The sequence below is a fragment of the Nuphar pumila genome, chromosome 2 (genome assembly GCF_984573655.1).
Source record: "Nuphar pumila chromosome 2, dmNupPumi1.hap1.1, whole genome shotgun sequence".
Classification (NCBI taxonomy): Eukaryota; Viridiplantae; Streptophyta; class Magnoliopsida; order Nymphaeales; family Nymphaeaceae; genus Nuphar; species Nuphar pumila.
Window position 1 is genome coordinate 137,994,200 of NC_143250.1, and position 63,617 is coordinate 138,057,816.

The window sequence follows — 63,617 nt, forward strand, 5'->3', positions numbered from 1 at the left end:
GAATGTGCTAAAGATAAAACCCAAATCCTATAGAAAGTGACTCATACATTCACATTCGCATAGCTGAGTCCATCAAAGGTATACACCTTTTGAAATACCTTAGTGTCATAAGGCCTATGGATCTCACTAAGAGTTCAATTTGAACTCAACTTTCATACATAGGTTTTAAGCACTTGATATTAGGAATGAAAAATTTATAAGTATTCAACCCAATTACTCTGTCAAACCACTAAACTTGGTTTGACCCATATCATGTGGTTGGGTTTCCATCAAAAATGATTGCTTTTATAGAATAGCATCATTCTCCTCGATGTCTTAAAGACGATTTCTCGAAAAAGTTTCTTTGTCAATGGATCTGCTATGTTTTGACAAGATTTCACATACTCAATAGAGATTACTTCTTGCTTGAGTAAATTATTCACATAATTGTGCTTTAGGCTGACATGTCTAGACCTTTTAATATAAATATTATTTGTCATTTTATAAATAGTTGCTTGACTATTCCAACAAATAACTATTGAAGGTATCAGCTTATTTCCTAATAGTTTAAGAGATTTTTCAGCTATTCAGCTTTCATACTAGCTGAAACTAGTGATATCAACTCTATTTTCATTATAAAATGAGTTATCACAATTTACTTCTTGGATCCACAAGCAATTGTTTGTGATCCAAGGGTAAATATTCATCCACTTATGGATAATGACTCATTGGATCAGAATTCCAGTTTGCATCATTGTACCCTTTAATAGTTTCAAATATTTAGGATCTATCATTCAAAAGTATGAAGAAATTGATGGAGATGTAAATCATAGTATAAAGGTTGGGTGGATGAAATGGAAAAGTACAACTGGAGTATTGTGTGGTCGTAGAATGCCATTGCGGTTGAAGGAAAAGTTTTATTTGATGACTATTAGGCCCGCTTTACTATATGGTACGGAATGTTGGGCTGCCAAGAGACATCATATTCAAAAAATGAGTGTAGCTGAGATGCGTATACTTAGATGGATGTGTTGAAATACAATAAAAGATAAGATTCGGAACGAGGAGATACGTAAAAAGGTAGGCGTTGCATCCCTTGAAAATAAGATGAGAGAGAATCATTTACGGTGGTTTGGACATATTCGGCGAAGGCCTAATGATGCTCCAGTTAGAAGAATGGAGAAATGGGAAAATATATTAGTTAAAAGAGGTCGGGGTAGGCCTAGAAAGACTTGGATGGAGATGATAGGAAAGGATATGAATGCTTTGAACCTCACTGAGGACATGGCATTGGATAGAAATGATTGGAGGAGAAGGATTCATGTGGAAGACCCAGAATGATTTTCTTTTTTGGTTCATATCACCAACCCCAGTTGTTTTGGGATGAAGGTGTAGTAGTTGTTGTTGTTGTTGTTGTTGTATCATTGTACCCTTTAAGTACAATATGTTCTCTCTCATAGAATATCCCATAGCCATAGTTTATTTCAAGTACTTCAATTCAGTACTCGATAAATAACATCCCAATGCCCTTGTCTTGGCTTACAAGTGTATCTACTCAACTTACTCATGTTGAATGTTATATCTACTCTAGTTTCATTCATAATATACATGACACTGCCAATATCACTCGCACACTCTAATTGGGATATACTTTTAGTATTAATTGACAACTTAACACTATGGTCAAATAGAGTAGCAACAAACTTACATTCATAATAATTATATTTTCACAAAATCTTTTCAATATAATGGGATTAACTTAATGTATATTCATCCTCATGTCTAATCAATTTAATACCAAGAATAACAACAACTAAGCTCATATCTTTCATTTCAAATTTGAATAAAAGAAAGTGTTTGATATTATTTATGTATTCTATATTATTACTCATGATTAGCATATCATTCACATATAAATAAATTATTATAACATTATTATTCTCTACTTTGTTCTATATGTATTTGTCAATCATGAATCCCAAATTCATATGATATTATCACATTATCAAATTTTTCATGTCATAGTTTAAGTAATTATTTCAAACTATATAAAGACCTTAACAATTTATAAACTTTTTTTTCTTTGGCTAGGTACAACATATCCTTCAGGTTGTTTCCTATAAATCCCCTCCTCCAAGAGACAATTTAAAAATATGGTTTTAGCATCTATTTGATGAATCTCAAGCTTGAAAATTGATGTTAAAGCAAACATGGTTCTAATGGATGTAATCCTACTTACGACATTGTACGTATTAAAATAATCAAGTCTAAGTTCTTGTTTAAAATCTTTAGCTACAAGTCAAACTTTAAATTTCTTAATAGAGCCATCAAGTCAAAGTTTCTTTTTGAAAATCCAATTATATCTCAAAGGTTTAAAACCAAGAGGTAAGTATACCAAAATCCAAGTTTTATTTTCAATGATATAATTTATTTCACTTTCTATAGTCATTTTTTAAGAAGTGTCATCTAGAAAGGTCATAGATTCCGAAAAAGAAATTGGGTCTCTATCTATCATGTAGAGATAAAAATCAGGACAAAAATCTTTTGGTTTTCTTAATCTCTTATTTTTTTATTTTCAATGTTTTCACAATTTATTTTTTTTGAAATTGGCTCATTTTCAACATCTTTCAGAACTTTAAGTGATTTTAAAATTAAAATGTCTCTCAATTCAGCTTAAATATATTCTAAAATCACTTTGGTCTCAATATCCATAAACACATGATTGGATTTTTTGATCAAGTTTGAATAATTTTGGTTCAGTAAGCTTTACATAATCAATGCAACTTGAAACTTTTAAATAACTTAAATTTGGTTTTTTACCTTTCCAAAGTTCATAAAGTGTAGTGTTTAAATTAAAATATTAAACTCTATTTGAGATATGACATGAACTAAACAAAGAAGCAGCCCATAGATTATATTTCATTCCAAACTTATCAACATTGCATTAGCCCGATCTACTAGTCATATTCTTACATTCAACTACGTCATTATGTTGAAAAGTATATGGACCAATATTTTTTTTATGTATCCCATGAGTTTTATAAAATTCGATGAAATCCTTTGAAAGGTATTCTTCACCTCTATCGAATCTGAAAGACTTTATTTTGTAATTATGAAAATTTTCAACTTCTGCTTTGAAAATCTTAAATTTTGCAAAAGATTCATCTTTAGTTTTCATGAGATAAACATAAGCATATTTTTAAAACCATTAATAAATATGATAAAATAATTATTACCCCTACGAGTTGGAGTATTTTTTAAATCAAATACATCACTATATATTAAACTAAGAAGTTTTGAATTTCTTTCCACGCTTAAAAAAGGTCTTTTCACAAACTTGGCTTGATGCAAACATCACATTTTAACATACTCAATCTCATATTTAGGAATAAAAAATGATCAATAAATATGATGAAATAAATATTACCCTTATGAGTTTGAGTATTTTTCAAATTACATAAATCACTATGTATTAAACTAAGAAGTTTTGAATTTCTTTTCACGCCTGAAAAAGGTCTTTTCACATACTTGGCTTGATGCAAATATTACATTTTCTAACATATTCAACTTTACATTTAAGAATAAGTCCTAAGTTACCCATGCTTCTTAAATATTTATAATTAATGTATCCTAATCTAGCATGCTATAAATCATATAAGTTGAACATATAAATAGAAGCATAATCGACTTTATTGATCAAATTGAGCTTGAATAACTCATTGATGAAGTAGTCTTTGCCTATAACTTGTGCTTCATTGAAAGTATAGTAATGTCAGATTTGATTACAACCTTACAAACCAAGAGTTGTAAGCAGATAGGCAGATATAATATTCTTTTTCATGGTAGGTACATGATGTATATTTGGAAGGATTGAACACTTTCTAAAGGTGAAGCAAAGTTGCACTCCCTTTATCATGAACCTTAGTTTTATGAAAACCTCCCATATAGATCTTATAATATTTTCTCATTGTTTCTCATGTTTTAAACATACTTCAGTCATTGCATGAGTGGATCGTTGATCCAGAATTCACGTATTACAATTTATCTGAATTAATCATAAATATTTCACTTATTATGACCACCAGGTTGTCATCATGTTTACTGACCTTATTGTCTTAAAAAAAAATCATGTATCAACACTCTCGTGTATAGTGACCTAGTTAACCACAAGTATAGCAGAAAAAAGAGTTTTTTTTTTAGCAATAGTCTTGGATTTCTTATTCTTATTCCTAAGTTCAATTTGAACCTTGGTTTGCACTCAACAATATTCACCTTAACACTCATTTCTTTCAGTTTATCTTTTTTATCTCATAATTCAGCTTCAATCCTTGATTATAAAATGTTGAAAAAGTTATTCTAAGGTAAACTCATTATTCTTATGTTTTAACTCGTTTCTATAATCATTCCAAGAAGACAATCTTCAAATAATTATAACCACTTATAATTATTCATCAAGGTGCATACCCTCATACTTGATCTGGTGAGTTAGGATTTGCATTTCATGGACTTAACATTGGTTTATCATTAAATAACTTGAAATTTATAGACTTTTTTTTTAAAGGCAAGCTGGGGTTAGACAGACCCCTACCAGTTATACAACTATATCATTGGGTTTTGAACTTGCAACATCCCAACACAAGGTGACTTGCACTAGTTGCTCTTAGCAGACAAGCAGAGCCCTTGTTGGTTTGAAATTTATATATTTATTAACCAAAAACTTACAATTTTTTGCATCCTCCTTATATTCACTTTTGGGTGCATGCCACAAACTTATGAGTAGAGATTGAACAAAGTGTCCAAGAGTGCATTCAAGATGTAGTCACACAGTTAAAGTCATCTTCCTACTTTATTTATTTTTTTGTTCTCATCAATGGTCTTGTTCTCTCATTCTTCAACACACAGTTTTGTGAGAACGTAAACCATGTTTGTGATTATGAGCAAAATCCAAACCTTGTGCTACTATATTTTAAAGTTAGTTCTATCGAACTCGAACAATTTGAGTAGCTCATGATTGTCAACCTTCACAGTTGTCATTTTGCAAAATTAGATGAAAAATTACACTCAATGGGTATGACAATTGAGTTTGAATCAAGTGCACTCGGAGGCACGCACTAGATGCATTATCTTTTGAGCGATAGTTACCCCACTTAAGATTTAAGACCTTGGTGCAATGAGTATTTATGCAACTTTACTCTCAGGATATAAATGAGTTTTTACCTACTCGCAAAGGTTGGTTCATGCCCTACATTGGGTGAGACTGAGCAACTTGACACACACCACCTTGAATAGTCTCTTAACTAGGTTAGGACTGAGAACATCATATACTCTATGGGTTTACTCTTGACTAAGATAAGGCCTAGACACCTCACTAGAGAGAGGAAAGCTAGAGAGAGAGAGAGAGAGAGAGAGAGAGAGAGAGAGAGAGCAAAGGAAGAAAGAAAGAGCATGTGAGAATTGTGAGTGATGAAAAGAATGGGAGAGAGATGGGATACATATAGGCCTCCCAATAGCTAGCAATAAAAAGGCTTGGGAAATGACTAGCAACGGCTAAGAGAGGGAGGTTATGGTTTGGGTTAAGTCCAATGATAGAAAGGTCAAAGGGTCAAGAATGACCCTCTTAAAACCACAATCATTCAGAAACCAATGTGCTGTCAATGGTCAACATGGTTGGACGATACAAGAACTTGAAGCATTCAATGGGCCATGCAAAAACATTGGGCAGGTTCAGGTTGAGGTCAAAAGTGGCTCAAACAGTCCATAGGACCGGGTTAAGGTCAAAAATGGTTAATCAAAGCTCCTAAAGTGGGTTGATCAAAGGCTAAAGAGAGACAATCTTGGTCTTGAAGAAAAAATTGTTTCAAGTACAAAAAAAAAATAATCAAATTTGAAGAATGACCGTGACCAAGCCAAATCAAACCAAACTGAGCCGGGACAGAGCAAACCTAAACCCAAACCCAAAGTCCAAGGTTTAAAGTTCAATTGTAAACTTTTGAGAATAAATGAACACCCACTTTGGTAAAAGTAGGAAAATAGGTAAGAAATCCCAAGTATTAACCCAATAGTTCTGAGACAACCCCAACATGAGCTTTCCATGATTTTTTTTTTGTCACCATTAGAAAAAAAAGACTTGTGAACAATAAATTCAAACGCATTCAGAAATTCCTAAATTCTTATCTTTGAACATAATGACAGCATTGGAGCTAAAACGTTTGGAATATATTATTGCTAATTATTTTGGAGAGATAGAGAGAAAAGCCTTATCTGCATTTCCAACTGTAATTATTTCAGAAAATTAGCAACAAAGGTTCACAAAAAATGAATCAAGATGCAAGAAGCTGTCAGCTATAATCTGTAGTTCCTGATCAATGTCAAAATTGGCACTCGTAACAAATTCCCTCAAAGCCAAATGATTCTGAAGCTTCACCAACTTATTGATGACGCAAATGGAGTTCACAGCTAAAACTTTCATGGATCTCAAACCTAATAAGCTTAAGCATATAGTTCAGCAAGTTCTTTAGCGAACACTTTCCGAATGACCTCTCTTTTGAGTTTGAGAGCTGCAGTGACCAGGCCAGAGTCAGGAGTCCATATATCTGGAAGTATCTTGATCTTGGCTGGGATTTCAAACTTTTCAAGGCGCATGTTTTGGGCAGCCTGATACATAAGCAAATGAAAGAAACCAAAGATTGTAAACTGGTTTCACATACAATGAAAAAGGCAGTAATGGCAAATGTCCAACAAGTTTTATAAGCTTAAAATATTGCAAACATGTTTTGAGCAATGCCAAGTTCAAGAACAATGATGTTGGACGTTAAGATTTAACAAATATGTTTGAGCAATTTCAGGAACAAGAATGAAGTAGGATACTGAGTATTTGTAACCTTCTTCAAGTTATAACCTGGACCCTTTAACAGAAGAAACAAGTAGAGAGAAATAATACACGATTGACAAAGAAATACAAAAGGATATGAGGTGCAAGGAAAAGAAGAGTGAAAACGACTGCCCCCCTGAAATTATAGGTGGAACAACCCTACAAAGTTAACAACCCTAAGGAGAAAATGGAACCCATCACAAATCTCAATTCTCAAGTTGAATGGAAAACTGGAGCAGGAAAAAACAAAGGTAACAAAATTGAGTAATACAAAGTGGAAAGCGCATTTTGAATTCTGATTTCAAGTATGTCCACTCAAACAAGGCTTTGAATCACCCAATCATATTTTCTGTTTTTGTGCCTTAACTTGCTTATATATATATAATATAGTACATACAAAACACGACAAAATTTAAATGTTTTCATATCCTTCCCCAGAAACAGAACCATGCATGCAGAAAATTATTTGGGATAAAGCTTAGCGAATTTCTCAAATTATTCTTCATGACAACCTTTTAAATATATGTCAATTTATTCCTCATGCCTAAATTATCTTGGGAAGTCTCCAAAGTAGAAGTGTAAAATTGTGGCAGCTCACAACAAGGTAAAGTTGAAGCAGTTGAATATGCCAATATGATCAAGTGGATGAAAGCTCTATACACAGGAACAAGGACGATGGGTGAATGACAGGATAAATTAGGTTCAAAATCTGCACACTGCAATACATGGCAAGAAACAATGAATAGTCTTGCACATAAAAAAATCTAAATATCGGATATATTTACCTTGACCAACGATGCATGCACTTCTTTTATGGTTTCTTCTTTCTGACACAAGTCCACAAACTCTGTATATAGAAGTCCCTGTTTTTTAGCCCAATCTTCCAAGGATTGTGCCACAGGAACCACAAGAGCCACACAGTAACTATGAAAGGGGTCAGCGTGCATCATGATATTGTCAACGTAAGGACTTGCAATAAGGGCAGCCTCAACCTATGAAGTTAAAAGGTTAAAGTGCAACAGAAAAAGAAATAAATAATTTTGTGAAGAAAATAAAAAATAAATTAGCAAAAGAGAACAAACCTTTCCAAGAGAAACATATTCCCCTTGTTGAAGTTTCACTATATCCTTTTTACGATCAATGATCTCAAGGCAACCATCGGGGTGAAACTGCCCTATATCTCCAGTGCAAAACCACCGCATTCCTCCCTCATCAACCTTCCCTTGTCAAGATTGAACAAATTAATAAGGGCAAACCAAGTCATGCAAAGAACAAAAGCGTACATGACATATAACAGAGACCTACCTTATAAACCTCATCTGTTTTCTCTTTGTTTTTAAAATATCCCAGAGTAACATTTGGGCCCCCGATAATTATTTCTCCTCGTGGCATTGGTGAATCAGCTGTTAAATAGTTGCCTTCCATCCAATCAATCAACTAGGGCCAGAAATTAATTGCAATTGTTAGATGACCTATACATAAAACCTGACATTAAATCTTCCAATTGAACATATTTCTTTACAAAAGTAAGGGAGACACAATAATAGGCAATCAAAATATTAACAAAGAAGAAATACTAAGACCATAGAAAATCAGAAGAGTAGTTCTGTGCACCAGTATTATTGACCTATGCAATCAAAAGTACCTAGCCATGTGTTGCCAGCTAGGTGAGGCCTACGTGTCACTCAGAAGCCCAAATAGACATTAATCTTTGAATGAGAACTTCAAAGATCTAAAAATTGATAAAATTAAAAACAACCAATTTATAATTTGTTGATAACCATGATAACTTTTATTAGTAATTGCCTCTTGGGTGCTCACCAAGTGCCAAACCTCACCCACAAGTTCCAGAATTATATAGATCCAGACAAAAAATTCCAGGATAACAGGTGACACAAATTCTAACATTAGAAAATAAATAAATAAATCAAGAGAAACAAATTTATTGTTCCTCTGAAGGACATCTCATATGATTCTTGAATAGGACAAGAGCATTTCAGTACAATCACTGCCAATTAAAACGAGAAAACCTCTCAACATTAGGTTGGAGTTTGAATTTTAGATCTGCATTCATGAAATAGTTTTTCTTTTCCATAATAATGATGTAGATAGATCAAAGGACTGAAGACAGACATTTCATACAGAGATTGATGTCTGGATTCCAACTATATGCAATTAACAATCAGAAATTGAAACTCCAGCACTGAAAAAAGATTGACAAATGAATTTCTACTTAAGACATTGCTCATATTTATATCTTAATTAACAGTCACAAAAAGAAACGGCCAATCTGAAAAGAATGCCAAACCAGTTTCTACATGAGGCTTTACAAAAGCCCACCATATTTATTAAAAGCAATGGAAATGGCATAAATGAAATAAGTGAGGCTGTTTTGTGGTTCTGTTACCTTAATAAATGAACAAGGAAGTGGTGCACCAACACGACCAACAGATGAATCATCATACTCAGAAAAAGTTCCACCTGCGCAAGTTTCAGTAAGACCATAGCCTTGTCCAATTGGAGCCCTGGACAAAGCTTTTCCATATCAAAAAGGGGACCGAAGAACCCACAAACTTAGCAGTTCATGAGTATGTGTGTGTACAATAACTGAAAAGCGCCAGAAGCATGGGATCTATATCAAATTGCAACAAACTTTATATTAAAATCACAGTACTTGATGGTCACTGAACCCTGAAATAGTATCAGTACATACACATGCAAAAGGCACACATGAGAAATATAAATTAAAAAAAAGGATTTACCAGATCATAATATCAATATTTCATACCAAATATAATTCAATAACTGAACTAAAAAAGTCAACAAGTCAACATGTAACCCTTTTTTATGCCAAACTTGAATCTCTTTAAAAAAATAAGTCAACTTGGACAAATTTTGCTGGGTAGAAGTATCACAAAATAAGTCATGTGATCTGGATGTTTTGACTTTCAAACATTGATCACACAGAATGCTTACTCGTACATCTTGTAAGGTTTAAAAGATTAGACAATAACCTAGATTGGTTAAATTAGTCATACTTTCTGCATATATAATCAGCATCACAAGTCTAGATTGTTTTAAAAGTTTGTTCCAAATTAATTTAAATTATCATAAATTATGTTTCATCCTAAGGAATGAAAACAAAGCCTCATTCTAAGGAGACAAAAAATGAAAGCCAATGAAACAGAAGAAAAACAGATCAGGTCGTTATAATGTAAAGAATGAGAATTATGCAACTTCATGAAGAAACAACAAGATTGAACACTTAGTCCTCCTAATTATGAATGTTAAAGTATATGCTAAAAAGCAGGAATAAACAACATAAGAATAAAAAAGGGAAGAAAAAGACATACAAATCCAAATCCCAATTTACTGATGTAAAAAGACTTTCACATTAAATAGTCAAAAGAGGATCAGTATCAGAGATCTATAACATAAATATAAGCTTCCATGTTAAAAAGGACACTTAAGAAATACCAGAAATTCCATAAGAGTTGATTCTAGAGAACTTCCACACAGACTCAAAATGAATTAAATGAAGCAAGCCAAACTTTTTGACAAGGCAGAAAAAGAAAAGTGCTTCCTTCTGATTAGATGACGTAAAAAACTAAAATCAGTTTCCTCAACATGAAAATTTGAAGAAAGAAGCAGTGATGTTTAGTATATGACTTGCACTTGTTTCATTTTCAAACATAGTCACAGATATCAGCGATGTTTTCAAAATATCATGATATTATCACTGTATTTTCAGCAAACAATATTATAGGCAAAATATCGCAATTTAAAAATATAGCTAATTTGATAATATCATGATATTATCAATTACTATTAATGTTTTTATTTATTTTTCCACATCTTAAATGTGTTTTGCTTATTTATTTTGCATTTTTTACTTATTTCTTGTATTATATATGTATTTTGCTATCTAAACATGATATTTTCTTACTTACTTTTTATATTTTTATATGTTTTTAGTTTTTTAAGCCCCGAGATTTCTCTGAGATTTATCACCAAACCTATAATATCACGAGAAATAGCCTCACCAAGATACAGCCAATAGTGATATTTGTGACTGTTTTCAAATATGTGATTATAAACTTCAGGCAACAAAAATTGAAACTGAACAATTCATTATGTTTTAAGACGAGCTGATGAAGCGAGTCTTCTCTGGTTACATTTTAATAGGATATTCCAATAACAGAAACCTGGTCATATATTTTTTCATTTACCAGTTTTTTCAACTATCTTAAAGATCAGAATATATGGGAAGTAACCAATGCATTACAGCTAGGAGTAAAATAAAATGTTCAGAGCATAATGAATTATTACCCAAGGCATATGTTGATAAATCTCTGTGTATCTCCAGAAAGTGGAGCCCCTCCAGAAAGTAAAAAACGAATGTGACCTCCTAGAATTGCTCGAACCTTTCTAAAAACAAGAAAATTCCATAAAATCTTCTCAAGGCCCCATGCACCAAACCAGCTGCCATTAATTGCAGACAACCTACGGTTGTATGCAATATCAAATAATCTCTTTGATAGTCCGCCCTTAGCATCAACCTTAAACCCAGACAAGTTTTACATGATGGATCAGATCTGTAAAATTCTATGAAAGAAGGAAAATGAGTCTGGATAAGAAAAAAATTACCTTCCTCCGCACACCATCCCGAACACGATCAAGTATTGCAGGTACAGCAGTCATAAGTGTTGGACCCAATACTGAGGCATCACCTTTTGTTCCGTTCTTGATCTTGTTTGAAGTATCAGTAAGCGTCATAGGTGATCCATATCCTATCGCACCTCCAACCGCACAAATGACAGCCTACAATAAGAAGAGAGTTCACAATGGAAAATAAAGATAAAGAAAATTCCATATATTATTTTGTTTTCACATAATTATAATTTATAACATACAAACTTCAAAGGCTACAAAATTTTGCTTATATGAAACAAATTGTCAAAAAAAACAGGTCTTCAAGTTCCTACCTCAGCAGCCATCTCAAGAATATGGGCAAGAGGAAGGTATGCCAAGTAGGAATCTTTGCTTCCAAGGCTAGGAACAATTGTCATTACAGCTGAAACCGTCGATACAATGTTTCCATGAGTCATCATTACTCCCTGGGGAAGAAATGTCAAAAATAATATGAATAAACCAAAATCGGCTATCCGAGTGTAAGCTGAAATTTTTAGCATCTCCCAAGAGACTTGAAGAGTAATGCCTTTAAAACTTAATAGCAAAAAATCAAAATAAAAAATGTTACTGGATTGCAGATGGTTCTATACTGCTACATAAGTGGTCAATTTTTGTAGATTAAGAGGAACTGAAGAACTTACACGGATTAGTATAGATGTAACTATAGAAATATGATACTCTGCAAAAAGATATGGAATAGAAAAGTGACAGAATCAAATATCTGGCTAAAGTAATAAGGAAATAAAAAATGCATATATGTTTGTTAACATCCCTTAAATCTAGGTATAAGCTTATGTTAGAAAATGTGTGCCTATTTAGGTTTGTGAGTCAATCTAATGGCTAATGGTGCAGCAGCTCAGATAAGCACTCTCCAAAGCCCTGACTACTATAAACATTCTTCACAACCATGTAAACTGGAGGCCTAGCAGCTCCAATCATGGTGTGGAGGATGGCAAGTAAAATCCATAAAATCATGGATACTGAGGGACAGTTTTATTCCTGGAGATGAATTCTGGCAGTCTTTGGATAAGTGAGACAATAGCATAACTAATTGCAGAACCAATATCATAAATTAGAGTATGCCCACATATGAAGTAACCTTGGGAATCATAAATTTAAATATTTCAACGAGTCATGTAGACCAAAGTGGTAAGTATCGTATTGTTACCCGTATAGGTCAGGCCCAAAGTAACACCGTGTCATATCATATTGTATCGTATCATAAACGTATCGTAAATTTTTAATAAAAAATCCCAAAAATCAAGAAAAAACAGAAAAAATAGCAAAATTTCTAAAAAAATCATGTCACATGAAACACTTATGAATTGCACAAAATACAACAATAAAATCACATATGAATCATTTATGTCTCTATGAACTGCATAAGACATCATCAAACATCAACTAATATACAATCATAGATAATATTGTATGAATATCTCACAAGAACAATGCAAAATATTAAATATCTTGCAATTAAGAACATGCCACAAGACTCGTACTTTCATATTATATAAACAAAAACAAAATAACCAAATTTATGAACTAATTACGTGTTAAATAACCAAGTTTTTTTAAAACATATTGTTGAGAATAGGTGGTTTTAAGTAAAGTTATTTTACATTAAGATGCTATTTGTAATTTAGTTTTTATAATGGGGCTTTATTGTAATTATGCCTTTAAGCCTCTCTCTATTTAACATAGAGAGAGGCCCTAATATCGAATTAAGTTCTGAGGTTTTCTGTGCAGCCGCCTCTCTCTCTCTCTCTCTCTCTCTCTCTCTCTCTCTCTCTCTCTCTCTCTCTCTCGGACTCGGTTCAGTTTCTACATGGTATTAGAGCCAAGCCGATCGTGGGAGCGTGATCGACTGTGACGTGGGAGCGTGATCGAGTGTGATCAAAGCTCGGCGTGGGAGCGTGATCGACTGTTACGTGGGAGTGTGATCGAGTCTGATCAAGGCTCGATCGATCGTGGAGGCCATCTTGACCGTGATCAAACTCCGATCCAATGAGTAAAAGAAATCAATAGAGAGATCAGGTCAGCGATGTAAAATTTTTTTAGATCTGATGACAGATCTGGTCATGTTATGGGTTCGTGGATGCTTGTTGTGGGTTCGTAGCTTCTTGTTTTATTGTTTCGTGACTACCTACTGCCTCGGTGGTAGTTCCTGTCGTCAGTCTCGTGACTACCTGTTGAGAGTTTGATTGTTGTTGGTATAGTGTGCACTGAACATGTCATGTGAAATATTGATATCGTTGCTGTGGGGAGATTGATTGTTGTTGGTACAATTTCCACTGAAAAGGTCGTGACTTCCTGCTTATTTTGTGTAGCTATCCAACACGTAGTGGTGCTGCTCGTGAAAAAAAAATGAATGACTTAGTGTCGAACTGTATATGTCTGGGGAGCTGCCCCTGTTATGAGAAAAAAAATTACTGCTGCATATGCAGAAGTCATGTTAGTCGTGATTCACTAACGTGCTGAATCATTTTTCTGTTTGTGGGCTGCTGCTCACTACTGTCATGGGGTTTTTTTTTGTTGTTCGTGAGTGAACAACTGCTGATTGGAATATCAGTTGGCGTGTGAGTATAACACACGATTTTTCCCTGTTTAGTTTGGAGACTGTCCAGTTTTTTAACCAGAAGTATGGCTGAAACTTCGAAATGTGATTCCAAATTGGAACATATTGGAGAATATAAGGCATTTGCCAATCCATTTTCGTACGGTTCGTCTGTAAGGTTAAATGAAACTAACTATGTCAGGTGGTCCAGAACATTTATGATGTCGGTATCTGGACATCGTAGAAAACATATCTTGTTGGAAGATGAACCCACTGAAAAGGTGGGAAAATATGTTACCTGGGATGAAGATAATGACATAGTTATGTCATGGATTATGAATAGTGTCGAACCCCATATTGTAGATGGTTTAATTTATTATAATACAGCCAAACAGATGTGGGACAATCTTCGAGATACATACTCACAAGAGACTAATGTGAGTCGTATCCTACAAGTCGAACAGGAAATATACAATTTACAGCATGGAGATCAAACCTTGGCCCAGTACTATGCCTCCGTAAAAGCTGTGTTTGAAAGACTTAATGCTCACAGACCTCTCTGTTGTTCGAAACAAAAAGATCATCAAGAACAAACTATGGTTGCTAGGTTTCTTACAGGTTTATCTTCAGAATTTTCTGTTGCAAAAGTCCAAATGTTGACTGGTTCGGATGTACCTACTCTTGCTGAGGCATATAACCGTCTAAGCAGACTTGCGATATCTCTTCCACATTCTCAGCCTGTGACTCAGTCATCCGCCTTAGTTGTCTCATCTGGTTATGGACGTGGAAATCTTCAAAACATCAGAGGATGAGGTCGCGGACGAGGTGTGGGAGGCAGAGGAAAGCTTCAATGTACATTCTGTGGAAAATCTGGTCATTTAGAAGATCGTTGCTGGGATAAGCATGGCCGACCAACCTCCTCTTCATCAAAGTCATATGCTCCTAGAGCTAATACTACTTCTCTCGAGGCAACAAAGGCACAAGAAAATATCTCTGCAAGTGACAGTAGTATAACCCTCAGTCGTGCTGAATATGATGAGCTGATAGCTCTTCGTCCTTTGAGTTCTACCACTCATGTTGCTGGTGTTGCCTATTCAACCGGAAATCTTTTTCATCCGACTGACAGTAAGTGGATTATTGATTCTAGTGCATCCAGACATTTGTGTGGAAATTCACTTGTTTTTTCAGATCTAAAGGATATTAAGGCTCTGCTTGGAGTCTCATTAGCCGATGGAAGTACCTCCATGGTTGTTGGTCAGGGAAATATTTCTATATCTTCCTCATTACAGTTGAAAAATGCTCTTCATGCTCCAAAATTTCCTCAAAGTTTACTTTCTGTTAGTTGTCTTGTAAAAGAACAAAACTGTAGAGTAATATTTGATCCAATGGGTTGTCATTTTCAGGATTTGCTGACGGAGAAGAAGATTGGTGGAGGCTATGAAGAAAATGGAATCTACTACTTACATCATCCAATGGGTACTGTTCATGCTACAGTGGAACATTCATTTAGTCATGTTCAATGGCATCGTCGTCTTGGTCATCCTTCATTGTCAAAGCTTCGTTCGGTCTTTCCTCAGATTCCCTCCACCACATCATTTCAGTGTGAAGCATGTCAGCTGGGCAAGCATCATCGAAGTTCGTTTCCTTCGAGTCAGAGTCAGTCTAGTAATAAAGTCTTTGAACTTCTTCATGCAGATGTATGGGGTCCTAGTAAGATTCCTACTAGGACTCAGTGTCGATACTATTTAGTTATTGTTGATGATTTCTCTAAGTTATCATGGGTGTTTTTAATAAAGGAACGATCTGATGTTCCAAATATTATCAAATCTTTAATTCTTGAAATAAAAACTCAGTTTGAATCTAGTGTCAAGATTGTTCGCACTGATAATGCTCTCGAGTTTAAATCAAAAAGTCTGTTACAATTTTACCAAGATAGTGGCATCCAACCCCAAACTTCCTGTGCCTATTCATCTCAACAAAATGGGGTGGCTGAGCGAAAACATCGTCACCTACTTGATGTTGCCAGGACCATTATGATCCAATCAAATGTTCCTGCGTTATACTGGGGAGATGCAATTACAACTGCTTGCTATCTGATCAACCGCATGCCTTCCTCTTCTGTGGGTGATCAAATTCCAATTCATATCCTAAAACCAAATACCCCTCTCTTCTCCCTCTCGCCCAAAGTGTTTGGATGTGTTTGTTTTGTACACAAACTTGGCCCTGATCGTGATAAATTAGCTGCTCAAGCTACAAAATGCATATTTATAGGTTACCCCAAAAATCAAAAGGGATATCGATGTTATGATCCTACTTCTCGCCGAGAGTATGTCAGTGCGGATGTATCTTTCTTGGAATCCACTCCATATTACTCTAATACTGGTTCCCCGCTGCAGGTTGATCCAGCTGAGTCTTGTCCATTACCTATACCTCCTTTTCCCTTGGAATTCGTGCCCTCATTCCCGAACCACACTTCATCCTCTTCCAGATTTCATAATCCTCCATTGGTATATGTGCGTAGAGATCCACTTCCGCAAGTGCCTCCATCTTCTTCTTCCCCTGAGGTAAGTTCTACTGACAATAATGATCTTCATGATTATGATAACAGGCCGATTGCTCTACGAAAGGGGACACGACAATGTACTTTATATTCCATGTCTCATTTTGTCTCCAAAGCCAGAATTGGAAATCAGATGAAATCTTTTATTTCAGCTTTATCTGCTGAAGTTATTCCTCTGAACTATCAGCAGGCAGAGCTTGATAATCGCTGGAAGATGGCTATGCAAGAAGAAATGGATGCCTTAATATCTCAGCATACTTGGGATCTAGTTGATTCCCCAGCAGATGCTGACATTGTTGGATGTAAATGGGTATATACGATAAAGTACAAATTTGATGGTTCAATTGAACGGTACAAGGCCAGATTAGTAGCCAAAGGGTATACTCAGACATATGGTATTGATTTCTTTGAAACTTTTTCTCCTGTTGCACGGATGGGTACCATTCGTCTTGTTCTCTCAATAGCTGTGCAGCATGGTTGGAGCCTGTACCAATTAGATGTGAAAAATGCATTTCTATATGGGGACCTATCTGAAACTGTTTACATGCAACAACCTCCAGGATTCGAGGTTGAGGGGGAGTGTCAGAAGGTGTGTAGATTGAAAAAGGCAATTTATGGCTTGAAACAAAGTCCTCGTGCATGGTTTCAGAAGTTGTTTGAAGTGATGTCAGGTTTTGGCTTTAATAGGTCAGCAGCAGATCATACACTATTCATAAAGAAAACTAGCTCTGGCATAGTTGTTATGGTGGTATATGTGGATGACATCATTCTTACAGGTGATGATGTGAAAGTTATTGAAGCCACAAAGGCTCATCTTCAAAAACACTTTGTTACAAAAGACTTTGGTTCACTTAGGTATTTTCTGCGTATAGAAGTTGCCAGGAGCAGTGAAGGGATGGTTTTGTCTCAACAGAAGTATGTTCTTGACTTATTAAAGGAAACAGGAATGTTGGGAGATAAACCAGCAAATATTCCCATGGACCATAAAGTTCAGTTGTTTGAAGAAGGGTCAAAACTGGTTGATAGCAAAAGCTATCGCTCCCTAGTTGGGAAACTACTGTATGTAACTGTGACCAGGCCGGATATTGCTTTAGCAGTAAGTAAAGTCAATCAGTTTATGGACAAACCAACTGAGGTACACTGGAATGCAGCTATTATGATTCTCAGATATCTAAAATCTTCTCCTGGAAAGGGGTTATTGTTCAAGAAAGGTGGAACTCTGGATATAGTGGCCTATTCTGATGCTGACTATGGAGGATCTGTAGTAGATAGAAAATCTACCACAGGATTTTGTGTGTTCCTGGGAGACAACTTGATCTCTTGGAGAAGTAAGAAGCAAAATGTGGTTTCTAGGTCGAGTGCAGAATCAGAATATCGGGCTATGGCCCAAACAGCTGCTGAATTGATGTGGGTTCGTACTGTTCTTCTTGATCTCCAGGTGAAGGTTTTCTCTCCCATGACCATGATGTGCGACAACAAAGCTGCAACATATATAGCGAACAATCCTGTATTTCATGAGAGAACAAAGCACATTGAGGTTGATTGCCACTATGTAAGGGATATGGTTCAAGCGGGTCATATCACTACCCAATATCTAAAGTCGGAAGACCAAGTTGCAGATATGTTCACAAAACCTCTTGCCAGACCAAATTTTTCAAAATGTTGTGACAAGCTGAGCATGATTGATATCTATGCTCCAGCTTGAGGGGGAGTGTTGAGAATAGGTGGTTTTAAGTAAAGTTATTTTACATTAAGATGCTATTTGTAATTTAGTTTTTATAATGGGGCTTTATTGTAATTATGTCTTTAAGCCTCTCTCTATTTAACATAGAGAGAGGCCCTAATATCGAATTAAGTTCTGAGGTTTTCTGTGCAGCTGCCTCTCTCTCTCTCTCTCTCTCTCTCTCTCTCTCTTCTCTCTCTAGGACTCAGTTCAGTTTCTACACATATTACATAAAACCTTAATAATCATAATCATAATCATCTTCTTCAACATCATTATCTTCTTCTTCTACTCCTTCGACATCTACATCGTCTTCAAGATACGTGAGATCGTCATCATCTACTTCTTGTGCTCCTTCCACGTTAATCCACATAATGTTATTTTCATTCAAAAAGGTTTCTGCTTCTTCAACCCATGTATCTAATTCATCAAAATATTCAAAACTAATGAGACTGAATTGCTCTTTATGTCTCCTTGATGATAACTTTTTTATTTGCCTAAAAAGATGACATGAAAAAATTAAAATTAGTTGGGTTTTGAATAATATAAAAAAAACTCTAAATAAACATATAAAAATGACAAATAAACTTTATAATTTTATATACATCTTCCTCAATCCTAAGTTGTAACGAACGTATACAAGGTCATTGAGCCTTTTATACTCCAATCTATTTCTTTTTTTGGTATAAATTTGATCAAAGACACTCAAGTTTCTTTTATATCTACTTACACTACATGTTTGGCTAAAAATGCAAATGACAAAAATGTAAGAAATCACCTAAGGAGGAGGGAGAAGAAGAGAGAGATGCTTAAAAATGGCAGCCACTTTAGAGATGGCTAGCCCTAATGCTATATTATGTAATATATAATACAAAAGGTTTAAAATACATACAAATAACAAAATTACCATTACATAAAGAAAACAATATAAACATGATTAGATGCATGGATCTGGATCCTATCCAAATCCGATAACGTCAAATCATATTTTATCACCCTCCCTCAAGTTGTGCATGGTCATGAACCATGGACAACTTGTTCTTTAAGAACCAAAATTGATACTTTGTTAGGCCTTTGATGAATAAATTGGCCTTATGTACAAATGTAACGAGGCTCAATCTCCTTGTCTTCAACCTTCTGCCTAATAAAATGTTGATCTATCTCAGTATGCTTTGTGCGACCTTGCTGTATAGGATTATAAGCAATGTTAATAGCACTCTAATTATCACACAACAAAAATGAGTGTGAGATTCCTTCTCCAAGATCTACAAGAAAATGTCTGACCCATGTAGCTTCAGTTGTCCCAGCTGCCATAGACCTATATTTAGATTCAGTACTAGACCTAGCAATGGCCCTTTGTTTTTTGCGAGTCTATGACACCAAATTTTTTTCAATAAATATACAATACCCAGAAACAGATCGCCTTTCATCCGGATCTCTAGCCCAATCCACATTTGTATAAGTGATGATCTTATGTCCTTTATTGTCAATCCAATTTCTTTGAAAAAGAAGACCGTTACCAATATTTCCTTTCAAAAATCTTAAAATTCATTTCACGACTTTAACATGACCAGTTCTTGGTTCATGCATGAATTGAGAAACCTGATTAACGGAATATACGATCTCTGCCCTGCTCAAAAGATCAAGAGTATATTTTTGTTGAGTAAGAGTTAAAACATCATCTCTTCTATCCACCTCAACCCCGAGAAAATACCTTAAGTCACCAAGATCTTTCATCTTGAAGTTTTGCATCAATAATTCCTTCACAATTTGTATATGACTGTTAGAATTGCCTATAAAAATTATGTCATCAACATATATAAGTAATAACGTAGTAACATCCTTATCCTTGAAAATGAAGAGAGAATGATCAAGAGAACATCTGCGAAAACCATAGCTTTGAATTTTGAGAGAAAAACTCTCAAACCAAGAACGAGAGGCTTGCTTCAATCCATAAAGAGCTCCTTTCAGTTTACAGACATAATCCTTGGGTTCAACATATTCAGAAGGTTGCTCCATGAAAACTTCCTCCTTCAAATCTCCATGTAAGAAGGCATTTTTTACATCAAGCTGGCTTAACTTCCAACTATAATCAACACCCAAAGATATAACAACTCGTATTGTCCCCATCTTGATAACAGGACTGAAAGTTTCATCATAGTCTTGCCCATATTCTTGTGTAAAACCACGAGCCACAAGTCTTGCTTCATATCTTTCAATACATCCATCAGGTTTATACTTAATCTTATAAACCCATTTGCACCCAACAATATTCTTCGTCTCAGGTCTAGGAACAATTTTCCAGGTTTGACATTCATGAAGAGCTTCCATTTCCTTATTCATAGCCTCTATCCATTTATGTGATTTAATGGCTTGATGAAAGTTAGCAGGTTCATCATGCTTCTCTACTTGAGACATGAATAACTGAAAATCCATGAAAAAGTTATCATAGTTGACTCATCTTTGAATAGGATGATGTATCCTTTCCGATCTTCTCAAAGAAGGTTGACTCATATCCTACTCAACATTGTCCGTGACATGATCTCTTGCCTTCTGACATAAACTTGACCAAAAAATCTCTGAAAATCTCTAGGCATTTCGTTTTTCGAAGAACATTGAGGTTTGAGATATTGTTCATTTGAATTCAAATCTTCACAAAATAGCTGACAAAATCTCTTTTCACTCTCAAACAATTCAGCACTTAACCAGAAATCATAAACTTCAACATTTCGAGATGAGTTCTGCTCTTGGAATAATGACATGCTCTCAAAATTATGTTCGTCAAAAATGACATTTTTGAAAATCTTGATACGCTTAGTTACCGAATCATAACATATGTATCCCTTATAATCATTCGCATATCCAACAAATCTACACTTCACAGCTTTATCCTGAAATTTATTCCTTAGAAATTTGTCAATATGAACATAACAAATACAACCAAAGGTGTGCAAGTTATTATAATCAGGATGTTTTCCAAGAAGGGTAAAATATGGGGACTTGTCTTCTAAAATTCTCATGGGCAGACAGTTAATCACATGTATTGTGGTATGAAAAGCTTTTGTCCAAAGATTTATATAAATGTTACTATCATGAAGCATACTCATGGCACTTTCAACAATATATCGGTGTTTTCGTTCAGTCACTCCATTCTGTTGAGGACTACGTGGACAAGACACACGCCTACTTATCCCATTATTTCAAAGAAATTTTAGAAATTCATTTGAAGAATATTAATCTCCACCATCACATTGAAAATGCACAACATTGGAACATAAACGATTCTTAACAAAAGCACAAAAATCTTGAAACAACCTAAAAACTTTGGACTTGTGTTTCATAAAGTATATTTAGGTGAAACGAGAATAATTGTCTATGAATAGAACATAATATTGACTTTCAGATGAAGAACATACAGCAGCTGACCCCCATACATCAGAAAATACAATTTTAAGCTCTTTCATTAACAAGATTAAAAGGAAGAACATGACTCTTACTGTCTTACATGACCGACAACTTGAAGATTTTTTAACATCTAGAAAAAAATGTAAACAGGACTCTAGAATCAAATTTTCTGACACAAGTTTCTTAATGAAACCATGACTACAATGACCCAACCGACTGTACCACAAATTTTGCTTATTACATTAAGGAAGACTAAAAACATCTCTATGACAAGGCTTGAGACTCTGAGATGTCGACTTCAAAAAAAGGGGACTTCAAGGCAAAAGAAGAAGAGAAGTAGGATCCTCCTTGAAGATATACATGTTTCCACGTCACTCCCCCCTCAGCGAATGTCCTCTTCATTTGAAGATCCTTAACATACACAGAAGAGGGAGTAAATTCGACAAAAGAATCTGTATCATCAACAAGTTTAGATACAGAAACAATATTCTTTTTAATATTACGAGCAAAAAGAACATTAGACAGGTTAAGAGAGGTATTAGACAAAGGAATTTGTGCACTTCTTATTAAAATATATCTCGAGCTTGTAATACAATATATATTTTATATATATAAAAGGTATTACATATACATATACATATATATTATATATGTATATGTATATACTTATTTATATATATAAAATATGTATTTTCTCTTATTAGTCGTAGGGGTAGTTTAGGCATTTCCTTTGTATTTTTGCGCATATTCACATTACGAATATGCATGTATTTTTTATTCTTTTATTTTCTTTTTATTTTTTTTTCCTCTCTTTGACTTTTTAACCCACCTTGGGGGGGGGGGGGGGGGGGGCAACCATGTAGTCGTTGGGCCCTTCCAACGGTCACAATTATGACCGTTGGAGGGGCTCCAATGGCTATAGGTTGGCCCCTCCAAGGCCTCTCTAAATGTATAAATAGGGGCTTCCTCCCCTTGTAAATGTGAGGGCTTTGGGACTATAGCCCAACCTTTTTTAATGCTTATGAATCTTATGAGTGCATTTGCACATTTGTGAGTTTGTGTATTGTGCATATAAGTGTTTAAAGTGTTTTTGTTATGCGTATGTGCATGTATTCGTTTCCAAGAATAGTGTACTTTTGATTGTAGTGTCGTGTTGAAGATACTTTCACATGGTATCAGAGCCTCGTTTGAAGAAAGAGGATCGTGCGTTTCTTCTCTTTTGAGTACCTCGAAAAACGTGCCTTCAAGCTATTGGAGTTTGGAGTGGATCATCTCCTTTGGGCAACGTTTTAAAAGCCTCTTTTGTCAAGAAAGAGTTGAAAAGCCTTTGAGGTATGTGTTGTTTCTCATAATTTATCCTCTCTAATGGGTGAAAAAGACTCTCATTTCTCTTTTGGGTTCAAACTCAATAGGTCCAACTATCATGTTTGGGCCGGTAACATGGAAGCTCACATCAAAGGAAAAGGGCGTTGGGGATATGTCCAAGGCTCGATTCCCGAACCGGAACCCAAGATAACTTCAATAGAAGAAGAAGAGATAAAGATTCTTGAAGAATATACAAAAAAGCATGAAGAATGGGAAATGAGAAATTTTAAAATCCTCTCTTGGATATTTTCATTCGTAAAAACGAGAATCAATGCAAATAGATAATCACCTATGAAAACACAAGAACCGGTGGTTGAGCAACTATCATTCACATCTCCCTCCCAATCAGAATCAGAATATGCAATAACTTCTAATGGAAAAGAAGATGAAAGAAATAAACCATAATTTATAGAATTTTGAATATATCTAATAATCCTAATTACAACACTCATATATATTGTACTAGAAGCATGATAAAATTGGCCAACAGAATGAATGGCATGAGCAATATCAAGACGAGTAATAAAGGGATAGGATAGAGCTCCAATCAGTTGTATATATGAAGTTGGGTCCTTCATAAGTTCTTCATCATCTTTGCATTGATGACCTCTGGATTATCAACACTTTTCTTATCAGACAACCTAGATTGCTATATTATCTTGGCAGCGTACTTAGTCGAAGACAAAAAATAACCACGAGATGAATATGCAACTTCAATACCCAAAAAAACAATGTGAAAAAACAATATTTGTCATATCAAAGTTGGATTTGAGAACATTTTTTATATGGCTAACTCTCTGCTTATCACCTCCTAAGATAATCGTGTCATCTGCATAGAGCAATAAGATAATTATACATGCATTAAAAGACTTAACAAACAATGCAATGTCAGTATAACAAGATTTAAAACCTAGTTGAATCATCACAAAGTTGAATCGATCATACCAAGCCTTAGGGACTTGCCTTAGACCATACAAGGCATTCCTCAAACGAAGAACTTTTTCATGTGCCAATCCTAAACTTTAAGGTGATTTCATATAAACTTTTCTCATTTAGGTTACCATTTAAAAAGGCATTTTTAACATTCCTCTAAGAACTAGACCATTTTTTAATTGAAGCTATATAAATGAAGGTTCTAAAAGTAGTCATACGAGCAACGGAAGCAAAAGTTTCTTCATAGTCTATATCGTACTCTTGACTATATCTTTTACTACAAGTCTAGCTTTATATCTCTCTAAGGTTTCATCATTCTTGGTTTTAACTTTATAAACCCACCTACATTCTATGGCTTTATTTACCTTGGGTAAAGTTTGAATTTTCCAAGCTTTTGCCTTTTCTAGAGCTTTTAATTTAATGTTCATGGTTCTAATTCATTATTGATAGTCTTTAGTCTTATTATATTAAGAGGGTTCGATATAAAAGTGAATGACCATAAGACAAGCTTTATAGTTAGGTTCAAATGATTTATAGGATACGAACCTACTAGGTGCTTTAGACAATCTTGTAGATCTCCTAACACTAGGTTGTTCTATGTCTTGACTTTAGGAATACCTCTCTAGTATACATGGAGGATGATCTTGAGTTCGATGAGAATAGACTAGCACTTCATTGTTAGATTCAATTATATCAAATGAGGTATCATGTGCATCATGAGTATCATCATAGTCACTCTCATGCACATCTTGAATAACATTATCATTAACAATATCATAAGCATGCCCATCCATATCAAAAAACATTCATTTTAGCCAAATCTAGTAAAAAAGAGTATTCACAAGGTTCCTTAGACTCAAATTTCTAAATCCATTTTTATTTTCAAGAAAGGTCACATTTTTTGAAATATAAAGTTTGTTCTTTTCAATATCATAACACCTATATCATTTTCGATTTTCGGCATAGCTTAAGAAAATACAAGGGATGGCTTTAGCGGAAAGCTTATCATTTTTGTTAGAAAGGACAAAGCATTTACAACCAAGGATTCTTAATCTTTTATAATCTAGAGGCATTTTGAACAATTTTTCAACAGGAAAGATGTTTCCAAGAATGGTTGATGGCATTCTATTAAGTAAACAGACCGCCGACCGTCGTAAGGGCGGCTTCGGCCCAAAACCTTTTTGGAATATTTTTTGATATAAGAAGAGTTCTAGTAGTTTCAACGATGTGCCGATGTTTTCTTTCGGCCAACGCATTTTGTTGTGGTGTATATGGACAAGATATTTTATGAACAATCCCTTGTTGATCAAGGTATTTTTTGAAATCACTTGATAAAAAATTACCTTCGGAATCAAATCTAAAGATTTTGATAGAGGCTTTAAATTGATTTTTGACAAACTATAAAATTTTTAAAAACAATCAAATGCATCGAATTTGAGTCTAAGGAAATAAATTCATGTGTGCCTACTATAGTCATCCACAAATATAACAAATAAGATACACCTCCTTTAGACATAATTGTTGTTGGTCCCCATACATCTGAATGGATTAATTCAAATGGTCCTTTAGAAAAAAATGACTAGGTCCAAATGGTAAAGATTTCATTTTTCCAAGAATACAATCTTCATAAACCAATTCCTTTTCACTACAATTTTCAAGAAAGGGAAATAAATATAATTTTGACATGCTCGAATGTCCTAATCTCCTATGTCACTTTTCAATGACTTTCTTTTCAACAAAATTACAAAAACTTGATTTGAAAGTTTTAATTTGAACATGTAGTAAAGGTCACCTCTTCTATGGCCTCGCCCAATCAGCTTCTTGGACCGGAGATCCTGCACTAGGCAACCACTTGATGAGAAAGTGACTCTACAACCATAATCGGTGGTTTGAGAAAATGATAGGAGATTTAGATTTAGTTTATGTACTACTCTAATATTTGAAACATAAAAAATTTAGCTATTTTTAAAAGAATTTTTAAGTACCAAAGCTTTAGATTTGTAAAAAGGTTACGGGCGGCAATTGAAACATAAGAATCATTGGGGTTAATGTGATATTCGGATAATACAGACTCATTAGGAGTCATATGAAAAGAAACACCGGATTCAAGAATCCAAGAAATCACTTTTTTCTTAAAACCTGTCAGACCCAAACAGAACCTGTTTTGAACCTCACCCTGTTTCAACCTAACCCAGACCTAGGTCCAAACCCACTCACCGTGGTCCCACTAGGAACGTAACACTGAATGACAACCATAAATCAAATTTGCAGGAAATGGGCAAAAATCTTGTTATAGGAGAGCTCTATAACATGACTTCATGAGAAAGCACCTGTTAAAGAGCTCCTCTAAAGCAGCCTATCTTCATCAATGCTAGGTTTTCACTGCTCCATATACCTCAATAAGCCTTCTCATTTCACTAACTCAAGCTCCACTGACCAACTATGCCACTGACGGATTTCTGCATCTAACAACAATGAAAAACACAGTAAACATGGAAGGAGGTATCTTCCCATCAGCCATGGATCCATCCAAATGAATCATTTACACCATTTCCAATCTTCAGTCAAACCCTTTCCTGAAAGTCCTTCATGGTCGTAATCCGTGCTCTCCAACCATCATCAGACATATGTAACCACGATGATGGAAAACATCATTGAAATTAATACGGCAGGTAATGATGAAGCACACAATGATCTGCTTGTATTGAAAAAAGAACATCAAAGAACCTGGAAATTAAACCTTGCTTGGTTGGAAGATAAATCAAACAAATAGCATTTTACCAAAAGGCAGAATGGTGTTTTCACACTGCTTCTTGAAACAAAGCTACTTGTGATTAGGAAACACTTAGAACTTGAAGGCGGAAACTAAGCATAAGCTTAAGGTTGTCTTTGCAAATTTGTATTGGCTCACTTTCATTTTTCCTTCTACTTATTTGTTTGCAATATCATTGTACCACAGTTATTTTCCCAGTGTAAATTGCACTCATCAAGTTAGATATAGAAAAACATTGAAACCTATGTCTGGAGTGCGGGTGTGGGTGTGGGGGAAACATGGTAATTTCAAAAAACTGGGGTGTGGGGGTGCAGACATATAAATATAATAAATAAATAAATATATGCATGTATGAATGTACATTTTTGTACCTACGTTAAATAGGTAATGAAACCTATGCTCCATATTTGATACAGATGTGTTTTTCTCTTTTACTATACCTTTTTTATTAAAGGCATTATCTTGGTTCACATTTTAATATTCTGACTGCTGAATCATTACTCAGTTATAGATTGTGCTGAGGAAACTCCACAACTTGGTGTTACGACATCAATTTTAGCAGTGACCAAGTCCACCACAAAGTTAACTCGAAGCCAACCCAATTTATATCCCATATAAAAACCTATACACAAAATGCATCCATACAAAATTCCACAAGTCAACCCTGAAAATATCATGAAGCATAAGCATAAGAGCAACCAAAATTAATCCAGTCACTCAAAGCATGCACCTAATAACCATGTAAGATAATGCAATCAAACAAAACTAAATCTTTCCAATGTGAAAGAAGAAAAAGGCCAAAAACACTTCTCTCTTAAGAATGGATCAATATCCAAAATTATCAAGTTTTAACGTCATCTAACGTAAACCTCAGGAAGGAAACATTACATTTTTTCTATTATAGAGCCACCTTAGCAGTTTGTACATGACATCCTTCAAGGTAACACTACATAATGACAGAGTTTGACTTGAGATTAGAGAGGAGATTGTCCTAAGGGGCTAGGTCTTCCTCTTTGCTAAACTAAGATGTCAACTCAGAATGCAAGTTGGCATACATTTGAGATTTATTTGTATACATGAATAAAACACATGATTTTATATCATGGATCAACATGCCCAGGTCAAGCTGTTTAAGTTTTCTATACCTCCAGCATTTTCTCAAATGTCACTAAGGGAGAACAAGGTTAAGCAGGTCTGCTGAAATCAAGGCATGAAATTTATCAAACTGAGAAACCAGAGGCCTCATGGTTGACATCTGACACCATTTTTGGCATTCTTTTCATGAACACCATTGCATGAGCTCACTCAGTTATGAATGATAACAATAAGTGATCACTTTTTTTCTTGATGGTGCCATTTCTAGAACACAAATTGTTTGGATATCGTAGCTTCTTTTTCTGCAGTAGGCAAGTTGCATTGTCAAACAATATAAATAGATCTAAAAATACCAAAATGAAATTTAAAACCAAAACACTATCTACAGTTCAGCAAGCATCTCTGCATGCTCTTATCAGTTTGGCACATGCAATAAGGTCAAAGGGAGTAACAAATAATCATCACTATATATAGGAATAAAATATAAATAAGGGCGACAATGTGAAGCATTCAGACCAACCTTCGGCAAGCCAGTGCTACCACTTGTGTACATTATAACTGCAATGTCAGCTGAAACAGGCAGATCAGCATCAACTGGATTTTTACGACCCAGTATCTCAACATCTGTGAACGATGTTAATGTCCAGCCAGTGCCTCTCTCTGTCAATGAGACTTCATCAGGAAAGCCTTCATCATGCATATATATAATACGTTTCACTGTGTCAAGTTGTCCATTTATGCCTACTATCTTTTTGAGCTCATTATGACCACAAATTATAGTGGAAACCTCTGTCTGCATTAAATTAAAAAAAAACAGGAAAGATAAATGCATATGAGAACTGACAATTAACAAAACCTGTCCAAGAGAAAACAAAAAAATCAACTTCATGAATAATAACCTTTAATCTGTGAAAGACAGTACAGGGATAGTCATATATCATAGAAATGAACTCATAGTTTTATCAACAAATGAGAAAAGAAACCTGGAGCCTTTGAGAAAATGAAAAAGACAACACATTTAATTAAGCACCTCTATAAATTTAACAAATTGTGGATAAAACCTTCTATGAAAGCATAGTTTTCAATGTTGTTAAAAACCAAATTTATGTAGAGTAACTGAAAACCCAAACACAATATTTGTTTTACAGTTAGATACCAAGTTTAAACTTTAAACAAAATGGTCACACATTATTCATGATCAAAGCTGATTATGAGACATGATATATGCTTCACATAAAAATAGTTAACCAAAATGAACCAGATAAGCATCATCTGGTACAAAGCAACAAAGATTAATTTTTTTGCTGTGTTCAAAAAGATTTAGAAAAGTGAAAAATAGAACCTCATTCAATGAGTGCACAAGAGCATGTTCCCCAAGTGAAGCATAGATGGTCACAACAGTAATATTTTGCCTGAAACATCCCTGTTAAAGAATCAAAATAATGCCATCAACAAATTTTCAAGGAAGAAAGAGCAAGCAATTCTAAAATCAACAGTTGTGTAAAGAAAGCAAACTACTAGAAACAGGAAAAAGTGAGCAAATTTATCATTCTTTTGCCCAGCTTCATGGTTCAACTGAAATGCAAGAACAGTAGAACTTGTTAATACTTTTAATTATAGTATGAAGTTGAAGAATGTGAGAAGCATGATTTAGCACCAATTTTTAAAATGAAATACATGAATAGGAATACTACCTGCAGAGCAATAAGCCACTCTGCACGTGTATCAGCAAAAATTGCAGCACGCTCTTCTTTTCTATGGCCAAGCTCAACTAACCCAGATGCAAAACTGCATACACGTTCAAATGCTTCACCATAGCTAAGCCACTCATAACCTCCCAAATGAAGCTTCTCGAAGGATCTTCCATCTTCACTAACTTTGATCTCCCTAGAAATAAAGGTCCGTGTCCCAAGGAAGTTCTTGCTTGCATATAAATTGCATGAGCGCTCAAATAAAGCAGCAAGTGTCAAAATTCCATCCCATGCTGTCTCCACAGGAAAATGAAAACGATAGTTTCTCACTGCAAAACCAACTTCTCCCCCAACGTCAACAGGCACACCCCGCTGTTTTTGCTTCTTCTTATTCTTGAGTGCAAGTGAGAACAAAATAGGCACAAGGATACCAACAAGATAGCCATTCATCTTTCAAATCTTTTCACCTTGGCACTATAAGAATCTCTGCTTCACCCTAATTTGCCGTACAGAGGCCCACAATTACTTTGACCCTGCCAATCTGTTAAGAATCTTATCCAAAACAAAAAGACAACACTCCTTCAATGAATATGATAATAATCAAGGCGAAGGCAGAACATCATAATCACAATACTAACCAGGATATGAATAAACCATAAGGAGAGATGCTTTAATGTTCCACTAGCCACACCAAATCTGTTTCTCATGGTACATGCACATACAAATTGGGAAACAACGTTCACTTTATGATAATTCATTTGACAACTAAAATCTACAAATTGATAAGCAATTCATATTCAAATGAATGCGAGTAAAATTTATGCACAATAAATCAATCCCTCATTTTTTTTTTGTTTTTGAAAAGAAAACAATCTCTAACATTGAGAATCAGATGCAAGCAAGGAATTAGATCTAACTGAACCAGGATAGGTAGCAAACATTATGCTTGTACTATCCGATTTGGCTGCATTTAGCTTCCTAACTAAAATAATGCAAGAGTGTGTACTATCTGTCACTATTCTCAAGGATCAATAGTGCTGGATCATGTTGTTAATGGATATAGGGGTATTTTAGTCATTTGTAAATATAAGAGTATTGTGGTCATTGTACACATTGTACATTTTTTCTTATTTTTATTTTTCCTTTTATTTGGTTTTTTGTAAATCTTAGATTAGGGTTGGGCTTAATGGTCTTTTGACCATAGAGCCATTAGGGAGACCCCAACGACTCCCTCTTGGTTCCCTTGTGTATATAAAGGGGTTCAAACCTCATATCATGTAAGGCTTTTAGCTAAAAGCTTTTGGTGAATACAAATCCTATTTTTATATTTGTTGTATGCCCTTAAGTGAGTGATTTGTGTTGATTCATGATTGTGTAATTGACCCATTGGTGGTCATTGTGATTGTGTATGTCCATAAGAGACACCTTTGTATTTCATTACATGGTGTCAGAGCCTTGGTGCTCTTTTGATAGTTTTGAGGTACTCAAGAGTCTCGTGAGAGATCGAAAAGATCGGATAGAGTCTCGAAAAGTGTGCCCATAGCCTCACTTGAAGATTGATGCTCGTGTGGCTGATTTTTACAGAGTAGAAGAGTTTGTTATATCAAATTTGTGGAGCATTGCCAAACCAAGTATCTTCTACTCTTCTTGGTTTTATATCCTTTGTTTTTTGTTTCTCTTCTCTCTTAAATGGCCGACAAGAAAGTTGTGACGGTGGTCCCTATTAAGTTTGATGGAAATAACTACAACTTACGGGCCACTACCATCAAAATAATCCTAATTAAAAAAAAGCTTGTAGGAATATGTTGATAGTTCTTCAATGGAACCACAACTTATTCTCACAAAGACTCTTAGCGAAAAGGATGGGCTAGTAAAGAAGAGGTCCTTAAAAGAGAAGAGAGAGAAAAGGCTCGCTTAAATTATAAGAAAGCCATGAAAGAATTGAAGATTAGATATGCAAAGGTCCTTTCCTTACTTATGGAAAGCATGAGTAAAGACACATGTGAGACCATATTAGAATTTGAAAGAGCCGATGAAGCTTGGGTCTTTATTAAACAAACCTATACTCAAAGAGATGTCACGTATAGATGGGAGTTGCAAGACAAAATTTACACCTACAAGCAAGGAGAAAAGAATGTAAGAGAGCACTAATGGGACTTTTAAAAAGTTGTAAGATCAAATGGCAAAAATGGAACCTATTTGGGAAACCCCAAAAGATGCTCAACAAAGAAAGAAACAATTTATGAATGAACAATTTTTTCAATTTATGAGGGGTCTACGACCCGAATTTGAACAAATGAGGAGTAACATCCTCCATAGAAAGCAAGAAGAACTTTCACCTATTCATGAAGTCTTTGCTCAAGTTTACATGGAAGAAACGAGGTTAAAATCTCAAACCGAATCAAAGGAGTTCAAGAATAATGTTCTAGTTGTTTCAAGACCCAGTATTAATTCCCATACATATAAGCCGTCACACTTCTACAAAAATAACAATTTTTGAAAACCTCAATCTTATGAAAGAAAAAGAGATGAAAAAAAAAACTTATTTGTTACAATTGTGGAGAACTGAGACATATCAAACCATATTGTCTGAAATTTAAAGCTAGAATCGCTTCGGTTGGTACTTCTCAAGTTGACAAGAAAAGTTCAAGTAAATCCATAAAGAATATGTCGCTATCTCAATTGATGAAAGCATTGCAACCTCTCCTCAAAGGTTCCTCTACAACTGGTGCCATTGTCTCCACTTCATCACCGCCTGGTATGACTCCTTGGCTTTTAGATTATAGTGCTTTATTTTATATGACTTATAATAGTTTCATGCTTACCAACCATAATATCGATTCAAGTAGAAAGAATGTTTTTACTATGGATGGAACCGCTCTTAATGTTAAAGGAATTGAAAATTTTGAAAAATCTTTAAATTTTTGTATTCCAAAAATAAGAATTTTTTCAAAACTTAATTTAAACTTACTTTTTGTTTCTCCAATCACCGACCGAGCTTGTAGTGTCTCATTCACATCTGACCAATGCTTAATACAGGATCTCTAGTCAAGAAAGCAGATTGGGAAAAGCGACATAGAAGGAGATCTCTACTAGATCGGTTAATTATTCAAAAGAAACCATTTTGTCTTAATGTACAAAAATTGGATTTAATTCTATGGCATCCTAGTATTACTAAACTGTCAAATGTATCACTTTTGAGAAATTTTTGCAATGAGAAAATTCAATGTACTAATTGTATACTTGTAAAGATGAAATGCATTCCTTATCGAGAGAGGACCTTTTTTGTTAATAAACCACTTGAATTAATACATTTTGATGTTTGGGACCCCACTCTAGTAAAATCTGAAGGTGGATACATATATTATATTATCTTTGTAGATGACTATTCTCGTTATACATGGATTTACTTTCTTAGGCACAAAAATAAAGTACTTGAAAACTTCAAAAATTTTACAAATTAGTTGCAAATCTTTTCAAAACAAGCATATCTAGTTTTTTTTTATTCAAGGGGAGAATACATGTCAAACGATTTCAAAAGTTACTTAGAATCCAATGGAATCTTGCACCAAAGGTCTTATGCAAACCAGAGTTACCAGAAGCACCCTTGAGAGTGAGGAAGCGCGCTTCCCCGAAGCACGTTTCAGAATCACGAAACGTCGCACTTCCGAAACATGCTGGGAAGCGCACCAAAAAAATGGGAAGCTCGCTTCACCCTCTTTTTTTGTATTTTTTATTTTTTTCTCTTTTTTTGCTTCTCCCTCACTTCCTAGGTCGCTTCCAGTTCGCTTCCTAGGTCGCTTCCAAGACGATTTCTGGTTCGCTTCTAAGTCGTCCCACGCTTCCCGCTTCCTAAAATTTTGAAAGTGCCTCACTTCCCGCTTCCGCTTCCCGTATCACTTCCCGCTCCCGCTTCCTCGACTGGCAACTCTGGTGCAAACACACCTCAACAAAATAGATTAGCTGAACAAAAACATAGGCATATAGTAGAAACTATGAGGACTCTGCTCATCTCTAAAGGTATTCCAAAATATTTTTGGGTTGTGGCAGCTTTTACTACAGTGTACCTTATAAATCGGCTTTCACCATCAAAACTTTAAAATGTAACTCCATATAAAAAACTTTTTGAAATTTCTCCTGATTAGTTTAGACTAAGAAGCTTTGAATGTAAGTGTTTTGTGTTGACAAACAAAAATGACAAGTTATCTACAAGAGTCATCCCCTGTGTATTTCTTGAGTATGGTGAGAGTCAAAAGGGATTGCGATGCTATGATCTTGAACATGATAAATTATACGTTTCAAGAAATGTTACCCATTTAGAAAAGAAAAGTTATTTTAATAAAAATATGTCTAAGAGAGAAGATGAATATATACTCTTAGAGTTGAATTTTAAGAATGATAGTAATTTGATATCAAAAGGGAATCAAATTGATGATAATCAAATAATACTCAGTGTGGTGGACATCAGGATCATTCTCAAATTATTCAATATAAAAAAAGACAAAAAAGCTATCATCCTAATGCCTCAGAAAAATATTTCAATTTAGAAGCCCAAGAAACTAGAAATATTAGGCACTTTGAAAGGCAACATAAAAAACCTGATAGATTCATGACATATGAGTCATTTGCTCTTCAATACAAAGTTTGTCTAGTAAATAATTTCTCCTACTTCGAACCAGACTCATATAATCAAGCTAAGGACTATCCAGAATGGCACAATGCCATGGGTGAAGAAATAAGAGCATTAGAAAAAAAATAAAAATTGAGAATTGACTATCTTACCACCTGAGAAAAAATCAATAGGATGTAGATGGGTCTTCGAAGTTAAAACTAAAAGTGATAAAGACATAAAGCCAGACTAGCAGCCAAAGGATACTCACAGGAATATGGGATAGATTATGATGAGACCTTTGCCCCTGTCGCAAGAATGACTATTGTTAGAACACTTATAGTTGTAGTTGCTATTAGGAAATGGCGCATTTATCAAATGGATGTCAAAAATGTCTTCTTTAATAGAGAATTAAAAGAAGAAGTATATATGGATCCACCACTTGGGTATGATATTCCGAAAGGAAAGGTTCTTCATCTTAAAAAGGCTTTGTATATTCTCAAACAAGCATTAAAGGCCCGGCATGATCATTTTAGTTCTGTTATGACTAATCGTAGATATTTTTCATGTTATACTGACACCGCTTTATTTGTTAAGAAATTTGCGGTAGGTATTGTAATTTTGCTAATTTACGTTGATGACATGATCATAACAGAAAGAGATAAGCAGAGAGTAAATCATATTAAACGTACTTAAACAAAATTTTGAAATGATTGATTTAGGCTTTCTTAAAAAAAATCTCGAGATTGAAGTTGCTTATTCTCCTCTAGGATATTCATTATCTCAATCTAAATTTTCTACTAAGATTATTGATGGATCTGGATTTACTGACGAGAAGAGATTAGATACACCTGAAGTTATCAACTCAAATATGAAGATTGATGATGGAACTCCATTAGATGATCCCACACCATATCGACAGATGATCGGTGCCTTGATATACTTGACATCATCAGACCAGACATCTCTCATGCAGTTCACACTGCTAGTCAATTTCAACACTCTTCTACCTCAGTTCATATGAGTGTTGTTATGCGTATTGTTAGATATTTAAGAAATTCTATTAACAGAGGATTCTTATTGTCTTCTTCCTCCCCTCTTGAATTAGTTGCATATTCTGACTCTGATTGGGGAGGAGATCCCAATGATAGACGCTCAACCACTGGCTTCTGTGTTTTTATAGGAGACTCACCGGTGTCCTGAAAATGCAAAAAGCAACGAAAGGTGTTTTTGTCATCCACAAAAGCCAAGTAACAGGCTATGCAGGGGCGTAGCTAGGGGGGGCAGGACTGGGCTGTAGCCCAGTCCTACCTCCCGAAACAGTTTAAAAAAAAAATTAAAAGCCCAGCCCTGATTCCATATGAAATAGATTTTTATCCATTTTTGTAGCCCATCCCAGTCCTAGCCCAGCCCTGACTGCAGCAAATAGTTTGATTTGTCCATATGAAATAGATTTTTATTAATAATTGTAGCCATTTTTTATTTTATCTAAAAAAAAATATTTCGGGGGCGCTGCCCCCGAACCCCCCGACTATCGCACAAATAAAAAAAAAATTGCTACACCCCTGTTTGCCCCCCCCCCCTCACATGAATCCTAGCTACGCCCCTGAGGCTATGGCTACCATAACATCATAAATTGTTTAGTTGAGGAGCTTGTTGGTAGACATGGAAGTACCATCAACCACACCATCCAGGTTATATTGTGACAACAAAAGTGTCGTATACATTATTGGAAATCATACTTTTTACGAATGCACTAAGCACATCGAAATTGGCTGCCATTATGTCAGATAAGAATTTTTAAAGAAGACGATTTCGCTGTTGCATCTCATGTATGAATATTAGCTTGTAGACTTCTTCACTAAAGCTTTTCCTTCGCCTAGATTTTATTTCTTGTTAGGGAAACTTTTGGTGATCACACCGTAAGTTTGAGGGGGGTGTTAATGTATATATGGGTATTTTAGTCATTTGTAAATATAAGGGTATATGGTTAATGTACACATTGTACATTTTTCTTTTTCTTTTTTTCCTTTTATTTTTTTTTGTAAATCCTAGATTAGTGTTGGGCTTAATGGTCTTTTGACCATAGAGCCATTGGGATCTCCCCAACGGCAATATTTTTAGCCGTTGGGGAGGCCCCAACAACTCCCTCTTGGTTCCCTTGTGCATATAAAGGGGTTCAAACACCATATCATGTAAGGCTTTTAGCTAAAAGCATTTGGTGAATACAAATCCTATTTTTATGTTTGTTGTATGCCCTTAAGTGGGTGATTTGTGTGGATTCTTGATTGTATAATTGACCCATTAGTGGCCATTGTGATTGTGTATGTCAATAAGAGACACCTTTGTATTTCATTATACATGTTCAGTCAACTAATTTCAATTACTTTAACATGTTCATATGATGCAGTTACATTCTTTATGCATATCGTTGTCCTAAAATTACAGCTCATGACTTTTATGATTACCAAGGAAGGCCTCATGAACCGCATTCCGAAAGCCAGTCACAAACTAGTTCTGTGTCATATCATCCATCCCAGATTTTTCTGCAGAATTTGAGGAGCTCTAAGCTGCAGAGTTCCATCCTTGCCGCAGAGTTCCATCCTTCATTGAACCAAAGAAGGACTAGCAACAGACAAGCAAATGTGGGACCAAAAGACTTTGCAAATGAACGGCTGCACATAGACTTAACCTGTAAACAATCTTTTTGAATCAAAGGAATAATGAAAAGTCAGACACAAACTTCATCTTTTGGAAAGCCTCCAGCTTCTCACGACAATCAGAGTTTGCAACTACTGGATTTCCACATCCTAACCAAACACTTCATATTGTTCAATTTTTTTTTCTCTTTTTGTTGATAAAGGGCGGTATCATATTCATTGACCCCAAATCCAACAAGGAGAGTTTTATTCGGCACTAGCTCCACGAGAAATAGTGGCGTCTTATCATGCTCTCTCTTTGGAAGTTTCTCAAGCAAAGACCATCGGTGATGCTGTCACAGTTCATTTCCGCAAGACCAAAAAATCTCCAGCTTAACTTTGGATTAGCTAGACTTCGAATTCCTGAATCGGAATTAAATGTATGAATTTTTTTAAGCAAATTCCAAAATTTACTAAAAAAATTCACTCTTTTAACTCCAACTAAACAGGGAGGAGTTCAGCATCTTGGAGTTTGCAAAAAAAAAAAATACTTATACCCAATAACCAAGTTCAGGCATCTTGTTGCCCAGAAATTCCAACTTCAATCGAAACGAAATACCCAAAACAATTCCCAATACGGCGTTTATGACACCCACTTATCCCAAAAAGCAGAAAAAAGTTGGGACATTGCATGCTGGATTACAATAAAATTCCTCGAACTATCCTACAGTTGGGATAAGCAATTCCAACCAAACATCCCGTAAACGAAGAGAAAGCAGCAAGAGGAGATGAGCACGTATGCATATGAACGCATCTCGAAGCAAAACATTAAAATTTAAGCAAGACAACGACATGGGGAACGAAGAAGAAGAGGCAAATGAGCAGGAGAGAGAAGATGGAGTCAGATCAGCATGCAAAGGAAGCGAAGGAACGATGTTGGGGCAATCTCTACCTCACCTTCGAATCAAAATGAATCGAAAACTTCCTCAATACGTTCATGCGCAGTTCCTGATAACGCAATCCATGCGCTCAGAGAGAGAGATTAAGCAGCAGAGGCGGAGAAGACGAGGGCTGGAGGGAGTACAGAAATTAAATGAGAGATAGAACGCAAATGTTGTCTCATAGTATCTTTATGAGGCCTAGGATTGATCTTAGTAAAATGACTAAAAAGTATCGCTTCTGATGTGAAAATAGGGCACGCCGATTGGTTGAGTTAGAACCTACGTGAAAATACCACAAGTCCCAGGATCGAACCCCGCTGTCACATCTGGCTGCTGTTGCTTTTACACGGTTGGAGCACTGGGTTGTCATGTCCCCAACTCTGAGTTTTACCTTGCAAGAGGTGAGCCCGCTAGTGACTCGGTTCTCGGTGAGGGTTCCTTCATCATAAAAAAAAAAACTGCTTCAACATATCGGACATTTGAAAATATCGTAGAAATATGTGATGTTATCGTGATATTTTTACTATAATGATGTTGTTTATGTTTTTAACGGATATTTTTTCGTGAAAAATGGATCATTTTATATTTTCTTGCAAATATTTTTTTATTTTTTGCTTATTTATTTTTGTCAGTATTTTGCTGATAAAAATGTGAGAAATATGAAATTTTTTAATTTCTCCCAAAAATTTGGCAGCCACTCTTATTTTTGTTTTAAATATTTGCCACTATGGTTAGAACTTAGAACTAGGGATGCAAATGGGTCGGATTCAGGATAGAGGTTTTGCAATTTTTTATTGTTTCGAATTCAATTCCTATATGAATCTCCGTGTATTTAGCTGCTTCGGATCCGAACCCTTTGCACCCTAGCTTGATCTACTCAACGGGGACCAAATCACATGCATTTGCCCAATCTCTCACCAGGATCTAACAGGAACTCACCATGTATGATCTGAATCCACACAGTTTTGAATATATAAGACCCGTATCTGAAAATGTGGATCAAATCGACCCAGCTCCAAACTCCAATCAGTTAACATCCTTTTTTTGGGGGGTTTTTTGGTACAACATTGCAGTTTGACAATCGAATTTAGTTTTCCATACGAGTGATGTATCAGATTATCTACTATGTTTAACTGATGCATCTCTTCAGTAAATATCCTATGAGCTGTTGGGTGTGTGGCTTTGACTTGCCGCTTGGGACTCACTTAGACTCATATTTATTTAGCACTAAGTTAGAATGAGATTTTGCTTGTATTTTGGTAGCCACTCATAATGGGCAATTAAGTAAAGTCATCTGTGTGGGTTAGTCACCATCAGTAGTGGCGTAGCTAAGGGGGGGGGGGCAAACAGGGTGTAGCAAAAAAAAAAAATTTGGCAAGATAATCTGGGGTTGGGGGCAGCCCCCCGAAAAAAAAAATTAAGATAAAATATAAAATGGCTACAATTATTAATAAAAATCTATTTCACATGGACAAATCAAACTATTTGCTGCAGTCAGGGTTGGGCTAGGACTGGACTGGGCTAAAAAAAATGGATAAAAATCTATTTCATATGGAATCAGGGCTGGGCTAGGACTGGGCTTTTAAAAAAAATTTAACTGTTTCGGGGGAGGCAGGACTGGGCATCATCTCATATGGGAGGTGGCTAACGTGGGACTCATCTTACGAATGGTAAAAACCAAGGACACATTTGAAAGTGAGAAAGTTGTACGAAAAGTGAAACTAGAAATAAAAAATATAATTCTTTTACCATTTCAAACAGAGTTAAGAGTGCTCTTTCTTCAAAGCATAATTTTTTTTATAGTAAACATTCTTCCACTTGGGGGTGGTGTAGGAATGCATATTACCAAAAGAAAATTTTCATTTTCTCTCTCTCTTGTTGGGGTTGACCTAAACCCTTACCCCTCCCATGTCCTTCTCGACAACAACAACAATGGTGATGACAGTGTCGATGAAGGGACCGAAAACCTCAACGCAAGTGAAATTTTTCATTTAGAATTTTATCCCATCAAAACTTCTCATAAGAAATTTTTTTTTATGAGATTTTTTCTTGCTTCCAAATGTTGTAGACACTTCGATTTTGACCAAGTCATTTCAAAATTCTACTAGCTTAAACTTTTAGACTCAAAAAAGGCATTCTTAAGAGTTTTTAAAAAATATTAATTAAACTAGAAGAGCTTAGCTTTACAAAAAGCAAAAAATCAGGTCAATAGAGTAAAAAGTTATGATAAAAAATATGGTAACTTGTTTTTAAAAACTCATGTTTTCATGTAAGGCCCACTTTGAGTAGAGTTTTTATCACCAAAATGATTGAGTTTTGTTTTGTGCTTATGAATTAAAGTTAGGGATGTTAGCTTTTCAATGCATTAAATTGTTCCTCAATCTGATATCTAAATAAAAATTTCTGACCAAAACAAGTTACACTGTCATAATAGACCTGAAGTATGACCAACTTTAAGCTTGGAGATCTGAAATTTCATTATCTCATCCATAATAAACCTCTAAAAATCTCATTCATGCATGTCATTTAGAGAGAAGTTATCCAAAAGTCTATCATTGTTTTCTAGAACCCCAAAAAATAGAATATTCTTAAATCTTATCCTACACAAACTCCTATCTCAATACAAACTCTTTTTAGATGAGTCTTATTCTCCATAAGAATAAGAACATATCCATTTGGGTTGGATTCAAATATGAAAACCCTTTATTCATATCCCATACAAAAATCTTATAAATAGGGGTAGCCCCCTATAGTCTAGGAAGATCAAAAAATCTAGAAATCATCATATATTTGAGTGTTAGCCTTAGAGAAAGAGCCTACCCAAGCCATGTCTGCACTTTTGGCCTAAGCTTAAATTGTCATACCAATGCGGAGGTGTTTTCGAAACCATTAAAAACCGTTAAACCTACGTGGGGGTACTGCTAAACGAAGGAGGAAGAGCCTAAATGAACTAAATGGACCCCAGAGTCTAAAAAATGTATTTTCAAATCCATTTGTTTATTTAAGTTGATTCTACTTAGTTCATTCATTCAAATATTCATACATGTTTTATTTTCATTCTATTTGCAGTGATGTGATTCGAGCTAAGAAGAGAACTTGCCCTAGCTTTGCCTTTCTTTCGGACAAAAGACCGTTAGAGCTTACAAATGGCGTTCTCACATCTTTTAAAAATGGCTTTTTAAGGATTTCATGCAAGTCTAGGTAAGTCAATCTTCCTTTCACAATTTTTTATCAATAGTTTTTTACGATCACGATGGGACACCATATATTTTTTTATTTTAATAGTTAGAAGTACATTGTCGGGAGGATTTGGGTCCTAACGAAACCAAAACACTTAAATTTTGGTTTTTTTGGTTCGAACGAAAAGAACCCTATTCTTTCTTGTCTACAGTCTCTGTCGTTTGACTTTTTGTTGTCTGGCTTTTTGTCATCTCGCCCCCTTGCCGTCTGACCCTTTTGTCGTCTGACCGTTTCTTGTTTGCAGAGATTGTCGTCTGCAGAGACTGCCATTTAGGTATTTACCAAGCCAATGGACAGCAAAGTTTTGACTTGTGTGAGTGCCAAAGAGTTATATGTGGGTGTGAGAAGCCAGTGATTCGAAACCAACAACTGAAGGTGGATTGTGAAAACATTTGTCAACTCGTGACTTGGTCGAGTCAGGTGAGTCAAAGAAGAAACTTGGCTTAATGTAAAAACCAAGTTAACCTATTTTATTGACTCAGATGAGTTCTCCAACCATGACTAACTCTTGGCTTTGCAGTAGCTTAGCTTCCAGCAATTTGACATAACTCGTCATTAGACTAATGTAAAGAAAGTCAATCTTGCAAAAGTTGGAACAATATGGGTCGAATGAGATAGCTGAATGATTAGGTTGTACTTTCATAACCAAAGGGTCTTGGGTTTGAATCTCACAAGTGTTATCCCCTACCTTGTCTATTAAAAAAACAAAGTTTTTTTTTTAAAGGCAAGTTGGGGTTAAGCAGACTCCTACCAGTTATACCACCATACCATTGGGTTTTGAACATGTAACGTTTCAACACAAGGTGACGTGCACTAATTGCTCCTACCAGACAGACAGAGACCCCTTTGGTAAGAAAGAAAAAAGAGTTAAGTGTGCCAAATCACCAACTTTTGATGTTTTGGCATCGTCACCATCCATTCAATAACCAACAGGGTCTCTGGTTGTCTGGTAGGAACAGTGAGTGTGTGTTACCTTGTGTTGGGATGTTGCAAGTTCAAATCCCAACAATATAGTTGTATAATTGGTGGGGTTCTTCCTAACCCCAGTGTGCCTATCAGCATGCTGATACCGGGTCTGGACTCAGGTTCAATCGGACCCACTATAAGAAAAACCATACCCAGATCCTATAAGGATTACATGAACCAGGCCAAGACCATACCCGATAAAGTAATATTTTTATCCTTTTTATATTGAAAATCTATCGAACCCATTTGAAACTCGGGTCGGGCTTGAGTCTAGGATGAAATTTTACAAACCATACCCGGCTCCATGTATTAATCGGACCCTTCAGGTCTAACCCGGATTCTAATCGGACCTTCTTATTTGTCACCAAACCTTAACCCTATAGGGTTTGGTATGAGTCAAGTCCAGGTCAAACCTGATCCATTGACACCCCTAGTCTTTGATGCCCTTGGATGATTAAGTCAACCAATTTTTTGTTTAGATTCCAAATTTACTAGCCTTCCTCTACTTGTCCATATGTCATAACACCTTATGAACCATGGCCTCTTTGCTAAGCAAGTTTTTAGGTTTTGGCCACCCTATTAAACTTTTGGACATACCCCAATTAAGCGACACAAGTGGATGGTCCCTTGGCTAAAGGTGGTTCCAAAAAAAAGGCTCTCGCAACTAGTAATGGACATGCATCAGCCTTGCAATGTGTGCATTGTTATCTTATTTCCTGGCCTATTGAATCAAGGCATCCATGACAGTGGACCAGTATGGGATAGTTGTGGACAGTTCCACAAGTCACCTTGAGTTCTCACATTTGTAAATTTGAAGGACTTAGGTGGATCCACCTGGTTGTGTTACTCTCTCGGCCATCGTCACTGTCAATAGTTGTTGGCCTGATGCTTTTTTAGATTTATAACCTGAAGAAATTGCACTCGGGACGAAAACCTGGTCGTGTTGGCTCAACCTTTCATACCTACGATCATTGTGCCTGCGGCATAAAACTTCGAGGCTTGGACCCCTGATCGTGAAGCCTATGTTGTGATGCTCATGGGGATCGAACCTTGACTGCTCGTCTAGCAGCCAAGGCCCCACCTCACTACGCTAAACCCCATTGGGGCTACAAATTTTTGGCATGAAAAGTAGGATTTTTACTGGCTGTGGAAAAGGAATACAGCGGATGGCGGGCCCTGTTTCTCCTCGGTCCACTGCTAAAGAAGGAGAGGAAGGTTTACTAATGGGGATCGGGGATGGGGCGTGGTGAGGTAAGGCAGGCCAGGGGAAAGCCTAAGTCCATCCCCGCATGGGTTTTGATTTTAATCTCCATCCCCGGTCCAAACGGAGTGAGGCAGGGCGGGGCCCTACTTTCCCTTGGTTCACTGCCATCCCTACTTTGAAACCGTGTACACAAATTACAGTCTTTTGTTTTTCTGATAATTAAGTAAAATACAAAGGATACGTAGGCGTCGAGAGGTGGAAGGAGGTCAGGTGCAGCAGCAGCACACAAAGAGTGCACATGTAATTGCACCTGATTGCGCCTTGGATTACATAGATCTCATGAATGAATAAAAGGTTGGATCTCATCTAAATCAATCCATCTACCCTCCTAATAAGAAGTTTGGTTGTAATCTTCAATCTCTACTACTATTCATGTAGTAGAGATCTCGTACAGCTTTTAACACAATGAAGAGGTTATCATGGCCATATCTACCATTAAGCTAATTGCCTGGCAAAATTTGTTTTCCTAATAATCATGCTCTTAATCCCTACAGAGGTCTGGTCACCTGATTTTGATGTGTGCTTCAGGGATCCCTTTGTTAATTATATTTTTTTTATGACAAAGGAAAACCCTTGTCAAGAATCACATCACTTAATGGGGAGGTAAAACTCGGGAACAAGGACACGACCACGTCTTCAACTTGACACAGGACCCTGCTTATTTCTCTCTCTCTCTCTCTCTCTCTCTCTCTCTCTCTCTCTCTCTCTCTCTCTCTCTCTCTCTCTCTCTCTCTCTCAACTATGTTTCCTTGTCCAACTCCAATATATGTATTCATTTCTCAAGTGGACAGCATTCAACCTATCAATCTCATGCTTCTGTTCACCCTTTGTTATTTTGAAAAATGATCTTACTGTTATTGCAAAAATGGCATGTTTTCTAAAATACTTAGCAATTTAAAAAATTTATTCGCATATCCAAAATTTTGATTTCTGATCTTTTTAGGATATTTTTACCCCTCCACAAATATAGCATGACTTTTACAAATGCAGTACTTGCAAATATCCCCAAAATGTGTGCACTTGTCCGTAAAAAATGATGCAGGCAGGAGGACATTAGCAAATCTAGTACGACCTTCACAATCATGGGTTGTGAAGGTTGTATTGGATTTACAAATGTCCTCCTCCCTATGCCATTTTTTTTTCAAGCAAGATGATACAATAGGACCTTTGCAACTCATTGCTGCGAATGTTCTCAAAATGTGTGATGCACACAAAAAAGCAAGGGACTTTTTGCAACACTTCAAACATGGCTAAAGTTTTTTTTACATTTAGCGACACTTTTACAAATACAAGGTCTTTTGTTTGACATGTCTTGACATTCATAAATACAATGCGACATTCGCAACCATGAGTTGCAAATGTCTCTAAAATATATGAACCTCCTTTTACTAAAATCACATAAGGATCAGAGGACATTCTCCAATGTGTGAGGACATTTGAAAATGTGAAAGTATTTAGTAAAAGAAGGTTTGCACATTTTGAGGACATTTACAACCATGAGTTGCAAAGGTCATACTATATTTGTGAATGTCTTCTAAAAAAAATACAAGCATGAGGATACTTGCAAATAGAGTACGATCTTCGTAATCATGAGTTGTGAATGTCCTTATGCTTGTGCTGGGTTTTTTTTACAAAGGTTTCCACATTTTGCTGGTTGCGATAGTCGTGTTATATTTGTGGAGGGGTAAAAATTTCTTAAAAAGAAAAAATCAAGAATCAAAATTTTGGATGTGCAAAAAATTTTGTCAAATTACTAGGTATTTTGAGAAACACACCATTTTCAAGGGATCATTTTGTGTTGTTATTTTTATTGTATATATTGAAAACAAGCACATGTGAAGACAATTCATTTCCCCTCACATGAAAAAAACATGTTTTACTATTCTTCTTGGGGTTGACAACCTAGCTTCATATACTATTTGTAGATCCACCAGTGTTCGAATTATGCTTCTCACTAGAAAATTATAATGCCCTTTAAAGCAAAAGTAATTAAAAACATACAAATTTCAAAGGAAATACTCTTAACCTGAAGAAACCAATGTTTTTTACCTTTTTTTATTGAGAAGAAACCATAAATTATTTTGGATCTTCAAAAGGTTCCACCAAGAGAGAAGTGTCTCGCCTACAATAAAATGTCATACATTTAAGGGTCATTTGGATGACACTCAAAACCTAGTTAGAAACCAAGGTATGAGCCTCAACCAGGTTTTCTCCTAAAAACCTAGTTTTTGAATGTTTGGAAGACATTTTCGAAAACTAGGTTTTGGAGAAAACCTAGTCCAAAATCAAGTTTAGAAAAACTTTTGTATAAAGTGTTTTTTCATCTTCAAATCTGATTTTGTCATGGCCTTTCTTTCTCCACCCATAATCCACCATTCGCTTCTCATCTTTTAACACCACAATATCACAACAAAAACTGGTCATTTTCAACTGGTTTGTTACCATCCTAGCATGGGTGATGCTGGATCGACCACTTTCTAGCTAAAAATAGCTGATTTTTTTTACTTTATTATCAGTTTTAACCATTTTTTCAGTCAGCCACTGGCCAAAAAGTGGTCGGGCTGGTGCCTCTCGATTAGGACAACACCTGTAATGACCCCAAAATCATTCTTAGTTTAAAAAAAAAATCTTTTTTTAAGTAAATGATGCAAGACCTTATCGATGACAATGTTCCAACTAAACTAAGCACTAGAAGACCCACCTGAGCGTAAGCGTGAGGGTATCTTAGCCCACTAGAACTAAGTTCATGAATGGCACAAGTAAGGATAAGAACCCTTTATATAAAAAACAAAAATACATCCCAAGGATCTTAGGTACATTACATATTCAGAACCCACATTCCACCATCCAACCAATCATTCATTTTAAACCATTATTGAAACGAAATAGTTCAAACTTCAAACAAAAAACTTAACAAACGTCAAATTAAGTTCACATGTCCCCACAACATTTAGGAAAAGAAACATCCTCATAATCTATAGATTCACCCTCTCTAGCCTTAGTCCCGCCATCACACTACTCAGCTATGTTTGAGTTTTATCACTTGAGAAAAATTAAACAATAGGCGGGAACCAAGGTTCTTGTATAAAATTTTACATAATCCAACGGTATTACATAAAGTATCAATTTCACAAATATCAACCTTAGAAAAATGTTAAGGTATGTAAGACCATTCAAATATACTTGCAATGACATAAAATGCATAAACCAATGCATAATTTAACTTTTAGCTTTCTTACTGGTATTTACCTTTAAATACATGAACATGCTACATGCAATTAATTTAAGTTTTCTCAGGACCCTTCTATGGGTATTGTTCATAGGCAAAAACTGAAGTATAAGGCAAGACTAAGGGTATTTTCACTCACACACAATTTGTATTTTATTAACCTGGTATGCACATGTTCTTCAAGTCATCATCAGGAATCACTACCTTAGACGACCACCGTCAGAAAATCACCACCCTAGATGACATTGCTTGGTATACCAATAACGCTTAACAGTTAAAGCCCAACTACACCATTCACGGGTTTTAATGGTGAAAAAATGTTCTCTACTACCATGACTAAGGACACAAGCCTTAATATCGTGCTCGTGGATAAAACAACAATACATAGTTCAGTACCACTATGTCCTGCATGACAGTCATCCAAGGATCCTACCTTCTTAAAAGACAATCAATGATTAAAATTAGCACATTGTTTAAGTATCCTTTACACCTTTAACTTTTATATGTTCTTTCCAGATAGAACGGTTTTGGATCCACAATATTAATAGTATGCACTCATGTCACATGAGCTCCATATCTAGCTCAAACATGTGCATCATCTCATACAACATTTGATTGAGGGATCTCCCTGCTCAAACACAATAGTATACTCATCATGTGCCAATTTGTGGCAATGTGTGCAAACATGTATTTCATCATATATATCATGATATAATTTAAATTTTTTATTTAATATGATTTTTCACAAAATATTGCAATAGGACACAACCTCAATAGGCCCACATGTTGCTTAACAATATGTCGCAAAGTCCATCTGATTCACTTCTAGAACCATCACATTTCCATTTGGTTCACTTCTGGAACCATCACATGTCCATTTGGTTTACTTCTAACATTATCTTCTGTATTCAAACACAATCTCTTAATTCAGGACTGATAATGCAAAAATTACATGTCATTATAAATTGTGTCATAAATTGTACATAATGATTTAGGCTTTTGGATTTTAACATAAGGTTCTTACATGTGTTATATGCATATAGGCAAAAACCTAGACCTTAACTCTTACATATCAAGAATTAAAATTTTTGTAACACAGACTATTTTCTGTTCACAGAAAAGTCGTCTAATTTTGTCTTTCAATTGAAAAATCAATTATAAATCATACCAAACGAATTAGATACTGAAATTTTTATTATGGATGGATTGATATGTCTAGAATTTAATTCGACTCCAGCAAAGAGTTAAAAATTTTGTAACATCTATTGTTTCTTTTATTTAACAAAATATATTCCAAAAAAATATAAATTCTGGACTAACTTTCATGAATTTTCAATTTCAAACCATAAAGAATTGACCTCTAAGATTTTAACCGTGTGTTAACTAGCCTAATACACCTTAAAATCCTAGTCCCAGATTTTGAGTATGCTAAGAGATATGATTTTTACAAAAATATTTTATCACCACAAACTCACTGTCAGGACATGATTTATGTACCCTCTTGAAGAGAGCCTATATCTCAATCTACGACTCATCTGAGTTTGGAATTTGAACTATGAATACTTTCATATGTATGAAATTGCTATCATCGCAAAATTTTCCCCCTCTCCCTCTGCGAGAGTGAGAGAAATAATTCTGCGAGTCAAACTCGACCAAAGTTTTGAAAATTGGTTTTGAAAATTTACTCGCCTCCATTTTGAAAATTTGTGGGAAAATTCTATGGAATGGGATTCGCTTGTCGGTACGAGGTTCAACTGTTCCTAGCGCCTTTACCAGGGGTAATTGAACCAAGGATCAAATGTGCGCTTTGACTAAGTTAAACTATCTAAATCATGCTCTATTTTCCTAGAATGCACAGAGAATCAAACTTGTGCTATGGGATTTTGAAAAGATGCAAGTTTGAGAAATATGATGTTTGCTTTGGAAATTTGAAATATACTTGAAAAAATGGTTGGAAAAGTGCTTGAAAATAGAATTCTTGAGAAAATCATTGAATTTCATTGGAAATCAGAAATTGGATTGGAAAATGAATTCTCAAGAAAACTTAGACTTTTGAGAAAATCGATTTTGAGATTTGGATTGCTTTTCTGAGTAAATGGATTTCTGAAATGGATTTGAGAATCTTGAGAAAATCAGGAAGTTCATTGGAAAATGACTTTTGGAATGGAAAATAGATTCTCAGGAAAATGGAAAATCTAAGAAAATTGATTTTGAGATTGAAAACTTAGAATTAAAAATGTGGAAATCTTGGGAAATCATGATTTGAAACTTGGGAAATACTTTGAAATCTCACTTAAAAATTCATAGTTCTGAGAAAATTCAATCTTGAGAAAGACTTGGAAAATTCTTGGGAAAATTGGTTTCTAAAATGGAATTGGAAAATGAGCTTGAAAATGATGCAAATTGAATGAATGAACATGAATTTGAAAGATATTTCATTGAGGAATTGGGAAAATCCTTTTGAAACTTGGAGAAATGCAGTGTATTTTTTAAGTTAGCCTAAGAGTGTAGGCTGAATGTGGCTAATACGAAGATGATAAATCTAAGTTTTCTTCGTATTCTGACTATGGCTATAAATATGAATCCCACCAAGTTTATAAACTCCATAAGAGCTTGTGCATGTGCCATTCGTGTCAACCATAGTGGATTTGAAATAAATGCACATGAATCATACATCAGGTATTGGAATTTTGCAGGAATCAAACTATATGCAATGCAATCCTATTCTAAGCTGAAATGTAATTCTTATTCCAAATTATTATATTTGATATTACATTGAATTGAAATAAAATAATAAAACCTAAGTCTTCGTATTGGATGTTCCTGCAAAACTAGAAAACATGTTAGCACAGAAATGTAGATTTTTCTGAATTTATCCGAAAATATGGGAAATTATCGGATATTATTAAGATGTAAACCTAGAATCATACCCCCCTTAATATAAACATGAGAAATAACGAATAAATTTTGAAAATAAACTTGTAAATTCGAAATTGAGGTCAAAATGACCAAAATACCCCTGATGACCATGAAATCAGAGTTTTCTAAAAGAATTTTTGTAAAATTTGGAAATTTGAAAATTAAATGAAATAAATCAAACATAATATGATGAAATATGATGATATGCATGAAAATTTGGAAAATTTAAGTTTGGAATTTCGAAATTGAGGTCAAAATGACCAAAATGCCCCTAATAACAAGACTATGGCCTTGAAACTAGGGTTTTCTGAAATAAATTTTACAAAAATGAGAATTTGAAATGCAAATGAGATTAAAATTAACCCTAATATGACATAACATTCTTATTTACATGAATAAAACCCTAAAATAGAGAAAATAACATAAAATATCAAATTTAACTCGATTTTCGCCTCTAAATTTAAAAATAAACTAACATATTAAGCAAATAAACTTGGATTTGAGACAAATTTGGCATGGACACCTAGACTAACCTTAAAAACAGAATGGAACTCGAAAACTTATTTTTTTGTTATTTTATTAATATGGAAAATAGCTAAAACCCCAAAAAATCAAAATTTTGCCTAACATGCTGATTCTAAATTGGATTTTGGATATCAAACTTTCATAAAAATTTCCCAAATTTTATGGGGTGACAGAGGACAGTAAGGCAAGGATTTTTTCCTTTTACATATTCTGGTTTTGACCTATGGTCGGAGCTAGACAGCTCCGGCAAGTCGGATTGGAATCCGGCGACTCTAGGATTTAGGGCAAACAGAGAGGTTTCAGGAGAAAATGTGGAAAAAATAGCAAACAGATGAAAAAATAGCTGAAATTGTGGAAAACTGACCCTGACAAACAGAGTAAGTTTTCATATTTTTACAAAATTGGGATTCGGGTTACGGTTTGGAAATGGGCACACTGTTATCAGAGACCTGAATCTCTGGAATTTCTGGATATTGGAATCTGTCAGACAGAAAAAATAATTTCGGGAAAAATACTTGGACAATCCCAAAAAATCCCAAATTTTGAGAAATGGGTTAGAAACAATTTTCGTGTTAAAAGTTTCAACAGACAATTCATGGATTGAACGGACACAACACATTAGGGTCGGTCTATACCCTGACAAAGAAAAATCAAGGTTTTCTTAAGGGTCTAGGAAAATCGATTTTTGACAGAGGTCAAATCTGCTTATAAAGATCTCAAAATTTTCATAAAATTAGTAGATTCCACCGTGAATCTACTGTAATTTTTAGAGGAAAATTCAAATATTCCATCTAGGAGATCCCAGAAGTTTTTGGTCTGCTAAAAAGAATTCTGGAAATTCCAGAAGGGGAAAATCCAGTTTTGGGGTTTGATCGATTTAAAAGGGTTCCGAAATCCAAATCCATCCGGGTTTTTTATGGGAAATCATAGATAAATGAAGGCACTCACAAATAAAATTTCAAGATTTGTCAACGAGAAATTAAACATGAAATGACTACTGGATGCCTAAACTAAAACAAGATAAATCACAAATATAACTAAACTAAGTAATTAAATGCAATGCTCATGACATGGAATCTACTCAAAATGATAAAAAAGAAAAAAAACTATCAGAGAGTGGTAGAACCTTGCTTAATATGTGCTATTGATGAGAGGGGATCCAACCCACCTCTCGGATGGATCCCTTTCTCTACAAGCTTTAATCACATAAGGTAGACTACAAGCCCATTTTCATACTTGATTTTATATCAAATTTATCATCCTAAAAGAAGAACCATGATGTTTTAATGGAAGACAATACAGCATAGAGGTGAATATAGACTTACCTTGGATCGGCTGCAATGGAGGCGGCAGCTAGAGAGGTTGGCGCAGGTGGCTAGAACTGTGGTACGACCTTGGAAGAAGTTGCAACAATGGTTGCTGGATGCCGGCTGGAGGTAGGCTATGACTGGAGGCAGCCTGTTGCCTTGATGGAGAGGAGTTGCTGCAGTTTGAAAGTGTTGGTGGTGGAGCTGCTACTTGGTGGCTGCTTGAAACGGGAGTGATGCTGGCTGGTGCGACCTTGGAAGAGACGGCTGCTGAGGTGGCTGCCTTGCTGCGAAGAGGATGTCGGCTAGAGCTTGAAGATGGTGTGGCTGAAGCTGTAATGGTGTTGCAGGCTGGACTGCTGATGAAGGCTGGAGTGGGATGGTAATGGAGGAGGTTGTTGTGTAAGGAGGTGAAGAGAATGAAAGAGAGGATGTAAAGGGAGAGAAGGTATAGCCAACGTATGGTGTTTTGATTGTTGAACTTAGGGAAAATAGAAATAACTTAGGGCTTAATTAGGGAGGAATGAGAGGGAGGAAGGAGGTTTTACGTGAATGGTTGGAGAAATAGGGAAAGGAAGGAAGGGAAGGGAAGAAGGAAAGAAAAGGAAGAAGGGAAAAGGAAAGAGAAGGAAAAAGGGAAAAAGAAAGAATAGGGAAAGAAGAAGAAGGAATGGGAGCTCTACGTGAGTGGGCTGGAGAAAAAAGAAAGGAGGAAGGAAAGAAGAAAAAAAAAAAGAAGAAGAAAGGGACGAAAAAGAAAAAGAAAAGGAAAGAAAAAAGAAGAAGGAAGGAAAAGGGGGAAGAAAAAAGGAAAGAAAGAGGAAGGGAGAGGGTTGCTGGTCGACCCCCTTGTGGGTTCCACCTCTAAAAAAAAAGAGAATAAAATAAATAAAAAGAAAATGATAAAATAAGATAAAAGAGATTTATATTTTTTTTCTTTTTATATGTAAATTAAAAAGGAAAATGCAAATGGATGGGCCATCTCAGAGCGGGTCCAAATTCCATTTTCGAAATTCATTTTGACGATTAGAGGGGTAAAATAGTCTTTTTAGAAAAATTTTGGACAAAATAAGCTATTTTTTGCAGTTTTTAAAGCGAGCTCGAATTTTGAAGTTTAATACCCCGTTGCGAAGCAAATTCAACGTAGAATTTGAAAATTTGAGTTTGAAATAAATCCAGATTTTTTTTCTTGAGAAAATATTTCCAAATTTATACTCTTGAGGGTAAAAATGTCAATTTTGGAAACCCGGGATTTGAAATTGATTTCTGAAAACTTTTAAAACTCGATCTAGATTGAAATTTATAAAACTGAAGTTCTGGACTTTGAAAATGAAATGAAATGTGATGAAATGTGATGAAATGTTATGAAATGCTAAGAAATGATATGAAATGATGAAAAATGACATGAAATGCTATGCGAAATGCAGACCCTGAATGAAGAATTTTGAATGTTAGACCCCGATTGGCAGCTGTACCAGTTTAAAAAGCATTCAAATTGATCAAATTTGCAAAATGGTTGAAGAAATGGTTTTCAAGCCCTACCGAGCTAGAGTGACACTGGAAATTAGGGTCTGAATTGAATTGAACTGAAATGAGCTGGGTTTTAGAGTTTCAGAACTCAAGTGAACTGACCAGATGTGCTTGGTTGACTCCGACTGACTGAGGTCCGGGATGTCCTAGGGGTAAAATGGTAATTTTCCTAATAAAAGTGGGTAAAATGGTGATTTTTTGAAACTAACTCAAGGTTTGACTCCTACAATGACCTAACAGGGTTGGCACTGCACGAGAAGGGTTGTCTGAAAATGGATGAGGAAAATTTGGGGTGTTTACAGAAATATCTTCACAATTTTTTAGGATTTTTGAGTCTATGGTTTGGGAGAAATGGATTTATCTTTCAAACTGGTCGGAGAAAAGAATACAGTTTTCACAAAATTCAAATAAGAACTTCATAATTTCAACAAGAACATCAAAAAAACATATCCATTGATTTTTTATCCATCAAAAACATACCAGATTCATGCATACAACCATGGAATCATGTTGTAAATACAAAAACAGAATATATACATAAATCTAACATCCAAAATCAATTGTTTTTCAAAGTGAACATGTTCGCTCTTTACTACAAATCAAAATCTTCTATTTCAAAAGTCAAATTAGAGTTTTAAAATTTTAATCCAATCTAGATCCTCGGTACACAATCTATAAAAACAAGGATCAATATTTGATTGGTCTATGTTAAGCCCTATACACGTTGAAAACATAAAAAACTTGTACCTTGATGTGATTTTGTTTGGTTAAAACACTACACATGAAAATGAACCTCAAACCATAACATAGATCTCTCAAAACACCTCTAAAACATGAAAGAGATCGTAGATCCCTTTCTCAACAGACATGGTGGTTGTCCAAGGCCAAATTATAGACCTTGCATCAGACCTAAAACGTAAAAACTACCCAAACCATAAATATGATCAGCTAATACAACTGGTCATTGAAAAAAATCACGGAGATGAACACTTACCTAGACAACAATGGTCATCCACAAGGTATGGTTGATCTTCCTTCCCATGAGGTGCACCACCAATGGAATTGTTGCTACATCAGAAGTCAATGGCATCCTTCTTCAGAGAGGGGTGTGAGGGAGAGAAGAGGAAGAGAGTAAAAAAGAAAGAGAGTGAGAGAATTAGGGAGGAGCGTGTGATAAAAGAGGAAAAAGGTTACTCTATATAGCTTCCTTATGAGATTTCCTAATTGAATAAGGAAACCTTCTAAACCATCTTAGCTATTTAGAATCTCTACTAATTTATGAATCCTAGTTAATTAGGAGTCCCAATGCACTAAGAAAATAATTAAGCTAATTTTAGTTAACTAAATTATCTAATTAATTAAGGAAACAAATAAGCCTATTGACTAAGCTAAGTAGGGCAATTAGGAAAGTAGGTGGGGACGTATCTGCTTTGATTGGCCTTGACTTGTCTTGAGTCCATCCAACTTTGGACTCCCTTTCTAAGAGGGTCTCACACCCAATAGGTGTCCCACCACTGGATCCTATTTCCAATTTTTGAGATCCATTTGCATATCCAAATACTAAAATGTAATTATCTAATTTAATATCCAAATATTAGAATTATAATTATTCAAACACAAATTGAAATTCAAACCAAATTTGAGACATAAATTCTATCTTTTATTTCTCAAAAAATTATAAAAAATCTCAAGTGTTACAAAACCAACTCGGCCATTTTCCGGATGGTAGCTAGCCAAAAAAGGGCAGGTTTACTTTTTTTTTTAAATTGTGACATTTTTGGCAACTTTCTAGCAGCTAGGCAGGCTGGTGCCTTGCCATTTTCCAGTTGAAAATTTGTTGGTTTATTTTTTATTTTACTTTTATTTTTTTTTTAGTTTTTGTCATTTTTTACCAGCTATCGACTGGAAAATGGTCAAGCTGGTTCCTCCTAACCAGGGCAACCAGCCTGGCCATCTTCCATTTGGTGGTAGTTCAAAAAATGACCCGCATATTTTTTCTTTTATTTTTGTAGTTTTTTCCTCCTTTTTTAAGCTTTTGGCATTTCTGACTTTTTCCAGCCAGACACCCACCAGAATATGACCAAGCTAGTGCCTCTTGAGCAGGTCAACACCAGTCCAGCCAATTTTTTGGCAGGTGGCTGGCCGGAATACGGTGGACCTATTTTGCTTTTTTGCTTTTTTTCTTAATTTTGTGGGGGTTTTTGGATCATCTAAACACAAAAAACTTATTTTTTAGCAAACCAAGTTTGCCAAAAACCAGGTTTGAAAGCAAAACCACTTTTTTTAAGAAACCTAGTTTTGCCTCCCATCGACGGGTCTTAGGCTACCAATAAAGTCAGTGGAGCCCCATGCACCCTCCATATTATTTGGTATTTTTTCTTGTCTGTCCACCTCAATGAAGAACTTGGGTTACTAAGAAGTGAAATGGATACAAGAAGCGATGGGTGAAGCAGAAGTGGAAAAGAGAGCGTTAAAAAGTAATAAGAAGCACCAAACAGGAGTTATTTTCAAAGCGGTTGTGAAAGCGTGTGAGAAGCAAAAAAGAAAACACTAAGAAAACAAGGGAGAGACGAGCAGAAAGTGAGGAAAAGTGAGTGAGAGGCAAGGAGGAAGCGAAAAAGTAAATAATAGCATAAAAAACACAACAAACAAGGAAAAATGAGGGAGAAGCGATTTGAATCGAATAGTAAACAAAAGGGATGCGAGGGGGAAGCACACTTATGGGAAGCAAGTTTTCCCCAACACTTCTTGCTTCGAAAGCACACTTCCGCCCTTAGGGAGGCGCTTATGGTAACTATTCAAAAACCATACATGTGCAAATACTCACTTCTTGCTTTTAACTGTTGCTGATTTGCCTTCCATGTGAAAGTTGCTCCCCTTGCTTGACCTATTCCACCTTACAAGCTGGAAAAGGTACCCAATCCCATTTTGCCACCTCAGCATGACACGTGGTCTAGTGTGATCTACCACAGTCTTATTCTCGTTGGAACTGTGGCTGCAGGGGAGGTCATCTTCCCAGGAGAACCGTGGGCTTGCTCCATTGTTCTCCAACTTGATAGATATATACGAATATGCAGAATTTGAACCATACTTTTGAGTAACTAACTAACAAATAGATCATCTCAAAAGTTACAAATAATCAAAATCCGAAATGGTTTTCTTATTAATCACAAAAAATTCAGGCTGCTTCTTTAATATGGTTGGATGTGGTCCCACAAGGGTAGGTCGCCTTGAGGCATTCAAGTTGAAGGACGTGGAGAGTGATTGTGTGACTCCTACCGTGAGGTTGAGGCCAACAGGAAACTATTCTCGGTGGGTTGGGAGAGTCTCCTTGGAGTTTTACACTGCTGAAAGAGGGTGAAGGTCAATAGGGTTGCGGACAGGTTGGATCCAAAACAGCTAAATGCATGGAGAGGCAGATCCAGATTGAATTCAGAACCAAAAATTGCAAAACCTCCTTTCTGGATCCCTGTGGCACCTCTTGACTGTGACTGGACGTCTGAAGCATAACAGTTGTTTCTCCTCATCATCGAAATAATAATAATAATAATAATAAAAGACTATCGATCAACCAAACTTGAGATGACTTGCTAATTAAGTCCAACTTCTTCAAGGTTAAAAGTTCAAAACACAAGTAGGGAAGCTTGTATCATGGCCAGACAAGGAGCTCAAAATAGTCAAGAGGATTGTAGGTAAAAAATGAGCATCACTTTGAGCCATTGGATTTGTACGATGGATTAGAAGAACACCAATTTTCAACCATGAAGTAAAAAGTTGGACAAGGGATTTAAATTAATCAACCAAGCATATATGACAGGTTTTGGATAAGCAAACCTAAGGTTTTTTTTTAACCCTTTTTTTGTTGTCAGGACTAAAAGGGGCAGGTTATATGTCCCCCCAAACACGCACTATAGCTACAATGTGTGTTCTGGACTAAGCGTCGCGTGGTGCTCAGTCGGGTGTATGGGTGCGTCGTACACCGCCATACATCCTGCAGGTGGGTGTATGGTGCACTCGTATGCCCGACTGAGCGCCGGGACCCCGGAACATGCACTGTACAGTGCGTGTTCCGGAGAGAATACGCAACACCCTCTCAGACTAAAAGAGACCTTTTTTTTATAACTAGGGAAGAATGCCTTGATCACCAAGTTCATTGGCTTAAAACCTTAGATCCCCTTTGCTGCCAGAGAGTCTACTCAGCTTAGAGGCAAAGGATGCATACCCATGGGTTTCAAACTCATGACGTCCTGTCAACTTGATGACATTCAGGAGTTGCACCTACCAGATAAGAAGAGCTCTGATGGGCAGACGAAGTTACATTTTGATATTTAGACGGAGAAACCACCCCCAGGATCAGAGATCTAGCCGCACTGGCTCTGCCTGCCGTACTTAAGGTCTCGATCCTGGCAGCGTAAAACTCCGTGGGCATACCCCCTGCGCCCAGGGAGATAGTTACTTGGACTTAATCCAAATATATATACTAGGATATAGGAGATAAAACATGGAAAGCAGTATATTAGCTGAAATTGAACCAAATATAAAGGAAAATGAAAACCAGTGAACCTTCAGGACCGGTAGAAGCATCCATGTCTGCAACATCAGATTTCCAATGTCGAAGAATAGATCCAAATGCGAACACCTTATGAAAGGAAGATGACTTTCTTGGAGATGTATCTCTGAATGATGTATACTTCCCTTGTTTGGATGCTAGAATGAGAAGCTTATCCCTCAAGCAAAGAGCGCAGATACCAACTATGACTTCTGTGGGGTGGAAGGAACATCTTAGTGCTTCCTCTCCATATGCATACATCATGTTGTGAAGATGGAAAGAGGGTGGCTGCTTCAACCAAAACAAGCTAGTGTAGGAACAAAGAATGATGGCCATTATGTATATATGCAGGTTAAAAAGCAGGTGATTTCATGATAGGCCAAGGTTGGTAAGATAGGCGCCATCGGTTGAAGGGATGCTTCTAGGCCCCGCTTGATTTTTGTTTCCAAAGCAAATGGAGAAACTGTTATACCAACCTAGTTAAAACAGGATTTCAGAAAAGAGAATTCAAGCCTAGAGGCACGTTCTTAAGATCGCTATCTTTAGAACTTCAATCGCCCCACTCCGGAAATTCCGAAGATGCGAAAAAGGGTTTTGTTACGACTGAGTTCCCAGGATACAACTAGGCTTGAACCTCAAGAGAGTCACTGCTTCGCAAGAACAGATGACCTCTCCCACACATGAACTCTGCAAGCCAAACCGAGAAGAAAGAAAGGTGAAAACTGGAGAGTCAGAAATTCTGATATCCAAAAGACGAAGATAGAAGATATTTATAACCTTTTAGAGAGGCCAAAACGTTTTGCGATAAATGAGATTAAAGGCCATAAATCTGACAGTTTGAAAATAGGATGAAAGGTACCTGAACGGTCACCCACCTTTGACTGTCAATCAAAGGCCTCCAAAACCGTCCAACAGTCACAAAGCGCCTTAAACTCAATATAAATGCTATTAAAACCTTTCAAACGGCCAGATGTCTCAAAACCGAAAAAATCAAAATGGATATTTGCGCCTCATATGCACCTCGCACCGCTGCGAGCGTGCGAAGTGCGCCATCAAAACGCCACATTGCACCTCAAGCGCCCTTGCGCCCTTGCGCACGCGCAAGTGCAAAGTGCGCCATCAAAACGCCACATTGCGCCTCAAGCGCCCTTGCGCACGCGCGCGCGCAAGGGCGCAAGTGCAAAGTGCGCCATCAAAACGCCACATTGCGCGCGCGTGTGCGCGAACGGCGCGTCCGTTGCTGCACGATGCGCAGCAACGTCCGCAATCCACCTAAATACTCAAGGCTTACCAAAGTAAAGAATAGATTACAAACTCTCTATTTAAACCTCTTGAAAAGCTTTTCTCTCTTAGATATGGGACTAAACTTTTCAAAACACTTTTGATAGTAACCATTAATAATTTAAAACTTTCCTAACAGAAACTAATATACTTGGATTCATTAAGAAAAGAAAGATAAGGAAAGAAGCATATGTTTTCCTTCTTTAATTTCTACAATTCTTCCTACTGTATAGAGTATCAATAATTCCCGAGAGAGAGAGAGAGATTTTAATAGAAAGTTACATGTGATGGAAGAATGTGAATTTAGGTAAGCACATTAAAAAAATGATGGAACAGAGGAACCAATCCTCACATGGGATGGGACCAGCTTTTTGTGTTTGGTTTACGCCTTTAATTCTGGTCCACCATAATTCAACTGTTGAGTGCAATCTCTCTCTCTCTCTCTCTCTCTCTCTCTCCATGTGCAGGTATAGCTACCTGAAATACGGATCTAATGGCAAACAACCATCTATGCATTTACAAGAGGATGAGGGGATATAAGTATTTGTCCTATTTGCTTATTGAGTAACCATAATGAGCAATTTAGATGTTCAATTAAGTTTCTAGACAATGACAAAATCTGATGGTCTTGCATTGCAATGAAAAGAATAATTGTTGTGAGAGTAGTTCGACATGAATTCATCCATTCTAAAGCATGTCCGATACGGAAAACGCATGTCAAGTTCTCAATATGACGGTACATGTATATAAATTTGTGAAATGTTTCAACACTTAGTTATCTATAATTAGATAACTAATATTTGTTTTAATGATAAAATTTTAGTAAAATAGGTTTGAGAATGATGCTCCATACTTGAATAACTTGCATCTTAAGCCAAACTTGTAGTGTGAGTGCGTATGAACAAAACCCAGTGCCTTTGATCAGCAAGTCTAAACAAAGATGGGGCACCATTTAGTGTAAAAATTATTTGATCTGCACTTATCATAACTTGTGGTTAAAAGAGAAGTATTGTAAATTTTACCTGACAAGCCTTAGCCAGCACTTTATTTAACATTTTGGAAATGAAATTATGATCATAAAAGTATGATATAAAAAACCATGGATATTAATGTAATTGTTTTAGACAATTACAAACGCATAGAGAACAATTTGATCTCGTAAGTTTAACAACTTTGATTAGATGAATGATGATGTAGAATGAATTAATAAGGAGTGACTAAAAGTTTTGATGATAAGAAAACTAATATGTTAGTGATAATTTTGAGAAGAGAAGATGTAAATGAAAAATATGGTGATGACTATTGAAGTGAGTTAAAGTTGGTTGACAGAATTTCTTTATCATAAAACTTTGAAAAAACTGAAAAACTTAAAATCTTCTTGAAACCTTTAATTTATTTTAGACACCATTAACATGTTATTTTGATCAAAAAATGACTATTGTCCTTGCAAAAAATAACACGTTTCTCAAAATTCTTTACAATTTATTTAATTTGCCCCATATCCAAAATTTTGGATGTTCATTTTTTTTGGACATTTTGCCCTTCTGAAATATGGTATGACCTATGCATATCGTTATGTGAATGCTCACAAAAAATGTGAACCGCTTCTACCGAAACACTTCTGATGTACGACCTTCGCGAATATGGTTTGACCTTCGCATATCGTTATGTGAATGTCCCCTAAATGTGTAAACCTCTTTTAACTAAACACTCTCAATGTACGACCTTTGCAAATATGGTATGACATTCACATATCATTATGTGAATGTCTTCAAAATATATGAACATCCTTTTAAATAAACACCCCTAACGTACGACCTTCCTGAATATGGTATGACCTTTGCATATATTATTGTGAATGTTTCCAAAATGTGTGAAACTCCTTTAACTAAATACTTTCAGCATACGGCTTTTGTGAATATGGTACGACCTTTGCATATCATTATTGTAAATGTTCCCGAAATATGCGATATGTGAAGCTCATATCATATACGCGAAGGTCGTACATCAAGAATGTTTAGTTAAAGAAGGTTCGTGCATTTGTGGGACATTCACAATATTATGTGAAGGTCGTACATCAAGAGTGTTTAGTTAAAAGAGGTTCACACATTTTGAGGATATTCGCAATAATATATGTGAAGGTCATACCATATTCATGAAGGACATACATCGGGAGTGTTTAGTTAAAAAAGGATCACACATTTTTGGGACATTCACATAATGATATGTGAAGGTCATACCATATTTGCGAAGATCGTACGTCATGAGTGTTTAGTTAAAGGAGGTTTACTCATTTTGAAGGCATTCACATAATAATATGCAAAGGTCATACCATATTTGCGAAGGTCACACCTCGAAAGTGTTTTATTAAATAAGGTTTGCACATTTTGAGGATATTCTCACAATGATATACGAAGGTCATACCATATTCATTAAAGTCATACGTCAGGAGTGTTTAGTTAAAAGAGGTTCACACATTTAAGGGACATTCGCATACCGATATACAAAGGTTGTACCATAGTTGTGAAGGTCGTACATCGAGAGTATTTAGGTAAAAAAATGTTTACACATTTTGGGGGCATTCGCATAATGATATGTGAAGGTCATACCATATTCACGGAGGTCACACGTCAGGAGTGTATAGTTAAAAGAGGTTCGACACTTTTTTAATGCATTTGCATAATGATATGCGAAGGTCATACTATGTCCACAAAGATTATACATCAGTTGTGTTTAGTTAAAAGAGGTTTGCACATTTTGAGGACATTAACATAAGGATATGCGAAGGTCATACCATATTCATGAAGGTCGTACATCAGGAGTGTTTAGTTAAAGAAGGTTTTCACATGTTGGGGACATTTGCCTAATGATATGCGAAGGTCATATCATATTCATGATATGTCAAGAGTGTTTAGTTAAAGAAAGTTTATGCATTTTGAGGACATTTGCAATAATGATATACAACGGTTATACCATATTTGTTAAGGGCAAAAATATCCAAAGTCAGGCATTCAAAATTTTGGACATGATGCGGATTTTGCAAACTATAGGGCATTTCGGAAAGTGTAGCATTTTGCAAAGATAGTACAATCATTTTTCATATTTTGAGTATAATTTTATTTGGTTCTCTTATTAGCTAACGTGGATTTTGCTTTATAGTTTATAATCTTATCAACCTAGTGGTGCCGCATATGAGTTGTCTACCCGAATACTATATACAGGGACACGGTGGCATGAGCGGACACACTCGGATACACCAACATAGACATGAAAATGTAAGGACATTGTTTTAATAATGTCTTAATACTTTTTAATATTATTTTCCTAAAATGTATTTTTTACTATTAAAATATCAAATTCATGGAGTTTTGCATGTGGTTTTGAGGGGGAGACGTTTTTTTTTTTGTCCGATGTTCAAGTTTTGTTAAACTAAAGAGATGTTGCATCCCTTGGTGCCCTGTAGCAATGTTTTGCAATAGCTAATTTCTTTGATGTTATGTGTAGATTTAACCTCAGTTCCAATTAATGGATTTGCAACACATTGACATTTCTTTGCATGTTGTCTAATTGAGACATTTTAACCCTGATTAATTGAGGACTTGGGAGTGTTGTATGAACTTTATGGTGCTTATAACTGCATAAACTCCTGAATCATTCCTGATTTGGGAGTGCTGCATGAACTTTTTTGGTATTTTCAATGCCTTTCAATATAGCCAGGAAAAAAGGATTCATCATGTACGATATTGCAATTTTGAGATTTGTTGACCGTTTCTGCTCATTGTTAGGTGCCTTTTAATATTGTCTTGTTCATCTAGATGGGCATCATTTCAGCCTTCACATTGTAACAGATTCGAGCAGTGCAAGCACATTTATTGTTTGAACTGAGGGTTTATCCATTTTTTTCTAGCACTCTAGTTTGTATCTTTGGACAAGTCATCTTGGTGGTTGTAATTTCTTCAAAAAAAAGTGTAAAGTAGCAGTGATCATAAAGTTAAAGTTTTGATTTTGGGAACATAATTGTCATTTGTACAGTTTGATTGAGGTCTGAGTACCAAACAACTAGATATAGATTGAATATGGTATCTAGGAGTGTACGATCATCATTTATCCATATGATCATCTATTTTCATTTGTGTCCATGTCGTACCATTCCCATTAAATGAAATGAAAATCTGTATTGTGATCCAAAGATTGAAATAAATTGATGAGATTGGGTCCCATCATATCTAGACAATTTTGTTTTTTTGAACATGGAGAAATAAAGAAGCCATTGCAATTGCCAGAAATAATAGGCCTATTAAAGGCACAAAAATAGAGGGTAAGTTGAGATCTGTCATAGAATCGGTGTCTCGGTGTATTTAATTGATACTTCTCTTTGTTATAATTGTTATAAAGATATTGTTATAAAGATATCTATTATAAGTATAAAGTAAGTATATCCATTATATATAATTATATATGTACACGGGGAGCATTGTGAGCATTGAAATTGGTAATTTTCAAATGGGAAATGCCTACACAATATGGAGAGTTTGTGCATTGTTTAGGCAACTGTTGACTCGCCATGTAAGTTAAACCTATTGAGAACTCTTGTATGCTCAAGTTATTTTCAAGAAAAAACTATGAGTCACTTTGATGAATTTAGTAATGGGTTCTGTGAACAATTCCAACAAAAATATGAAGTTCACCAGAAATTTGAGTCAATGAACTTGTTCAAGGCTCTGGGTTTTTATAGTAGTGTGCAATTTTGTTTATCTCATCATTTCTGTGCTGTAGCTTTTGACACTGATTTGCTCAATTTGGATGTTTGAACTTTCAGCTTTCACCATGATGTTGAATCCAAGCTGTTGAACTTTAAAATTTTTAGGACCAGGTTACACTGATTGTTCAAGAGCTGTGTCAAGTTCAATATCTTTGAACCCTTTTCTATCTTTTTTTATTTCCCTGTTCATGTCTGAGTTGATTGTTCAAGAG

At 35.6% G+C, this 63,617-nt stretch overlaps 2 protein-coding genes across 10 annotated transcripts; both read right to left on the reverse strand.

The window, feature by feature from the left end:
- Nucleotides 1–6,243: 6,243 nt before the first annotated feature.
- On the reverse strand, nucleotides 6,244–37,994 carry LOC149847282 (long chain acyl-CoA synthetase 9, chloroplastic-like). Of its 9 annotated transcripts, none has more exons than XM_089996901.1 (14): nucleotides 37,850–37,986; nucleotides 36,722–36,956; nucleotides 30,283–30,340; nucleotides 29,648–30,185; nucleotides 29,296–29,376; nucleotides 28,474–28,746; nucleotides 11,836–11,967; nucleotides 11,498–11,671; nucleotides 11,180–11,409; nucleotides 9,258–9,375; nucleotides 8,156–8,287; nucleotides 7,933–8,067; nucleotides 7,636–7,842; nucleotides 6,244–6,633 (listed from the first exon to the last, which is right to left on the reverse strand). In XM_089996901.1, the coding sequence occupies exons 4-14, from the start codon at nucleotides 30,092–30,094 to the stop codon at nucleotides 6,469–6,471; spliced, it is 2,094 nt and encodes a 697-aa protein (XP_089853027.1). In that variant the 5' UTR covers nucleotides 30,095–30,185; nucleotides 30,283–30,340; nucleotides 36,722–36,956; nucleotides 37,850–37,986; the 3' UTR covers nucleotides 6,244–6,468. The 9 variants fall into 9 exon arrangements, with proteins under 9 accessions (XP_089853027.1, XP_089853022.1, XP_089853023.1 ...); XM_089996896.1 differs by having other exon boundaries at nucleotides 29,648–30,196; XM_089996897.1 differs by having other exon boundaries at nucleotides 29,648–30,196; nucleotides 36,722–36,928; nucleotides 37,850–37,970.
- Nucleotides 37,995–55,636: 17,642 nt separating this feature from the next.
- On the reverse strand, nucleotides 55,637–57,698 carry LOC149847283 (uncharacterized). Its single transcript, XM_089993850.1, has 2 exons — nucleotides 57,369–57,698; nucleotides 55,637–55,918 (listed from the first exon to the last, which is right to left on the reverse strand). Exons 1-2 carry the CDS (start codon nucleotides 57,696–57,698, stop codon nucleotides 55,637–55,639), a joined length of 612 nt encoding a protein of 203 aa, XP_089849976.1.
- Between the last annotated feature and the right edge of the window lie 5,919 nt (nucleotides 57,699–63,617).

Bases quoted from the DNA above. Each gene is read 5' to 3' on its own strand.
- LOC149847283 (XM_089993850.1), bottom strand. From the start codon at position 57,698: ATGGCCATCATTCTTTGTTCCTACACTAGCTTGTTTTGGTTGAAGCAG. The intron at 55,919-57,368 runs GTTTTCATTTTC...TCTATTTGTTAG, and splicing joins CCGGTCCTGAAGGTTCACTG to TTAGTTACTCAAAAGTATGG.
- LOC149847282 (XM_089996902.1), bottom strand. From the start codon at position 30,094: ATGAATGGCTATCTTGTTGGTATCCTTGTGCCTATTTTGTTCTCACTT. The intron at 8,288-9,257 runs GTAACAGAACCA...TTCTGGCCCTAG, and splicing joins TTCCTTGTTCATTTATTAAG to TTGATTGATTGGATGGAAGG. The intron at 7,843-7,932 runs GTTTGTTCTCTT...TTAACTTCATAG, and splicing joins AATATGTTTCTCTTGGAAAG to GTTGAGGCTGCCCTTATTGC.